Raw genomic sequence first — 60,948 nt, 5'->3', positions numbered from 1 at the left:
AGAAACTGTTCCCCACCTGGCTACAACCTCCTTTCAGGGGGTTGTAGAGAGCGACGAGGTGTAGGTGTCCCCACCCGAGCCTCCTCGAGACTAAACAAACCCAGCTCCCTCAGCCGCTCCACGTGAGAGACATGTTTTCTAGACCCTAGATCAAAGATGCTCGTGTGAACGGGTGGACTGCCCACGTTTGGAAACAGTTGTACCGTCACCCCGCTAACGCCAAGACACCGCGCAGCCGAATAAACAGAAACATCCCCAGCCCACTCCGAAAGCCGGCGGTGCAGTGGCCCCGCGAAGCTCCCCCGGCGGGGGCTCCGCGCAGCCCTGACCGGGGCCGGGCCGGGGCCGGGCGGGGGCCTGTCCCGCCCGCCGCCAGGGGGCGCTGCGCGCTCCCGCTGCCGGAAGCGCCCCCTCGCCCCGCCCCGCCCCGCGGCGGCGCGGCCCCGGGCGCGCCGTGAGACCGCGGCGATGCCGGGCAGGAAATCTTCCAAGGAGAAGAAGCGGCGCCGCTCACGCTCCTGCTGCCCGGAGGGAGCCCCGGGGCCGGACGGCAGCGACAGGAAGCGGCGGAGCACCGAGTCCATCCACGGTGCCCTGGAGGTATCGCGGGCGCTCCGGGGGTCTGGGCGGTGCCGTCCCTCCTGCGCTGTCCCGGGCGCGTCCCGACCCGACCGGCAGAGGCCTGCATGTTTTCTGTGCCGTGGGATGGCTGCGGGAAGGGCCGTCTGACAGCGGCTGGCGGCACAAGCACCGGGCCGGGGGGTTCGTTCGCGGCTCGTCGGTGCGGCTGCAAAGAGAGCGGCCGGAGAGATGCGCGGCACAGGCACCATGGCAGGCACGGGCCGGACCGCCCCAGGAGACCGGTCTGTGTTTTCCCGGGTGTAAGGGATGTTAAGGCGCATGGGTCACAAGCCCAGAGGTGGCCCCGGTCGTGGTTCTCACGCTTGTGGCGCGGTGAATCTGCTCAAGGTGGTGTTTGAGTGCGAGTACAAAACTGCGAGTACGTGCACGTCTGAGTGAATTATGAGGCTGTCAAAATATATTTCTAGCTGGTTGTTTATTGTTATTATTATTATTATTATAATGTCATGGAAGTAATCCATAATGTATAGAAGATATATTTTCTAATATTAACTCCACCTTTGTTCTCTGAAGACTGTGTCACACAGGGAATTATATGCCAATTCCCGTCTTAGCAGGGTAGCTTTAATTGATGAACTCTTGTGATTTAATTGCACAGCAAATCAAAGGGATGGATTTCTTCTGCTTTAAAGTGTGCCTTCATATGTAAGCAGCAGCTAGATATTTACAGATGATATTTCTCAGTTAATGTTTACAGGTAGTCTTTGCTTCTTGAAGATTTAAAAAATTTCCCTAACATAAGGGTGGTTTCAGTAATCAAAAATGTAGCTTCTGTAATGCGGTTACTTTGCAATATGAAACACTGTTTGGAACCTGAGAAGTCCACACTAAGATGTACCTTGCAATTATGAAGGGAAAACTGTTGCAAGCACAGGTGAAGCTGTAAGTTTCTTCTCTAATTCACTAGAAAATGTGAAAACAATACTTGTCCTCCTTGATTTTAGGAAGCAAAATGCAATGTACCATCTGGAGAAAAAGTGGAAGAAACTGAACAACCCAGTGATGTAGAAGAAGGAGGATTAGATCTCACAGTGTCACTGAAACCTGTCAGTTTCTACATTGCGGACAAGAAGGAAATGCTTCAACAATGTTTCTGTGTCATAGGGGAGAAGAAACTACAGAGGATGCTGCCTGATACTTTAAAGGTACCGAAATAAACTTGACATTGATATACTTGTTATGATCTTGAATCCTTGTGTAACAAAGCATGTTTATCTCTTAAGTCTAGTGCATTTAGAATTTAAAAGCTGCCTGTATATTTCTTAAGTAAAGAAGTCTCTGTCAAGTCAAGTACTTTTCTTAAGTAAAGAAGTTTTCCTAGTCTGGAAGTGAGACTGTTTAAAGATTTGCTGTAGTTATTCTTGATTACTCCTTTTTATACTGCTCAGCTGTTGCTGAACTGTAGGCTTATTTTTATACTATCTCTCTGTACTGTTTAGTTAAGTGCAAAAGGAATTTCATAACTGCAAAGAGTAAATTCAGTAATGTTGTTCAGTAATTAATATGATGATTTGTTAATAAATTGTTGATTTCTGTTTGTGTCAGCTGATTTGCTTTTTATGATATTAAAGTAGTGTCTGAGATAAGAAAATAAAACCCCGTGTTGATAAACAGCTTCTGAAGCTGTAACTTCTGTGGACTAAAGCTAGAGTTTTACTGGCTTTGAACATATGCCTTTTGAGTCTTGTGAACAGCAGGACATAGAAAAAAATAAGTTAAGCTAGCAGTCTGTACAGACCAAGGTGAAGTGCCATTTGTGTGATGTTAGTAGGTTTAAAATTTTTGTCTCTAGTTTTTAACAAATTTGAATGAGTTGTATTATTAATAAAAGTGAGGCAGGAATTCTTCATTTTAAACACATATGGAATTGCATACAGTCTCATCCATTTCTCATCTCTGGGAGAAGAAAAGAGGTCGAGCAGCCGAAAGCAAAGACATTACTGAGTTTGTAAGGAAATTGCCTGATGGTATAGAACCCAGCCTACTGTAGGACTGTGAGTGTTACAATATGTTCAGCACTTCTTAATTTTGGTACTTGTATGTGGTGCCATAGCTCATTTGAAAGTGCAAAATTACCACATTATGTCACCAAGAGGTATGACAGATGTATTGAGCGTGAGAGATGAATCACAGTTTACGTATTTCTTTTATTTTCAGTGTTGTGATACGCAACTGTGTGTTGTCAGTAGCAGTATTTTCTTCAGTTTGTGAACTTGTATTCAACAGTTGGCTCTGGTCTTTGCACACTTGATTATGTCATCCACTTCCTCCCGACTGATGGAGAATTAGGAGTAAGCAGGTCTGCAGTTGTTTGCTGTCCCATGCTTCACACATATGGTCTGGTATTTATAATGCTCAGTGTTGCAGCTGCGGTGGAAACTCCCAGCCACACATCAAGTAACTGATACTGTGTATTGCTTAATTTTTCAGAGAAAAACTACACATATGCTATTTCTGGTAGTTGTCAAAACTGGAACATCTAGTTTTCTACAGCAGTTGCATCAATGCAGATAACATGAGAGGGGCTTCCAATCCAAGTTAACTCTTCATTCATTACAGTTGGAGTACTACTTATGTTTATAATTACTCTTTTCTCAGAATTTTTTAGTAGTCTGTTGTCTGTCTTACCTGTTTTCTTAGAACTGTTCCATGGATGAAATCAAAAGACTTTGCATGGAGCAGTTGGAGCTGTTATCTGAAAAAAACCTGTTGAAGATACTTGAAGGTATGAATTAAACTTTTAGACTCCACTGTACACCAGAGAATAGTCTGCCTCAATATGATTTACACTCTTTCTGGCTGCTTTATATACTTATATATCTTTACACACACTGCTAAGTACATATTAGTGTGTACATAATCCCTCTTCCATCAAGACACACAGTTCATGTACTTGGATTAAGGATATGGCATTCCAGCTTTTTGTTATTTTATTGAATTTCCACTTGACATTTAAAGGCTATAGAATTTATTTGTAAACATATTGTTGTCTTCTCAGTGAAGTGGAACTCTTCAAGTCTTGAATGTTGTGGAGTATCATGCTGTTAATTCTGTCTCCTGTGCTTAGCACCTATAGTATTGTGCTAGGAACACCTAATAGGTTTTTTTGTAATACAGTATAAATGAAAAATGTCAACCATGTGGCTGGCAGAAAGCTCACAAATAAGGCTTTTGGTTTTGACGAAGTCTAATTTTAGAACTTATGCTTTAACTGGGAAAAAAATCCTCTTCTGCTAATTGTAATAGAGTTAATAATTAAGAGTAAGCCTAATTATGTAGTATTAATTATATCACCTTCCTAAATTTTCGTGTTTGAAACTGTGTATATCTAGGCAGGATGGGAGCTGATTCTGATACTGACGAGGAGACAAATGGAGGAGACAAGACTGGAGATGATTCAGTCAGTCAGTGAGTAAAAGAAAAAACACTTAAACTTACTTTAAGAAGACTGAACAATACAGAGATTTTTCATAAGAAATGATCAAATATATCATTGAAAAACCCTAGTGCTATATCCTTAATGAAGTAATTACTTCAGTTGAATGACAGTTATCTGTGACCATTGGCAAGCACTAAACTTACAAAAAGGAATTTGTCACTTTATAACATTAAATGTGTCTTGAGCACATAACTGGGTTCATAGTGGCATACTACCCATCAGCTGAATTGTGGTACTTAAACATTCACACTTGAAGCCTGCAACAGAGGGCTGTTGATTTAGGTTAACTCTCTTTGTGTGAGCTAAAGCAGGTTAAGTAACCCCTTCCCACTAAGGTCAGTGAATTTTGTGTGTTTTCATTTCAGCTGAGATTTATCCCTTCTGTTGTCTTTCTGGTCCTTCATCCTGCCCCAGTTGAAGCAGTACTGACACTCAGTGTCCTCTGTTAGGGATGATATAGAATGTAGCATTTCAAGAACAGAGGCTTCTCAACAGCAGAGGCTTCCGGTTTCTCATTCTTGACATCTGTCAGTTTTGTAGAGGCCAACACTTTTTAACGTTTTCTTAAAATGCTTGTCTGTTTTTTAAAGACCATTTCTTTGTCAGAAAGCATTCACCTGTTTGATAGTTTCTCTGGAAGTAGTGAAGGGGAAAAGAAAGTTACTAGTTATCACTCACAACACATCAAATCTTAGGAGGCTAATTTGCTTTTAGAAGATGAATAAGCTTTTAGGTTTTCAGCACTGACCTTGTTTCAGCTGGTCCACAGATTCAATGCACACTTAATGAATCTTTGAGTACAAGACAATACACCAATATTGGGCAGATTCAAGTACCTCTTAGCTGCTGGTTTTGTTGGTTTATCTAAACCTACTGAATGGGAACAGTAGTAGTAACAGTAATCCAAATTACTATTTGTAGTAATCCAAATTTCACACTCTGGTCAGTATTTTTATTTAATGGAGACCTAACTTCTGATTCTATCTGATTCAGAACAGGCTATGCAGTTATTGAATGAAGTAATTTTCTTTGATCGCGTCTCATCATATAAACATACAAGAAAACAGAGTGATACTAAATTATGTTTCGTTTTTTTTTCTCATGATACAGTTTTCATACCCTCTGACGCTATTTCTTTTAAGGTTCCATTTGGAGCCCATTTGTCACTGTATCCCTCTTTGCTATTTGTTGTTTACTTGATCTGTGAATAGGGTCTGTATTAGGACACATGAAAGTTAGTTTTCTTAATTTGGACATTTCTCTCTGCTGACTGTTTAAAAAAGCAAATAGAGAAAATCAAAAATTACAAAATATGCTAAATATATGGTCTCTTTATGTAAAGGAGTCTCTGTTAAGTGATTGATGTTTTGCCAGCAAAGTTCTAAATAGAATGAGAAGACAAACTTTTTGGCTAAATAAGCCATGAAAAATGCCTCAGGGTTTTGATTCCTGGAGAAATTATATGTTGGATTTGTTGGGGGTTTTTTAAGGCCTAATTCACAAGCTCTTTACTATTGCAAAATATATTAAATGTTCTTTATCTTCAAGAGTTATGGCAGGATTAGTGCTGCTGGGTTTCAGTGACGTGGGTCTGTGTCTAAAAGATGTTTGCTAATGTTGAGACGTGTATTTATGACCCTTAGTTACAGTAGATTGGGTAAATTCTTGCTTATATGAAAATTATTTGAGATGGTAAAAATCTAAAAAGAGGGAATTAATGGATAAAACAATAAAATAAGAAAAGCAGGAAGGATTTACCATTTTTAACTAGTGGATATCTGAAGACACTTAACCTATTTGCCCGTGTCAAGTAGGAAGGTTTCAGTAACTGACAGCAAAATCAAGAAAAAATTGTGTTTTAAAAAAGTAAAAGAATGAGACATGTTGATCATAGTTATGGAGCAGATTGCTTCCTTTTGGAAACAATGCTTGAGGTGCCCCCTGCCCTTGTATCTCTGTCTCTATCCTGAGAGTTTAAGATTTCAGACCCCTTCAAACTGGGCAGGCAAGCTATGTTGGTTTAGGAATTGTGGCTTTTCTTCTACCTTTAAAAAGCAGTGTGCTATACACATGGGTACTGTCTGAGAACCGTGGCTCATAGGTTCAGCTGTGTGCCAGCATTAAAAAAAAAACAAAACGGGAAAGCTTTTTGGATGGTAGAAAAATAAAGGGATAGGAGGAAACAAAGAAAGTTAAGGTTTTATGTTAAAGTCCAGCACTCAGTAAGTAGACTAGTATTATCCTTTTACAACTGTAAATGGTAACAAGCCCTTTTTACTAATTAGGGCTAATCTTTGGGCGTTAGGGTAGCTTCTTTGCAACCCGTGTGTAAATAATTATAAATGCAAGTTTGCAAAACTTCAGAAACAGTGTTTCAGCAACAAGTCAGCTGGCAGAGAAGCTAAACATGCAATCATGAGAAAATAGTGAATGCTGCATTGCTAACAATTTCAGTTGTTTGTAATGGTTAGTATATTTATAATTAAAGTCTAAGTGGGTGAATTTGTCTTCTCTTGGAAGAGAAAAGACTTTTCATGACAAAAAAGGCAGTTTCTCTGTTTATATTCTCATTGTTGGTTCTCCCTAGATTGTCTTCATTACTTGTGGTTTTCATGTGATTGACTTCTTTTTCCTGCATTCTATTAATTTTGCAAAAGTAAAGCATTAGGGCTTTTTTGTTTTAAGTCTGACTTGTATTAGTTGTTTTCATGGAAGTGTAAATGTGGAAAGGGAAAAAGTGAATACCAAGTCTTACTCTAATCCAAAATGTATTAGCTGATGGAAACATCAATTTGTTTTTTTCATTTTTGTCCTTAAAAAAACCCCAAACAGACAAACCTCAGGAATATGCATATATCAACAGAAATCCAGAAAGTTTAAATCAATACATCTCAAGAAATTACAAGTGTATGAAAATTTACAGGCTTCCTTAGAAGGGTCTTCCTTTTTTTGTTGTTTTTGCACATGTCCTCATTCTGCCACCAAAAGAGGAAGTCCTGGGGCTTTTTTTTCAGCTCTATAAAAGCTTCACATGCTTCCATTAACATGTAAAACATTTGCTCTTTTGTCACTAGCTTCTTCTATGTCAAGCACTAGAAATCCTGCAATAACTGTGCAGAAGAACTGAAGAGGCAGGGCCTGTTTTTGACAGTAACTGGAAATTGCTGTTGCAATAAATTGCTTCATTACTTGTGAGCTCTGTATAGATTTTTGTCTATGCAGTTCTCAGATTTTTGTTACTGTTTCTGTGTTACTATCTGCAATGAAGTACCATTAAACCAGGAGAATTACCGTATAGCAAGCTTCCAATTAAATTTCAGATACTTAATTGAAAGGAACCAAATAATGCCTTGGGAAACCAAATAGTCATTCTTCCCACCTCATTCAAGAGGTATGTTCTTGAGCTATTTCTTTCCTGTTACCTAAATCGGCTATTTAAATGTCCTCCAGCAGAAGGAATGAAAGTAAGTTATATGCTGTAATAGTAAAACATAATTGAAAGAACAAGCATGCTAGTATTATTATAGTGATCATATGTTCACATGTGTGTAAGTAAATGACCTTTTGCTTTCAAAATTTTAATGGGCTTATTTTTTTCACTGAATGAAAATTTGAAGTTTAATATTTGCTCTTTAAAGAATTTATAGGCTTTTTACTGCTTTGCAGTCATAAGTGCAGTTTCTGCTTGTTTTGTTTTGGAAAGGTTGACAGTTTAAAGTTTTGCCTTGTTTTAGCATGTGCTCCTGGGTACCGGGCTGTTCACAAGCATGGAACTGCCATGTGGTATTTACCCCAGGGGGACAATTTGGTTATATTCAGCATTTGGAATCACTGAAACAACAGGCTACATGAGTCAATGAACAGATACATTAGCATTTGGCTAATTTGGTTCGGTGTTTTCTGTTCTTGTGATGTCCTCAAACAACACCTATAGCAGGACTGAGGGAATTTTTATAGTTCATTAAACTATTTGATTAGCATCTGTCATTTGAGATACCTTTCTTAAGGAACACTGCTTTATAAGAACTTTTTTCCCCTTACTTTTTTTAATTGCTTCCTGATAATTATTTTAGTTCTCATTTGTCATTGAAAACTATCCTTGGAATTAAAATTGGCAAGAATCTTACAAGGACTTGGGATTGTAGAAATGTTTTTTAGACTTGGAACTAAGTGCAAAGGCAAATTTTAATTCATGACAGTACATCATCTTTATGTCAAGAATAACAGAGATACTGAACTCAAGCCTCACACAGGAGATTTAGGTGAATGTTTCTTAGTGATTATTGAAAGCCCTGTAAAGAAAGTATCAGCATGACTGTCTCTCATGTTTTCAGACTTTCTTCTAGTCCACTTTATTAAGATATTTTTTTCCCTCACAAGACTTTCCCTCCTGGTCTCCAACCCCAGTTACCACTGAAACTTGGTACCCCAGACACCAGTACTGCAGAGCTACTGTCTTAATCCTTAGCCATCCACGCCTATGGCCAGTAGCCCTTTTCCTAACCTGTGCTGCTGTCTTACCTCACTTTGCATAATCTACTGGAGTTGTGATACGAATTCACCCTCAAACCCAAATGTCTTTGACAACTATACAAATTCCTGTAACAAACTGTATACAGAATCTACATGTGTGAACCCAGGTAAGCTTTGCACTAGTGTGGAGCATGCCCATATGAAATGTATGCTCTACTTAAAACAAGGTAAATTTAATTTACAGCATTTGTCGTCAACAAACTGTAACTGTAGTTAGCTTCTTTCTGCTGAAAAGATCATACTGTGAAATTGTTGTTCTGTTAAAAAAATAAATTAAAAAAGCTGAGTTTATTGTTTGGAAGAGGGACTTTGAACTTAACTGTCATCCCTGAGGGAGAAGTATCCTTAAAGGCTGACAAAAAGAGGGAACTCCGAATTACTGTTGTCACTAGCATAGCATGAAAGGAAGAGGGTATTAAATTTGTGCACTGTCCCTTAATTTTAGATTAGCATATCTTCTGCTCCCATTGTTTGAAGACAAGATATTGTGCTACCTCTTTTTAAATCTAAACCACAGTATAGATAATTAGGGAAAAAATATTTTTCACTAGCAAACAAATTAAACAAGGTTAACAAATTGAAAGCAAAACTGAACTGGACTGAAATGCATCTGGTGGGCCAGTAGATGGTGCAAAATGCTTGGCTGTGAAAGGCAGCATTTTGGAGGTGGAGATTCACCAGCAGTACAGTCCAATCCTGTCAATTCTGAGAGAGTAAAATGTGCTGTTAAAGTACTTGTGGGTTCTAAAAATTCTTTTGCTGATAAGGAGGTAGTCTTTTATGGAATGTGGTTTTGGTATAATCATTGATAGAATGAAGGAAACAGGAGGAAACTTTACAACAAATTTCAATGTGTGAATTTTTTCAGTTGATAATTTCTTTTTACATGGCTGTTAAAATGGGTGTAGATAATTTCACAGCTGTTGTTTGAACTGTAGAGGTTCAATCACCTCTTTCTGTCAAAGCGGTGATTATAATTCCTCATCAGATCTTAAGATGGTACCAGAGATGTGAAATTTATTGCCTGATGCTACTGGTGCAAGCTTGGGCTTTTTCTGGTGACATATTGCTCTCCGGTGCAGAGCTGACTACTCAGTTCAAAATGATGAACCATGTGCCTGAAGGAGGATGGGGTAGGAGCAGGGGCAGCCCAAGCAGCTTCTGCTAAGGGGTATATCACAACCTTATTTTGGTCAAGAGATAGGTGACTAAGTATAACAAATTGCTAGGAATTGTTTACCAAAAAAAAAAAAAAAAAAAAAGGAAAAAAAGAAAAAAGAAAAAATCAAATTGTTCCTTCCAGGTAGCTGGACTAGATCCACAGCTCTCCCCAGCTGCTGGCACACAAGCCCACAAGGTTTGTATCCCCACTCCAGCTGCTGATCAGACCTCCTCGTGCATGTAGGCCTGTCCAATGGCAGGTGCAGGCCTGTGATTGTCCCCAGTAGCTGACACACTGTTGATCTCTGGAGTGTCTAGTGCTCCATTACGGTCCCTGAATTTGCCTACTTGCAGGACCTGGTGTATTTTAGGAATTCACCTTCTGATTTTCCAGTCTATTTGATACCTTACTCCCAGACCTCTCGTCCTACTTGTTGGCTAGACTAGCCTGAGGTTTGAGTGTGAATTACAAGAATCTGCATACTGATGCATGACATTGAAAATCTTGGAAGAAGTGTACATTTTTCATTCTTTGTAGTTTCCAGTTGAGTTGACCAAGTAGGAAAACAAGCTGAAAGGATACCACTGAGTTCTGAGAAAAATTTGTCACAGTAAATAGTCTATTCTCAGTTTATTGTAATGGCATTGGGCAGTACATTTGTCTGTCTTCTATTAAGGTGCATAACATTAAAAAATCTATTTTTTGGGGTGCTGTGTGCATTATGAAAATAGCTCACATTTTCCATAATCAATTATTGCATACTATTTTACACATTTATTTTCCAGTGGCTAAAAAAGGTGGGAGAAAAAGAAGAATTTGTTGATTTGTAGCCTTTGCTACTTCAGAAAAGGAAACAGAAGTGAAAATAACTGCCTCTCAGACCAGGATGTCCAGGAGTATTACGGTGTTCTCCTCCGTGACATAAATGTTGAACACCTAGGAAAAAAAACCAACTTGGAGAGCATGGGGAAAGTAGATCAATACTCGATTTTAGGAAGACCCTTAAGGCCACTACTGAAAAACAAGTTATTAGTTGTGGGGTGAAGTCACAGCCCCACAACTGAAGTTTGAGGAGTTTGGAGTGTTGCGGGGTGTTGGGCCGTTTTCCATGGGAGCAGTGGAGCTGGTTAGATAATTCCCATGGACACAGCCTTGAGCTGTGTGGCTGAAGTGCAGGTGCGCATTCCTCAGTGTTTTTGTGGAAATATGTTTGTGTTGTGTGTGGGGGAAAGTAGAAGTGGGAGAACCTAATAAAAGGCTGCCTGCTGCGCTGAGCAGGCAGACATCTCTTTGTCTCACCATCCTCGTGTGTGTCGTCTGTCCTTCTTCCCCCTTCAAGCCGAGACCCTTCGACAGATACCCAGCGACAATTAGTCATCGTATTTACATCTGTGATGCCAGAGTACTGCTTCCTTTTTATAGTGTTATGAAGCTCCCACAGGCAAGATAGTTGCATTGATTCCATATTACTATATATGAAATCAGTGCCACACCAGCAGTACCAGTTTAGGAAATGGGCAATTCTGCTTTTAAAATGCTCACTAAAAATGGCATAAACGTAAACCCATCCTGTGCTGCTGGGTCCTTCCACCTGTGTCCTTCCTGCATGTTTCGCTGTATTTTCGCAGTTTTTATAACTAGTAGGTGTGAAGTGTGTGAGGTACATGAACTTTTCGCTGAAGTGTCTCTTCCTTATCCCTTGTATAATGCGAGTGAAACACTACAAGTCAAGGGTAGAAATCTTTAAATAGACGGACTAGAGAAATGCAGGTACTGGATACAATGTAACAGCTCAGTTGCCGTTTAATATTTAAAAGTATCCTTTTGTGAAACCATGAGATTGTTGTGTTGGAGAGCTAGGTAGTGGTGGGCTAATTATAACTTCATGAAAGTAGCTTTTTACTTTCGAAGTAAAACAGTAAATAGTATTTGAATGCAGCAGAAACTGTTGTTTTTTTCAAATCGTTTGACTCTGTGACAATTTATGTTGAGTTTTAGGGAAAAGCTCCTAATATGAGAAGCTGTGGTTCCTCAGCTGTAACCACTGAGGATAGTTACGCTGAAAGGCTAGGATGTAGTGGAAATAATTGCTTTATCCTTGCGTATAACTAGGCAAAGCAAAAAAAGGTGTGTTTTCAATTGCTCAGATTAGCACTCTGTATGTTCCTTCTTCCTTGATTCCCTGCAGTGGGCTTATTGGCTTACCACCTCATAATTTCTTTAGTTTCTTTAAAAAATTACATTAAATTGTAAGTTATGCTGTTTACAGTGTGTTCTTAATTTTTTCCAGACAGGACAACAGTATAGACTCAACTTCTTCTCTGAGAGAAGACAGCAAACTGGAAGGTCAGGAATCAAAGCAAGGTATGCAGTAGAGAAAGCTGAAATTTCATTTTCTCAGTGTTGCTCAGTGACTGATTCCAGGTTATGCACAGCTCTCTTGTGAATAGTAGCTGCAATCACAGAGAAGTATTCTCTTAGAAATAAACTGATGTAGGGTTACAACTTCTGCCCTGAGCCCAATTACAGAAAAGTTGATGGGAACATTGAAGAAGACATTGTAGGAACTTTGGCTTCTTAAGTCTGTAGGAGCGGAGAGTTTTTTATGGGTAGAAACAAATTGCAGCTTTTCAAAATTTGCTAGTTTACTAGCTTCTGGATAGCTCTTCATATCTCATTTTTCAGCTGAAGAGGAGCTTCAGTCATTAAAGTTTATTGATGTGTAGGTTATTGCTAATACTGCTATTACTATTTGCTGAATTCGAGTGTCAGTTTTACTTTACATTGAAATGATCGTATGAGTCTACAGTACTTTGTTTTTGCATTCATAGAAACCCATTATAATAATTGTTTGCCAAAGGACTGCTTGTAATTTAGTCACTTTTTTCAGTCTTGATATATGATACCTTTCCTTGTTTGATTGTGTAGAGCCAAGGTCCGACAAAATTGTGCTTGACACCCACCACTCCTCTTAACTGGCGTATTTTACTTGAAATCAGTGCCAATAGAAGTACACAGTCAAGTCTTTGAACCACTGAGGATGAACGTTTTGTCTTCTCTACTTTCTCTTTTTAAATGCAAAATTATAGTGGGTGAGACATTCAGTGATTGGCAGAATAGAAGATGCAAAGGCAAGTAAGTTAGTGGTGCACATTTGAGTACTTCCTACACAAGGAAATAGTATTTTTAACCTGCAGCAGTATTTATTTTATTTCAGTCATTAAATCAGCACTGAATAATAACTGCACTAGAACTGTAGGTGTTTCTGTTTCAGTATGTTTATTTTCATTTGGACTAGCTGTATGCAAGACATCAGAAATAGCTTTTCCAATCAGAGAATGTTGCAAATTCTTCTAAACTTGATTTCTCTTCTGCACAAATGTAACATTATTTGTGTCTTGCAACTTCTTTTTCACACTTTAGAATGCTTTTCTAAGAGATGTCTCTTGTATTTACTTTGTGAAATGTGTTCTTTTCTGAAGTAATTAGTGACAGGAGTTAAATGGAGAAGGAAAGAGTCATAATAAAAGCATCAAAACTTTTAGGAGTGAGTTGCTATGACTTTGTGAGGAATCCTTGCTGTACTAAATGGAGGGATCTTAGAATTGACAGATTTCCTGCAGATTTCTTCCACTTTTGTGTTATCAAAGGGAATTGATGATGGTTGCGGGTGATTGCATAGGTGTTTTTTATGACTTAATCAACCAAAGTGTCATGATGGCTTTGGACAATAACAGTGGCTCCACTCAAGTTGTTAGCTTTAAAGAGCTACTAAGAATATCAATGTAAGTTAAAAAGTATAACTCCAATCGTTCTGCTGTGCTGCAGCCTGAGATGCTATGGGAAGAAAAGGATAGAATGAGAGGATAAGCAGAAGCGGATAAAATAAAATTTAAAAATTAAATTAAGTGTGTTAAAGTGAATTTTGTAATGTAGATGAAGGAAAAAGTAGAAATTATCAAAATGAAAAAGATAATAAGAAATGCCAGCCACGATCTTTACTGCTGAGTAAAAACACAGCTGCAAAAGAGGGAAATAAAGCCCATTAGCTCCTTAAACATCTGTAGACTAATAAGCTTGTAGGAACACTGTATTATACAGTAGTGGAAGTTCCAAATTCTGAATGGAACACATAGCTGTTCTGCCCACCTTCCTCATCCTTATGAAGTCTGGGACAATCATGAAGGACTTAATGTTTTGTTTCTTCTTAATGTGGCCATTTAATTCCAAAAAGAATCCTATGGTGGGCTGAGCCCAGCCAGCAGTAGGCACATACCAATCTCTCAATTACTTGTTCCTCAGTAGGGTATAGGAGATGATCAGAAAAGTAAAATGAGAAAAACTTAAGAAGAAAGTTTAACAAGTGAAACAAGAGCTGTGCACTGAAACAAAGCAAAATTAGATATTTTTTCACAACCTCCCATTGACAGATTTTTAGCCACTTCCTAGAAAGCAGAGCCTCAGCATAACAGTTACTTGAGAAGACAAATGCCATAACACTGAACATCTCTCCTTCCTCCTTCTTTCCTCCTTCTTTTGTCAAGAGCACAATGTCATATGGAAGAGGATATCCCTTTGGTCAATTTGTCTCAGCTGTCCTGTCTGTGTATCCCTCCCAGCTTCTTGCACAGCCCCACTCTACTCTCTGTGGGGTCATAATCAGAAACAGGGAAAGACCTGAGGCTGTGCAAACCCTGTTCTGCACTAGCCAAACTGGTATGTTATCAACACTGTTTCAGAAAAAAAGTCCAAAAACAGCAACATGGAGTCTGCTGTGAAGAAAATTAACTCCATCCCAGCCAGATTCAGTACAAAGTCAGTTTAACTTTGGCAGTGAATTAGGACGAGTATCCTCAGAAGTTAACTTTTAGGCTTTTGAACTATGATCAATTGATGCACCTATCTTTCTGATCCCTAGTCGATGAGCACGTTAGGTAAATGCTGACTGATAAAATGCAGCAAGGCAACAGAATTTCTGTTTCTTTATCCTGTTGATTCCCATTGCTTCTGATCTTTCACATACTTTGTGTCTTGCAAAGTCAAGTTGAAAAGATAATATTCAAAGGTAACTCAGTAGTATGTGAAATACTGCATCTGAAACTGAAATATTAATCTTGAAGTTACTGTCACAGTAGGGACAGGTCAAGACTACTTAGGATCAAAAGAAGACCCTGATGTGTTCATCTTATGAGTACTTTTTATATACACTGCTGTGAGGAGGATTTTTTTTGTACCTTTGTACCATATTTTAGGGTTTCAGATTTTGTTGCTTCAAGATTGTGATTTATCTTCCAAAAAACAAAGACCAAAAGTTATCTGTAAACTTCTTTTTATGTCTTATCACACATTTGCATGAGCTGAATTTGCTTTCCTCTAAGCTTTGATTGGAACGTAGGACATGCCTCATATATTAGCTGTGTATTTTCCCAAATACACTGTATTTACCAGTATTATGGCCAGTTTTTGTAATCCAGTAAACCCGTGTTATGAGGTACTAGATTAATGACTATTTAAGATCCTAAATCAGGAGTACATTCTCAGGGTAAATGTGCAGTATTCTTAAATCTGAACTTAAATGCTGTAACAAATCATAGCCTGACATGGAGTGATCAGGACGGGGTATCTGAATATCTTTTTTGAAGTATCTGTAGTAAAAAAAATCTTTAATCCTGAATCAGTAAAACCCTTGGACTAATGTTTTAAAATGTATCATTTATAAAACCATTTTGAGATATTTTGGTCCTTCTTTCCTTCCTTCTTTTGTTTTTTAAGCAGAGGAATTGCATTTATAGGTTTTCAAGTAGCCAGTATTGATTTTTTTTTTTTCCTCACACCCACATGATGGCAGGAATGTTGTAAACCCCAAGAAAAATAGATCTTTCCTAAGGTTTTTGGACACTTTTCATGGATTAAAACCAAATGCATGTGGGTACCTAAAGGCATATTAAAATGTTTAAAAAAAGGGTAATATTTTTCTAAAGCCTTATTTGTTTCCCCTGTGCAAGTGATAAAAATGGTTTTACCAAAAGAAGTCTTTATAAATATTAAGACTTCCCATATTATAAAGATTTATTTACTATAAAGTCTTTAGAATAAGTAACTTTACCATCATCTGAATATACATTATTTATTTTAAGAAGGAACCAATCCTACTGTAAGTTTCCACAGGTTGGTAAAGGAGTAATAACTTCTGAGGCCGAAGTGTCTCTGTATCTGGATTGTGAGAACATTTACTGAGGTTCTTTTAAACCTTTACTTTTGTTTTATTGCACTGCCTCTTCTAAGCACATTTTTAAAAACAGACTTCAACTTTCAGCCACCATTAAAAGCCAAAGCCACAAATTCCTCCATGTTTTTATCAAGTTAAATACATCTGGAATACTTTCGATAGATTCTGAACAGTTGCACTATAAGTGGATTTTCTATTAATTTTTAGTGCTGTGCCTGACTACAGTGTCCCACTCCTCTTGAAATACATAAAATAGTTGAGAATAAGTTTTGCAATTGCATTTTGAAAATTAAGTTTTCTTAAGAAATAATAAACAATAATCAATTTTGCACTGCAGAAGCTTTCTTGTGATATCTTATGACGTTTTAATTAGGAAAATAGGTCATGTAACTTCATAGGATAGAGTAAATTTTTCTGGTACTGCTGCTTTGCTATACAGCATGTTCTTTTAAATTGGCATAAAATGCATTAGCAATTGTATACATTAGATCAGCCTTAAAAGTTGAAGGAGAAAAAGAATAGGAATTGGTGGTTTTATAATCATAGATCTTTTTACCCCTCTCTTAATCTGTAGAGTAGTACTTTAAGCAGAAATGGTTTTGTAAGTTGAAATAAAAACAGTTCTGTTAGGCAACTATGTGATTGCTGTGTTTGTGTTACAGGCAAGGGAGAAGATAGTGATGTCCTCAGCATAAATGCAGATGCATATGATAGTGACATAGAAGGCCCATGCAATGAAGAAGATGGCCCAGATGTGCAAGAAAACACTGTCAGGAGTGGAGCTGGTCAGATAGATGACCTTCAGAAGGACATTGAGAAAAGTGTGAATGAGATACTGGGGTTGGCAGAGTCCAGCCCAAAGGAGCCCAAAGCGTCGACCTTAGCTGTTCCTCCATCAGAAGATGTTCAGCCATCAGCACAACAGCTGGAGCTTCTGGAGCTTGAGATGAGGGCCAGAGCTATTAAGGCCCTGATGAAAGCTGGTGATGTAAAAAAGCAGCCCTGAGGTTGCTTAGGTTTAATTTTCAGTATTTGTTTTGAAGAAGGTGACATCTGTTCTCTTCAGTGCTATTGTGTATTTGGGTTGAGTATGGCATTCCTCATTCAGACTGTATTGTGTATCCTGACCTGTGATCCATTGGTTTTGTTGCCTTTAGTGTGCTGCTTCCATGCCATGCCTAAGCAGAGGTTGGTGCTTCCCTGAGATGAAGTGTCCTTTTACTGGGTCATTTCCTCAAGGAGTCACACAACGTATGCCAGGAACCTGGTGCCTTCCAGAAAGGTTGTTGTATCAACTTGGAGTCATAGAGTGGACTGCTCGTTTCTCCTTGGGACCCATCTCGTCATAATGTTGGTATTCCAGTCGAGTGATAATTCATTTAAAAGAATACGTAATTTCTTGAAATTTGAATTCCTAAAGGGAAGGATTTTTACCTTTCAAATAAATAGTTGAACATGTTATTTTCAGAGTTATGAAAGTGCCTGAAAGAGACAGAGCCTGTCATGCAGTTTTTCACTCTTGTCCACTGTTTGTCTTCTGTGTTATAGCTGAAATAAAGAAAACAGGTTTTTTTCCTGACTATAAAGCTTTTTTTTGGAATATTTGGCATAATATTTAGCAATCAAACAATTGAGAAGACCTTGAGCTTTTAACATTCAACTGATGTAGTCATTTCATGTACCCTTTAAGTAGGAAAATCCATCTAATTTTGGTATAAATGGCTTTTTAGAAAAGACATTTAATTTATTTATGAGGTTTTAAAATAAAAATTCTATTTTTATCCATTTCAAGGGTATTTCTTTACAAGTAAATTGAATTTTAGGATTAATTTTCATGCTGTAATACCTTACAACAATTAAAATAATTTTAATTTTTTTAGAATTAGTGCTGGCTTTGTGTCTGCCTGCTAATCAAATGTATATTAAAATATTTGTGTGGTGGTTCACACATGCACACATCAATTTTTTTTTTAAAGGTATGAAGTTTACAAATGTAGTCTCTGTTAAGTAAAATGATATATTGTATATTTTTACTCCTGGTATTTCCTTGATTGATACTTAAAAAGCAAATTACATACTTTGCAACAGTAGCATAGATAATTTCTACGTGCTGTTTTGTAATATTACTGCAAACCTTGTACTATTCAAATATTATGTCTTGAATTCTCTTTCAAGGTTTACAATTTTATTTTTCTTCCTCCTTTTTATCCCTTTGCTTCTTTCCCTTTATTCTCTATTTTCCCTTTTTTCCTGTTTCTTTTTAAACCCTTTTCTTTTTCTCTATTGGTAATCAAGTACACTGTCTTCAGTAGAAACCTTCTTGTACATTTCTTAAAGTATGATTGATTTCCTCTAGAATCAACAGTATTATAAAATGTTAGTATAGTGAAAATTTGATTATAAACGAAATCCTTTATTTAATTCACCTGAGAAAATTTCAGTGTGCATTCCCTAAGTGATGGCAGTGACCTGAGTAAAGTATAACTGACTGTAAAGTTATCCACAGCACCAACATTTTTCTATTTTTTTTTAGCAAATGGAGAGTGAAAGTAAGAAAAAAAATATATACAATTCAAAAGGTAACACTACTGTATGAGAATCTGTGTGTGTTGTCTTCGGTTAATTTCATTTAGCTGTTTGCTGAACTTGCATTTTATTTGAGTCCAGAGAGACAAAAAAGTAATTAGAAAAGAAAATAATGTATTCCTATTTGTAAAGGCAGGCTTGTGGAGCTGTGTCAGAGTTCAAAAATATGTTTTGCTGCTGCTATACTTAAATCCTTAAGGCACTGAATACCTCACTTTGCCTGCTCTGGAAACAAAAAAGCTTGCCTGCAAGGACATTTCGTTTGTCACCAGAAGAAGTGATACAGCCACATGTATGAAGTCCCTTCAGTGATGCTACAGAACAACACATTTGCAGTTATTTGGCAACTAGCATACTGCTAGCAGTGATGATAAACTAGAATGTAGTTGCCTTCTGCTGCCTACTCTCTAGAGGTATATGACATTTAGTTCTGAACTGACATTCAGTTTCCTATTGGTTTCCCAGGTCACTTCTAAAAGTTTGTTTTGTAGTGTGTTGAACTGTTAAAGGTTATTATTTCAAGGTCTATATCAAGAAGTTGCATATGCTAACTTTAATATGTAGGATGACAGAGAGGAAACAGGTTTACTATGCATATGACAGAAGATTTGTAATTACAGCCTAATTAAATTTGAAATTAAAAGATGAGAAGGATTCCAAGAAAATTAAATTAAGCTGTTTACAAAAATAATATAAAATAAAAACATATGAGATACTTAATGTGATTGATTACACAAATGCTATTTCATTTTTAGGATATTGTACTATTGCTGCTTAGCAACAGTACAAAAGATCAGCTAAATTACATGGTTCTTGCATTGAGTAATATCACTGAACAGTTAAAAGAATCTAGTATATTTAAAATATTTATTATACAGCTGCTTATTACACTTTTAAATATGTCTGTAATTTTCCCCCCAAAAATAAATTTATTATTTCATTTGGAAGAAGAGGCAATTTGTATGTAAAATGAAGTAATGAATTATGTAGAAACCTTAAAATAATATTACTGGGTTTTGGTCAACCATTTTGACAGGAAAAAATGTTATACACTGGGTATTGGTCAGCATGAAAAAGATCTTGATCATATTCTAGACTGCAACACCAATAGTTTCTAATGAATTTTGGCTGTCCTCATAGATGAAGCACAGTACTTTTTTGAGGAGGAAGAGGTTTGTTATGTTTGCATTAGGTAAATAAAAAGGCATGACTCCACAGAAAGCCAAAAGTATTTATTTCTGTTTAGAGATTTTGCTGTTTTGGTGATTTCATAGAGAATAATAATTAGACTTCAAGATGCAAGTTTTGAGAGACAAATCACAAGCATTACCTCAGTAAATAATTAGTTCCATTTGTAACACTCTTTTCATTACTGTATTTGGTCTCAAATATATTTTGCCTAAGAGAGTTGGTGCTGTAACTTCTTTTTAAGCTATCTTATAAAATATGTTCTTTGCTGTTTAAAATTATTTTAATTATTAATTGTAGTAAATGGAAGTTTTGATCACTGATCAACTTCAAGTTTCTTCTAAGTGGTAGAAGGTAGCACATAGGGAATCAAACAGTCTGTGTAGGTCATGTAGGATGCTGCTGTTCTAAGTGGATGCTGTCAAAATGCCACATTAAACATGAGGAGTTTGGCACTGCCTTGTGAATCACCAAGTACATCAGTGGGGTAGCACTTTCCTGCAGCCCTGTCTATTTGAGGGAGCGTGGTTTCAAAAACAGCAGCCACTTCGGGGGAACCTTGTAATGGGACAAAATATCTTCTCACCAGCTGATTCCTTACAAGGTCATAGCCTTAAAGATTGTAAATGGTTGCTTGGTTATTACTGCTATTTTTTACATATTAGTTTACAAAAGCAGTTACCCTAATTAAGTAATTTTTTTTTTTCATCTGTGGATAAAGCTTGCCAGTGGTTTTCTAAAAACAGCAACTGAAAAAAGGTTTGGGGTGCATGAGTGCATACATTATAAGCTGTTGTATTTCACATGCCCATCTTAAAACTATAAGCACTGATTTAGCTTTATGAGATCACTGATGCTGGTAAATATGCCCTTTTCACAGAAGATAATTGAAGATTAATTGTGAAATAAGCCCTTTAGTCAGGAAGGGAGATGAGGTGGTTAGTTGTTGCAGAAACATAAAGAACAGCATAACTATAGGAACATAGACACCAAATTAAAAACTGATTATGAAGTCCTACAACTTAGTCCCAGTAATATAAACCTTCATGTTTATTGCTAAGTTAATCTACAGCATATATACATATAGAAAAATGTTTGTTCACCTTATTTATGGCCAAATATAAATGCTAAAATACTAGATTTTTTTTGTTTTGGAGGGGTCAACTCTCAGGTTACATGGGCTTTTCTTGGCATTAATGTTAAAATATGTAAATAGAATATATAAAAGGTGAAGAAAAATCTGAGGCTTTTAAGAAGGTTTAGCCATGTACCACTTAATCAATCTGACTCTGTAGTGAAACAGGGAAAGGTTTAAATCTAAGTATTTTATGTTTATTACATTATACAGCGCAAGCCATCATCTAAAAAGCCCTTCAACCCTTCCTCCCCCCAGAAAACCAAAACAAACCCAAACCCAAAACAACCCCAAAATTGAATGTTTATCTATTCATTCAGTGCCTGGTTGTTTTTCTTAAACATGTGGGAAAATGTAGGGTTTTTTTCCGTGGGATCTGTTGATTATTGTTAGTCTCAAAATTGAATTTTTTTTTATCTAATGGTTTTGCAAAGTTGTTCTAGATGAAGATGTAACGCTGTGAATTGTCTAATCTACAGTCTTGCATTCCATCTTGCATTTTCAGACTCCAGTCAATCTTACTTTGCTTGAAAATTCTGAGCTTTACTTCACTGGAATACTGGGTGCAGTTCTGCATGATTGTAGTGAAGGCATATTTGTTGGGAGTGGAACAGATGCAGACAAACTCTTCTGAGATCACCAGAGGAAAGCAGGACATGAGACATGACTAGAAAAGCTTGTCTAAGCAGGTTGAAACTAGCCTTAAAGGCAGGCAGAAATAAAATACTGGAAAAGACATTTAAGCTGAATGTGAATGCTGGTGAGGATCTATGCATACATTTTGGTTAGTTTGCTTGTTCCCAGGCTGCCTCTTTGTCTCCTACCTCCTGTACCACTGTTGTACAGTTAGTGTTTATGTGGATATCAGGAAGCTCATTCTAGCAGGGAATCCTGCCCATTTGCCTTTCCTAGCCTGGAGCAGCATCATGATTGAATTTGCTGTGTTGGCACAACAGAATGAGAGGGGAAATCCAACTGCTGAAAGTGGTGGAGAATTATTTAACATAAGTGATACCCCAGGTTATTCCAGTCCTTAAGATGTGAGCCATCAGAATTAAGGTCCATGATTTAATTCCCTCTTTTTGAAATTATATAGACCTTCACTCATAAATGGTAGCTGAACTGCTCCAAACGTAAACTATTTTAGCTATTAAATTTTTCAATCTACATATGTGATTATTGGCTGCTTTTTTTGTGTAGTTTTATTTTTTTTGTTGTTGTTGGTTGGTTGTTTTGTTTAAGTGAAGTCAGTGTAATTGTTACCATGTATAGTCTGATTAAAGTTAGAGCCTCATAATTCCATGTGAATTAAACTCTTGGATTGCATCCACACTAGGGGGCTGTGTTGCATTAACAATGTTTCAAAGAGTGATGTACTAAGAGCAGAGCCCAAACTGTAAAAACAATTTGTAAGCAGTACTTTTCCCTACATAAAAAAGTGGATGGGAGCAGAAAGTAAAGGGGAATGACTTGCAAGTTAGACAAATACAAGGTAGGAGCAAGGAAATTTTATTATCTGTGTACTTAGATGAAAAGTTGAAAAGGTGAAGTTTAGGGATGAAGTGATGCTGTCATTGTCATGAGATGAGTGGGAAGGCTGAGATTGGAACCCTGGTTACTTCAGTGCTAATGTGGTGCCTCAGAAGTGGGATGCATAACCCAGTTCGCTGGAGCTGGGGACAGGTAGGTTGCTCTTCATCAAGATTTAACAACCGTAGCATTTTCTTTTCCATAAAGGGATTCTTCTATACACTGCATATCCCAGCGCTTATGCTTTATTCTCCTATTTCTTTGACTGCACCACTTCCTGTATCATTACAGGTTGTTACAAATACAGGCATTTCTTAAGCTATTTTTTTTAGGAAGCCACCTGCACTATATCCCAAGAAAAATTAAGATTAATTATTTAATATCTTCTCCAACTTATTTTCCAGGCCTAATCAGGATGTTGAGATAGAGGTATGCTGGAACTTGAGTAGATGCAGTACTGGAAAATTTGAAGGGGTTTTCTGCTGTTGTAGTGGCAGGTAATGTCTTTTCTGTCTTCAATTTCTACTAACCCTTATAAATACTTAGTGCATCTAAACAATATTATTAATTCATTGCCTTAACTGTATAAAAAAGGGTATTTTAAAGAAACAGGTTTCTTATGGAATTTATCTTTGTACTGAAATCTATAGACCTATAAATATTGTTCCAAAGAAGTTAAAATAGGAAGCATCTACTGTAGTAGAGCCCTATTTTGGCAATATAAATTCCTTTTAAATTACTGAGCCTACTCTTTTATATTGTTTGGGCACCTCTGAAGAGGTAGAACCCCTATTAGAAAGAGTTAGGTGTCAGGATTTAAATAGAATTTAGGCCATTCAAATGTCTCTTCTTACCAAATATTAGTGTTAGGTCACATAACACTAGAGTTTCCTCAGTTGTTTCACTAACTGATCTGCATATTCTTTTCAAAGATAACAAAAGTCATATCTACTTTGCAGAAGAGCCCATTGTGAAAATTTCTCTGTTTTAATTGTTCTTAGAGTGCCTCCATATGTGTCTTGGCATAATTATGTTTATTATGAGTAAATTACTCTCTTTTGGTGAAATAAGCTGGTACAGGAATTGATAGATCATGTTTTTACTGAATGTCCCATTGGTGAATCTTGGTCCTGTAGCATGAATAACGAGGCTCTGCAGGCATCTCTGCCTGTTTGCAGGTCAGGGTCATTCCAGTCTGGTGAATCCTGTTCCTTGCACTTTTGCTCAGTTGGGATGTTTTAATGAAAACATTGGCTGTCTGAGAACTGAGAAATGAAGTTAACTTAGATTTTTATTGTCTCATGAAAGTATGATGTGTCAAAAATGTGAATACCTGAAACACTTTTTGGTGGACCATTTTTAAAAAAAAATACATTACTTCACTGCTACAGGCCTAAATTAGCACTGAAATTTGTATTGGGAAGCCAAACCACAAACAATAGAGAGGAGAGAACAGGGAGCCCCTGGGCCCCTAATTTACCTCCACTTGCTGCAGAAAAAAGGTAATGTTGCCAGTATGTTTCACTAAGTATCAGCTCCCGAAAAGGAATGAGCTTACCCAGGGTGAGAGCTGTAGCCAGTGAAAAAAGGCAGCTCCTAAAGCTATTGGGGTATAATAAACAGTTATCATTGAAAGCTGAAGCCAAGAATCAGCAGGCAGTGTTTGATACAGTTGACACGTAACCCTAGTTAGAATTGCAATTCACACTGTCTCTTTAATCTTGGGAAAGGGTCTTCGGTAGAGTAACTTTAATTTATTGTTACTTCAGCAATGATACCAATTAAGCAGGTCTCCAAATGCCAAATTTTCTACAGACCAGCAGATTTTATATTTATATTATTTATTTTATATTTTATATTTATAAGATTTATAAAAAGTTAATTATATCATTAAGCAAAGAACAGAGAAACCTGTCATGAAAAATTCTATTATCTGCCCTCATCATGTGTTAAACAAAGGGCATGTATACAGGAGGAAAGGCAGCACTGAACTGAATGGGATTGGTTTTGTACGTCTGTGATTATATTGTGAAGTGGCAGATACATTTACTCCTAGCGTTCTCAATGACATATATGCCCATATATAAAAATTAGATATTTTCATAGCTTATTCCTTGATACGCAAAGAAGAGAAAATATTTGCTCTTTGCAGCCCTGTATTTTTATTGGTAAAATGTTGCAATCAACCTTTTGTCTTACTACTTAATTTCTTTTTTTTTTGTCCTCTCTCTACTAAGTTTTATCTTTAGCTGCTGAATAAGATTAATAATCCCCATACCTTAGTTGCAGAAGTTTAATAAACAAAGCTTAATTAAAACAAGAGGAGCAGAATAAAGCTAAAGGGTTCAGCTTTAGCACTGTAGATTCATATAAGTTTTTTATTGTTTGTTGTGTGTTTTTAAAAATTGAAGTGGGGAGAGGACTGGAACAGAACTTCAGGTTTTTGTATTTAATTCAACTAATAGCATGTGCTGATAAGTAATAAATAACAGTGACAGAGTGACTAAATAAATTAGTTTCCTCAAACAGTGATTCATTCACTGTCTTTCATTGCCATCAGGTTAAGTGACAGATTCTTTTTGTCAGCCTAAAGGAGAAATGTTCAATAGTGTAACAACCTCCTTTTAATTCCAGCCACAGCAGCATTTTAAATGCATTGAACTAGTATAAATAAAAATCCAGCAATTAAACAAAACTTGGGCTCCTTATTGACTTACAAATAAAATCCCTGGAGAATCAGTTATCAAGAAAACATCTTGCAGTGATTCAGTGCACTTTCCTGGAGAAACATTGCTGACAACAGGCAAGGTTCTTGTACTTTTGCAGAAAAAGGATTATTGGTATTGAATCTGGACATCAGGACATCAGAAGGATTTCTGGACCTCAGGAGAAATTTCTTCATGGACAGGGTTGTTAAACATTGGAATGGAGTGCCCAGGGTGGAGTCACCATCCCTGGAAGTGCTCAAGAAGTGACTGGATGTTGCACTTTGTACTGTGGCCTAGTTGACAAGGGGATGATCAGTCAAAGGTTGGACTTCATGATCTCAGAGGTCTTTTCCAACTGAAAGGATTCTGTGATGCTATGATTCTGTCAATCATGAATAGAGTCCCTTAGTAGGCTTCTGCTAAGCACTCATCACTTAAGCACAGGATAAATAAAGGCCATATTCTTGCAAAAATTCTTTACTATCAGGTCTATACCCACTTATGGAGCAGATTGGTAAGCTCTGTAAGTATGGACCATTTGGAGTATTTTCTAGTAGATTAACATACTGTGTGCTTTTATGAACCAGCCATGGTGATTGGAAAACAAGATGCTAAACAGAAGAATTAAAAATCATCTTTTCTGACCTTCCCATTGGAAGTCCAACAGCAGGGTGATAGAGTAGCCTAGGAGGGATACTGCCAGAGTGAAATTTATGGGCTATTATAGTTTAATAAAAAGCAATTTCAATTCCTGGAAGGTATCCTCAAACTTTTTCACACTAGAAACCACACCTATTCTAAACTATTTTTTTTAGGCACTTTCATTTGTCAGAGCTCTTTTCTCTCGCCATACTAACACCCCTTAGTGTAACTAAAGTAGCATCCAACATTGGCTGTAATACAAGGAGGAACATTTGCTGGTTATTTTCTATGTCTTTTAAAAAAAGAATTAGTCTGATTTGATAAGGAAATGCACTACTGATCACACTGAAAACTCACTTTTTGTAATATATTCTTAATGTCACTATGGTATTAGGACAGGTGCTGACTGTAGCTTCTGTTTTTAGCTCAGCACCAGACCTGCAAACAATATTGAAGTTCCTCATTATTTATGACATTTCTCCCAAACACCTGTGCTTTATACCTACAAGTGTTCTTAGTGCATTTTCAGCTAATTACTGCTCTTATTAACCATGTAAAGGCTGTTATTTGTCTCTGACATTTATCTAACCTTCTGATTTGCCTTTCCATCCAGTTGTCATGGAACTGTAAGGCACAGTTCTGCCCTGCACAGCATTAATTCAAGTCCAGGACACAATAAGGGACTGCTCTTCATGTGCATCAGCGTTGGTCATGCTGGTTATGCCTTGACAAAAACCGTAACTTGTACTTGTCTAATGGTACTGGCCAGTTGCAATACAAAGGGCACAACACCTCCTCAACATAGAGATGGTTCCTGCCTCACATAATTCTCCTTCTTGGCAAGTGCTGCAAAGTTATGGACACAAGACCTGATTTGCTGATCGTCCTAGTTTTTGGTAACTCTGCAGAGCTGTCGCAAGAAAGCCAGAATGAGCTGAATTAGTGCAAGTATCTCTTCTTTTCAATCTCCCATATAATGTCAGCTTATAATTGTCACCTCTGCAATTCCATACTTTTGTTTCCTTTGGACTTAGGTTTCTTTCTCCACATAAGTTCTCTTCCTAGACTTTATTTTTGCATGTTCTCGACCAGTGACAGATATGCATATTTTCTTCTTTTTTCAGAAAAAATCTGTGTTGATACTTTTGGAAAAAAAATAAATTATTCAATAGTCAAGGTTCTCAGAATAAAAGGCCCAAATGCCAACTCTGACTGAACTTATTTACATTCTCTTGAGACCAGAAGATTTCCACAAATTAAATACTTAATTATGTTTATTTTTACAAATGTCCATGTTTTTCTTTTCTGAGGTTTTTCTTTTGTCTCAGTCATTGGATCCTGTTATAACTCCTGGCAGACTGAAGAGCCCTATGTTATAAAGTTTGTGCTTCCTAAGTTGTGCTTGAGGACAGTGATCAATGCCTCCACTAACCCGCTTCTAATGATATAAAAAGATTGACATCCTTAAAATCTTCCTCTGCAGTGCACCTTTTCCAGTTACTTAGTTCATTCTTAATTAGGTCTTCCAGGAATCCTCTCCAGCATTCTGATGTCCTACTTGAATTGAGAACACTGGATCATTAGAAGATACTTCAGGCCAGGAGGGGACCCCCTGAGGTCTCCATTCCAATCCCCTGCCCCTTGGCTCAGCCATGGAATCAGACCAGGTCTCAGAGCATTATCCCACTGGGGCAGGAAACCCTCCAAAGAGGGAGACAGCACCACCTCCCTGGACCAAGCCACACAGTCCAGCTGTCTTTATGGGAAAAAAATATTTCCCTTTTCTCCAGGCTCTCTGTCCTTGCTCAGCTTGGTTTTCCAGGACACAGTACCTTATACCCAGCCCCACCAGTGTTGCTGTTGGGGCTCTGGCTGCCTGGAACACAGCTACACAGTGCTTCTGCCCCAGGTGAATGGGGGTCCTGGTGCATCCTTCCTTCTGCTTATCCTGGTCTCTGTGATAGACATGAGAACTAGAAGGATTCTTTTATTATCATTAGCACTCATACCAACTAGAAAGTACATCTCTGCTCTCCGCTCCTTAATAATTTCTTGGTCTTACCACTCAGGCACCTCCTTCTGTAGCAGTGTCCCACCTTCTAAATTACAGCTGTCCTGGATGTGGGATCCACAGCATTTTTTATCAGGTCTTTGATCTTACTTTTGGTTGCCCATCATAAAAAAACTCACTCTACCTGATTTCAAGCTCTACATTTAGAATGAATGAGAAGCTGAACGAACTGCCCTGTGGAGCAGAGCAATCCTATGATGTCCTTTACTGAGGTAGTCAGCTAAGGCATTGAAAATTGAGGTTCAATCCACAAAGCTACTTGAGCCTTGTCATGCTAATAGTCTATTAGAGTGACTATCCTTTTTTATCCTTTTTTAGCTGCGGTTCTGCGTTAGCTTAAGGTTCTCATCTTACCCTTTATTTTCCCAACAAAATGGCATCAGGCATCTTCACTGTGTCTTGCATGATGTCTTGCTCTGCTCTCAGTCTGGTGTTTGGTGGTAGTAGAAGTATCTCTTTCATACCTATAGGAGAAAACTGACACTCTCCTATGAGCAAACTCAGATGATCTATAAAGCTTGTTGGTTTGACACGTTAATTTTGGTTCTACAGACTTACTTCCAGGGCTAGAGGTGTTCTGCAGTTACAGTAAATACTGATGAGGTTTTCATAGCAACAGAGCTCTTGCACCTTCACAAGATGGTTGCCTCTGCATCCCCGTTCAGACTAGTTATTGTTTTTTCACTTTTGCTGCACCTGTTTATCATGCCTCCTTGCTCCTTTCTCTCTGATTTTAGGTTGTGTTTCCCTGTGAAGATTTATGCTACCAGTGCTTCTCTCTCTTGGACTACCCTATACACCCTTCCAGATAACTAGAAATTTTTCTTATATCTTTAAAGTACAGCCAGTTCTTGAGGTAATCCCAAGGCTTATATGGAGGAAAACAACTACAAATAGCATCCTTATCTGCCAGACACTTCCTGACCCTGTCCTTTTCATATCTTTTTTCTCTTCCTTCTCTGCTTGAGAAGCACAGTCTAGTTTTAATGAGCCCAATCTCTCCCTCGGCTAATGAGAAGAGAAAGGATTTTTGTTGTTCATAGCCAACAACTGCTTTATTGGCAGCAACCAGAGGTTGTTAACATACTCTTTCGTCTGTGGGGAAAAAGGTATTGAACAGATGCTTTATATAAATTACAGAAGAAAAGAGGGAGGATATAATGTTTTTTTCAGAGAATTGGCTGGATTTGTGACCTAGTTTTTAAATTCTAAAGAAGTTGGTAATATGATTTCTTGGTGTTTTGATATAATATTGTCCTTAATACAAAACCGACAAAATCCAATATGCATTTACCTTTGGAAAAATATACTTTTATAAATTCTTAGGGCAATAGAGTTTTTCTCAAAATTGAGTACAGAAAGTTTTTCTGCAATGGATATCTGACTTGACAGTGTTCAAAACATGTTTCAGTACCCAGATGGGGCAAAGTGTCAGGCTAAGAGAAAAGCTGGTTATGAAGGGCATAAGTAATGAATAACATTTTAAATGTCTTTATTATTAAAGGGTCTACATTACTACTAGTTAGGAATGAAAAACTGTGGGAGAGCATTTACAGAAGCTTGGCACCCTCTTTTTTGATGAACTGTATGCTCCACATTAGAGCCTTTGTATTATATCACCCACTGTAGCATGTCTTCTTCTGCGTAAAAGCAAATATTTCCAAATGACTATCCTACCATTCTCCATACTGTGTATATAACATGTATTTATAGATTATTACATGAAAATAAAAGAATTGCCTGAACAGTGTTGTGCTTGTTTATACAGTATGATGACCTGGCTCAATACTTCCTTTTCATTTGACATATTTTTGTTACTGAAAATATTTATTTTGCTAACACTCCTAATGAATGCACTGTTGTCATATCTACATACAGTTTTCAGGGGCCATCTGCAAAGAATCAGGAACAGATTTCTAAATAGTTTATTAGGCTGCCTAAATTTGTATGCTAGTCATACTGCAAAATTCAATTGAGGGGTGATTTCTTTTGTCAAATATTAGGCCTGCTGTTATTGAAGGTCTGCGAGTTTTTTCTGACTCAAAAATGCAGCAAGACTGCTGCCTTGTGAAGGTTTTAGCATATATAATAGGCAATTTTTATGTGGCCAAAGAGAAATGAAAGCACACTGCTACTATTTGCCATGTGTTGATATATGCTCAGCATGTATGTACACATTAATAAGAAGCCTCTCTTTTTACCAGCATATCAAGGTAACAAAGGCCATCCTTGGGAGAGGAATAACTGAAAACAAGGAAAAAAATACGGAAGACTGGATGGATGAGTTCGCTGCACAGAAATTCTTGGAAGAAAAATCAGAGACGACCCATGGCAAGTATTGATGAATTAAGTGTCCGTCAGTGTTTTCCTCTACTAAATATTTTCCTTCCATGAAAACCCACTGCCATTTTACATGAAAGCTGAAGGGCCTCATGATTCTCTTCTGTATCCTTGTCTTTTGCTCAGAGTTGGTGAGCACTGTAGATTCCATAGCAAATTTTCATTTTTTATAGCTGCTTAATACAAGTCTCTCTATAGCTGTAGTAGTGGGTTTGGAGAGGAGAGAAGAATAGACTAGGCATTACAAGGAATTTGGGGACATTTTATTTTCTCCATTTGTAAATAGAAAAATTCCAAGTTAAGAATGAGGTTTGCTTATGTATTTTCATGGTAAGGTGAGGGCAAAGCAGGATGTATCTCTTTAGTAACAAAATTATTTTGTGCCACACAAATTCATGTCTGAATTTTCTAGAACTAATAAAAGATTAAAATATGATTAAAACACCTTTCCTGTGAAGACAGGCTGAGAAAGTTGAGTCTGTTCAGTCTGGAGAAGAGAAGATTGCTTAGAGACCTCATAGCAACTTTCCAGTATCTGAAGGGGGCCTACAAGGAAGTTAGAGAGGGACATTTTATCAGGAATTGTAGTAACAGGAAAAGGAAGAATGGCTTCAAACTGAGAATAGGTTTAGATTAGATATTAGAAGGAAATTCTATACTGTGAGGGTGGTGAGGCACTGCAAGAGAAGTGGTGGATGCCCCATCCCTGGAAGTGTTCACGGCCAAGTTGTACAGGACTTTGAGGAATCTGATCTAGTGAGAGGTCCCACTGTACAGTCTTATTGAACAGTTGTGTCACGGTAACTGCAGGGCAGCACAGGAAATAAGAGACAACATCTGGGGTAGGAACTCCGTAAACTGACATTTCCTCTGGGAATAAAGTCTTTGACACTGTATCCCAACATCTGCAAAGCTCTCTTAGTATGGAATTTAACAAGAGCAAAGCTGGATTCTGCATCTGGGATGGGGCAACCCTGGTTGTGTGTACAGACTAGGGAACAAGAGGCTGGAGAAAAGCACTATGGAAAGGGACCTGCTGTTTCTGATGGCAATTTGAATCTGAGTCAGCAGTGCCCTGGCAGCCAGGAGGGACAACTGTGTCCTGGGGGGCATCAGGCAAAGCATCACCAGCTGGTCAAGGGAGGGGATTGTTCCTTTTTACTCTGCACTGGGGTGGCCTCACCTTGAATATTGGGGCAGTTTTGGGTGCCACAATATAAAATACCATTGAGCTGTTTGAGAGCATCCAAACAAGGGTCACAAGAATGGTGAAGGGCCTTGAGGGGAAGCTGTATGAGGAGTGACTGAGGTCACTTGGTCTGTTCAGCCGGGAGAAGAAGAGACTGAGAGGAGACCTCATTGTGGTCTTCAGCATCCTCATGAGGGGAAGCAGAGAGTCAGGTACCCTTCTCTTCACTCTTGTGGCAGGACTTAAGGAAACATTATGAAGCTGAGTCAGGGGAGGTTTAGATGGATATCAGGAGAAGGTTTTTCACCCACAGGGTAGCTGAACACTGGATCAGGCTCTGCAGGGAAGTGATCACAGCACCAAGCCTGACAGAGTTCAAGAAGTGTTTGGACAACACTTTTGGGCATGTGGTGTGACTCTTGGGGTGTCCTGTGCAAGGTCAGGAGTTGGACATGGTGATCCTGATAGGTCCCTTCCAACTCAGTATATTCTATTATTCTAATACATGTATGCTTCATGGAACTGTACATGCATCTGTCTTTCCTAATGACAGCTTTTAGTGGAGGAATTGGTAGTCCATTCCCTACATGTATTGTTTCTGCAACATATCAAGTTGCTAAATTATGGATAAAGTTCCATAACTAATTTCTTGCTAGATTGGCCTGAGTGATAAAAACCACATAGTCACTTCCGTGACTACTCTGAGGTCCTTGAGGTCTTTGGAAAATGGTAGTCCTGGCCATGCATTAACCAGGTCAAGCCTTTGTAAAATTTGCCTGGCAGTCTGAAGGGGTCTTTTGAAGGAACTGACTGAGCTTACTCATCAACCAAAAATGGAGGCTTGCATATTGCACACCCAGAGTCATTTCTGGCCAAGGCAGTTGAACACAGGACTTAGAGAATTAACAAATTCTGGAAATCTGTAGCTGGAAAACGTGTGCATACTTTGGTAGAGAGCCCATCCAGGCCTTGCAACACTAACCCTGAGGGGCTTTGCTGTACCATGTCAGGGTGCACTGAACAACTTTGTAGGCTCTGTTTGTAGTGATGTTCCTTGTGCATTTACAATTAAAACAAAGTTGTATTTTTAGCAGAGATATTACGGGGACTGTCATATAAACAAATGCAGGAGAAAGACAATAAAATGTGCAAGTTGTTTTGCTTCTGATATAATTTTCTCAAGTGAATTGACCTCAGACTCCAATCCTGGAGTGGTGTCTGACTGTGTATCCCCTCACTGGGCCTGAACCTGACCTCTGCCCAAAGGCGGATGTCCTGGCCCAGCCTGTCCCATCCTTGTTCCTATGGAAGCACTGGCTGCCTTGGCTGCCCACCAGCTGCCCTGCTCCCCGGGGGGGGCAGTGGGACAGTCCTGGCTGCCATGTCCTGTCCTGCTGCCTCAGGGAACCCCCTGATGCTTCCAGTCTCCAGCACCCTGCAGTGCCTGGGTAAATGTGATTTTTTGACTTTTGCTTTAATTTCCTCTTTCACTGATTTCTTTTTAGACTGTGTGATCATGTGCCATTTATTCATGCCACGCTTAAGAAGCATATTTTCTCTATGGAAGGCAAATTATTGTGAATTAACATGAATAAGAATTGACAAACTCTGCTGTGCCTGTCACAGTCATTTGAGAAATGTCCAGCTTCCTTTTCCCATCTCTTTTATACCAAGAGGAAAAATTGTTGAGAGTGGGATCTGAAACCCAGAGGTTTCAAATGTCTTCTCCCTGCCAATAAGTCTGATATCAGTCCACCCAGGACTAGATTAATTAATGTGTCTTAGGTCTTTGTGGTGGCACATTTACAGCCCTGAAAAGCCCCTAACTTTTAAGTGCACCACCGAGTGGAAATGCAGCATATAAGGAGCTTTGTAGTAAATGGGTCCCTTCATCTTGTTATTTTTATCAATCTGTCTTTCTAATCTCCTAGAAGAGATTTTACTTTATTGTGGCTTAACTGGTGTTTACCGTTCCTCTATATTTAGTATAATTTGCAGCTTTCACAAATGGAATATTTATTCTCTCTAAAAAGCTATACAAGAAAGGCTTTAAATAGAACCAAGCCTGACAGAGTTCCTTTCCCATAAATGTGCATGTGCCTTTGACAATTTACACCACCATCTTTCACTTTTAACTCAGCCATTCAGACTCTGTCAAAGTTCGTCTTTTATCCAAACAAATTTGAGAGAGTTTTGAGGTAAGTTTTCTTAAAAATGCTGAAAGCTGAAAACATAAAAATGCTCTACCAGCATCCAAATACATTTCATCTAATCCCATGTTCCCTTTGTTCTCAAATCTTAGAAGTCAAATAGCAGGAAAAAACTGTTCAGTTTGTTCATATTGTGTATCGAAATCCTCCGTCTGGTGCTGCAACCAAGCCAACATGGAAAAAAACCTCTGTGCCAGTGCAAGCAGTTGCTTTCTGAAGGCAGGGCAAAACCATATTTCAAAAAAAGTGGGTATCCACACCACTCTGTTACCCTGATCTGCTCTTCCGATATTTGCACATTTTTCCAGGGTATCCTGGAATCCTGTACCCAAGTAAACCATGTTTTTAGGAGAGGAAGGGCCCACAGAACTTTTCCAGAAATGTTTGGACCGCTTCTGCATTCTTTTGAAAGCAGCTAAAATGCCTGGTTGTTTGGTGATCTTGTTTTTATTTAGTCCCATTATTGATAATGTTCCATGTGGCAATAACTTCGCCAAGAGATACTCAATGAACTTAAAAAAAGTTTCGAATATGAAGGTTATATTATCAAATGGTGGTTTGAAGGAACTAAATAGGATTATGAAGATTATCCTTCTTTAACAACGCCTTAAATTTTTATCTCCTTATCCCTTTCTCATTGCTTTCTCTCTCAAGACATTATGGTTTATTGTGTCTCCACTAGGTACCTTGCATATGATTTACAGACTGAATGACTCTGCTTTCAGAGCAAGGTAATGATATAATATTCCCATTTATATTCAGAGCAGTCAACACTTTCTAGCGCTCTGAATAATAAAACCACCTGCATTTAATATACATGGAAAAATGGGAAGGCAAATAGCAGATATAGCACAATCACATAAGTGTAATCAGATAAAATATCACAATATTAGAGCAGATCAGCATCTGGTAATGACTTGAATTTTAAAAGACTGACAAACAGCATGGCCTAAAGCAATCAGGCATACCTCATTCAGAGCTACTTATCCCAGATTTGATTGCTCTTCTCATATGTTTCTGGCAGATTAAACATTCAGGCTTTCTTATTTTAACTCTTCCCATGCTGTATCTCTCTAAGTGGAGAACAACTAGCTTTTTGCCTTTTTCTTGCAGAGTGAGAACGCAACAACAAATCAAAGCAGTGGAGGAAGGAGCCCAGCTCCCCTGATGGTTGCAGTAAGTGGAGCCAAGGAGTCCTGCAACGTGCATGCAGTTGCACATCAATTGTGTCCTCTGTCTCTGCAGCTGCTGCCGGGGCCTCGGGATCCATCCTGCCTAGTGGAGAACAACTGGAAACTGAAAGGACTATTTTTTGTACCTGGCAAGCCCTGGATGAGTGGCCTGTGGAGGACATTTTTAGTGCATCCACTGGTCTCAGTGGGACTCTGGTCCCCTGTAGGATGTCCTGCAGATACCGTAGCACAAACAATACTAATCAAGCAACATCACAGTAGAGCTGGTGCTCTATAGAGCTGGGATATTGCCCGTCCTCTAATTATTTCTGTGCTTCTGTCAATTGCAAGTCTTGACTGTTAATGCAGCACCCAAAACTAATGTTAGGAGCATATTCTCCTCTCCCTCCCCCCACTCTCTCTCCCTCTCCTTCTTCCCCTGCCTCCTGCTCTCCCAATCCCTCCCCCTCTCTCTCTCTTTTACAGTTTGTTTTAATGCAAGCATCAGTGATGAGGAGCTGCTTTAATTTGTTCTTTCTGATTTGGTGTCCCAGGCGATGCTACTCCCAGAAAGCACATCCCTTGCCTGACATCTTGGGGATAGGGAGCTCATTTGCTTCTGATTAATGAGCTTTTGATTGGACTTTACATGCTACAAATTGAAACACTGCATATCCAAAGTATATTGGGAGTTACCTGAACTAAATGTTATGCAAGTCTTTTTTTTTTTCTTTTTTCATCACAGGACAATGTGCTTACTGTAGCAGCAGCAAACTTTTTACTAAAGCTAAAAACATGCAACAACAGACCATCCGAGAAAGAAAGGGAATATCTCACAGCCATAGTTTTTCCTCATTTGATCACACCTGAGATTAAATAATACCTCAGATATTTTGCATGTCGCTCCGAGAGAGATTCTCCAATTGGAGGATATTGGCATGCTTTCTGAATGTAAAATCTGAAAGAAAATGGTGCCATTGGAACCCATGTACATGGTTAGTTGTGAGCTGCACCAGCCCTAGAATAAATGAGGTCCAAAGACAGGTGTGCACCTTGGAGAGGGACGTATGGAAGGTACTATTCTATTAATGACGAGGCCCTTTTTTATTAGCTGAGGTTAAATGGCCATTTTAACTCACCAGTCTCCAATAATAATGAGCCTTCTTTTCATGAGAAACAGTCTGAACATCATTTTGGCTCTCATGAACTGGCTTATACAGAGTAAGAACACATGATCCTCACCAATTACTGTGGAACTAGAAAATTATTGTTTCTTGTCTTTATTTCCTTTACTTCTTTCTGGGTGTTCAGGGTGGAAAAAAGCAAATTTTAGAATTGTATGGGCAGCTTAGACCCAGCATAGCTCTTCCTGTAAGACTGTGTCCCGTGGTTGCCTCACCACTTTGGAGGCAGCATTTTGTTCTCTGCTGCCTCCTGAAGAGTGAACAGGTGGGGACTGAGGATGAGGCTCTGTCCTCTTCCTTGGTTGCTGGTGCACACATGTAGTATCAGCTAGAGAGGAAGGAATAACAGAACTGAACCAGTGATCACAAAGCTTGATTTATTTTATGCAAACTCATTTCATCTGTGTGTAAAAAAATGTCACTGCAAATCAGGAGCAGAGCAAGGAAAAAAGTTAAAATTTATGTATTGTTTCCTGTCATATTTTTAAACTTTGTGAAACATAAATATAGACTTTTTTCTTTCTTTTTACCTACCACAGATTTCTTAAGCTTAAAGAAGAAGACTCAAAGTATTTCTTCCTGTGGAGGAATACCCCTTGTCAGAGTGTATATTCTTGTACTGCTTCATTAGTGCAAGGGATCAGTGACCAAATATATTAGGCATCCATTGTGTATAAGGAAGATAAATAAGGAATGATTTGTCATGAATTTTTTCTTTGTATCAATAAGACATGTGGCACAGAGATGAGATATAATCTGTGTTTTCTTCTGCTTTCCACCCCTTAATGCTTCTGATTCATATTTCATTGTACTTGCATCTTTATTAGGTTTCTTTTGTTTGCAGTGTTCTATTATAATGACTTTGTCTTTCACAGGTCAGTGCTGTTGATTGCATTACATCTGGCCTGGACTGCAGCTGAATCAGTTCTGGGGGACCCAGTAGAAAGTTACTGCTGTAACTGGCCACAGCTTGTTCTTTGGTACAAGAATATGTTACTGCTGCTTAAAAACTGACTAAAGCCCATACCAAACAGAACACTACATGTCCCTATTGGGAGTTACCAAAATTAAGAGTGTGAAGCTCTGGCTGAAGTGAAATAACAGACAAATCTTTCACTTTTTCACTGGAAACAATTCTGACAAATGAGACATGAATTCAGAACATTCACTCTATTTTTTTGTTTAAAGAGTGGAAAGGGACTGAAATGCAGTTAAACCTCTGTAGCATTTTTTCTGTTTCTAAGGCATACATGTGTAATTTCTCTCCTTTCACAAGACTTCCTCTTTTACTTCTCCTTTATAGGTTGAGAAGATGAAGTACATGTTTGGTTTGACACACAGCTTGGGGCTAGCTTTAGGTTTTGATTTAAGGTTGATTCACGGGTCCAGCAGGACCACTCTTGGAGAAAAGTTCCCCAGTGGTCAAGGAACCTGTGCATAGGCTTTCCAAAGGCATGGGACATGAGACACCTTCTTACATCATCTGATACAAGCCTCATCCTTCACCTGGTGTTGGGTTGCTCACTGTCACCATACAGTCAGGCAAAAATCCTATTTGAATTCCACACGGAATATGAGTGGTTCAGCCCTTCTCAGCAGGAGTCAACAAGCAATTTACACTCAATTAAACATCGTCTTTATAAAAAACTCTAACACATTTTCTTTTCCAAGCTAAGGCATAACAACAAGTAATCAACAGAAAGATGCTGTAAGTGTTTGAAATATAAGTTACTGGCATTGTCTGGTTGGGCTTGGACATGGCCCTGAATGCTCTGCTGTCCAGCAGCTGTAAATTCATTAGCTCTAACTTTCACAGCCTCAGACTGAGCTGTCTCAGTCTGCTGGATTGCTGCTAGTCTAAGACCACAGGTAAAATGGTCAATTCTCCTCCTGTTCAGGATTTTTTTCTTCCTTCATAGCAATGCCATATAATGCTGTGAAAATGCATACCTCTCCATGGAATGTTGTATTTATACAGGTATATTTCCTTCCTCTGTTTTCTGTTAAAAATAACATTGAACTGTAGGCTTATTTTAGCAGATGTGCAGAGAATCGAGTATTTTACATGCAACTTAATAGGATTTGAGTGGCAGATCAGATGAAGATTTCTTTGAGTATCTGAGCTTAAATGCTTAATTTATGGTGGATTTCTAGGTTTTGGATACTGATTTCCTTTGAGAACAATTTGCAGAAACAAAGTTCTCCCCTCTTGAAATTCTGAACCCATATCCTCCTCTTCCATCTATTCCTCAGATGATTCTTCCTTCTTTCTTCTTCTTCAACTTGTAATCTGGAGTTTTATGTACACGAATATGTGCAAAATGAGTGTGGTTTGGTGTGCTAAGAAGTGCTATTTATCTGCACCTGTTGGATAAGTAATTTCCTCCAGTGCCAATGAGGTACAGTAATGTGACATGGAGAAGAGACAAAAGAGTTGTAGTCCATAAGATGATTGTCACTCATTTTAAGGAAAGCACAAGTGGCGAAAATTGCCGGCTTTTGCACAAACCAGTACTCCCCCCTGCCAATCCCTACCAACACACATACCCCTTTGCCCCTCTCTTGCTTGCATTAACTGTCAGGGAGACATTGCCTGATTTATTTCCATCTCTCTTTATCACTTGAAAGGGAAGGGGTTTTTTTAACAAGTGTAGATAAGACCTTAGGCAGCCCGAAAGATATTGCAGCCAATGAACAAAATACTAGAATGAGAAACTTGACATCTAAATGTTAAAAGAGATATAACTCCATACACATCCAAGAAAACCCCACTCAGTGTCCTCCCAAAAGCTAAAATGGAGTAGGACCCTCCAGGATTCCAGTTTCCCAAAAAGAAAATGAAAAATGATGCACTAAGTCACCATTAATATTCATTATGCTTCCTTATACACACTGATATACTGTGAGACTCTCCATTTGCAGTCTGAGGGGAATACAGAGTCAGTATTGCACAAGCATGCCTGTATTAGCATTGGTAGGCTAATAGGCTCATGTTTGCTAGGGAGAAAAATATACTCCCTTGCTTTCTTCCCATTTTAAAACTACCACAGACATTTTGCCACAGAAGTGTGAGTGAACTGTTGGCAGCTGTTCTAAACACAGATTGAGAACTGTTGGTACTGAAAGCTAGTTAGCACTTCTGCTGAGTTGAGATAGCTAATTTTCATTAGAAAATGAGGTTGAAAAGCAGTCGATAGCATACATTACTTCTATCTCTGATTCTCTACAAGAATCCTCATGAAACCTATTTTTCAATTAGTAGGAAAAGTCTGACATTTCAAAGCAATTCAGATATAATTTTTCAAATATCAAAATATCTCTCATTATTTGTACTTGGGAAACTAGTATTGGCAAGTAGCTAAGTAGGCTAAATAATGAGAAAGACAATTAACATATTTTGAAATGCATCAATGTTATGGCTTGGCATGTCCTTGTTCCTGGTTAAAATTAGCAATGACAGATACTGAGCCCTTATTAATTTCTTAATAGACTGATAGGCACAACCAAGCATGCAGCAAAGAATGATATAAATTAGTACTTGGGTTATAAACGTGCAAACCCTACTGGGGATGATGTAGTGTAGAGCAAGATGCAGAAAGAGAAAACACATAGGTCGATGTCAAAGCTCTATATCTCAAATTTCTGTTCTCCTTCTTCCAAACACTAGGGAAACTGGAATAAAATTATGAAATAATTCCTTAGTTTTTCTTCATAAAATAATGCTGAGGCAAATCCAAACCCCATGTTGCAGGACTATAAATGTAAATTTCTTTATTTTTCTATTGTAAATTGAGCCTCAAGAGATGTTCAAAACTTAGAAGTTCCTGAGTATTTTTGTATCCCTAATTCAAAAATATATATTGTGATATCATAGTAGGAAAGTATGTGCATATGGGAAAGAAAACATTCACATCCTTTGTAGAAATTGTGGACCTATTTCCTTTGACTTTCATGCTGCCTTTGTGTATCTGCCTTCTCCAAGCTGTTCCTCTCAACAACTACCAAGAATATTTAGAAAGGTGAAAGTATTTTAGTTAATCTTGGAGACCTGCAGTGACAGTTGAAGGGAATAAAGTTTAAAGTCTTGTAATTCTTAATGGAAAAAAAGTAGTTCTAAAAAAGGACACATATATTTATTCCTGAAATTTCCATGATAAATACAGATTAAACACATATGCAAATAAGTAGCTTTAATGAACATGTTCAAAGCAGCATCTATTTTTAACTAGCTACGAGAAGCTTGTATTTATTTCATCTGGAGATTCCAGGCAGAGTCTGAAGTTAAAGCTAATTTAACCTTTCACTCTGAGCAGTGTAAGCAAACAATGATGTGATATAGCTGTCATTTCGTTCAGTTATTTAAGAAAAAACTCAAGTTTTCACTATTAAACACATATATTCTATTTTTTGTGGTAAGACTGGTGGATATACTTCATTCTTTTGAAAGCCAATTCAACCCTAAGGTTTGTTTTCAATACATTTTGTTTGCAGGGACAAAAAGGACACCTCTGTCATTTTCTTATATTTTGATTTTATTTATTCCAATTTTCTCTGGTACTGAACTTATGTCAGGTATGAGAGACAGAATGTGCATTTGAAAAGTGATTCTTTGATTTATCTTCTTATTCCTGAATGTGTCAGGCAGGCACAACGCACACCACTGTGCTTCATGCTCAGGGATATTGCCCCTTTTCAAACAACGAGTGTAACACCACTCTCTCTGCAGTAAGACCCTACTTCAGGCCATTTTTGATATTTTATTGTTGTTTTTGTTTGGGGTTTTTTACAGCATGCAGCTCAAAGGTCACCAGGACCACTATGCAGAATGTAAAATACAGACACCGAATGAGCAATGGATTAACCTTGCCATCACTGTGAATTAACTGAAATATAAGGTAATTCTGTTCCTATTGCCAAGTGACTAATTCCAAGAAGAATTGTTGCTGGTCCAAACAAAGTGCCAGAGAAAAATATGTGGCCCAAGAATAAACTCCATAACAGACTTGTGATACAGTCTTAAGAAGTAACATGATACCATTTGTGCTTCTCCTTTTCTGACCCCTTTGAGAGATTTGGGTTTATAGTGATTAGTGGGTTTCTCTCAAGAGCTATGCCCTGTAATCCGGCAAGGTGCAGCCCCCTTGTTTCATGCAGATTTTCTGATTTGAAGTTGTTACTAAGGAGAAGGTCAGCAGTCACACGTGAGTTAGTACTTTTTTTCAGCTGTGGTGAAATAGGAGTGTGCTGGTGATGCTCGCTGTAAAGCTTTTCGGGAGTTTAGTCATGAAACACAGTCACTCTCATCCTGCTCTGTTCATTATTTGTATCCTCTCATTCCAGGTGACAGAATCATTTTCTAAAAGTCCATCCCCTGTAAACTGGCTAAGTGGATAACCGTGAAAGACTTTAATAAATCGTAGGTGGATTTATTAATGCTGCTCAGGGTCATGCTAACTGGGCTCAACTGAAGGGAAATTGAACTCGTGCTTTTAGATGGGGGAGCACCACTGGTTAAAAAAAAAAAAAGAAAAGAGAAAAAGGAGAGAATGTAAAAAATCAAGTCCATTTGAAGGTTAGAAAACTTCATTTTCTCATCTGGTGAACACCATAGTTACCCGCCTGCTCAGTAGGGCAGCTTTTCAGCAAAGAGCCAGGAAAGGAAAGATGTCATGGGCCTGACTGCAAGCTAATAGAAAATGATGTCTTGAATATTACAAAGTAGCAAGCAGTTCTTCTGCTTTCTTCTGTAACCCTCTAAGGTAATGATATTCTAATAAAAACATATTCAAAGGACAGAGGTTGTGAGGAAGAAAAGTGAAAATCTCATATCCCCCTCACCAAAGTGTTTGTCAGATTTGAACATTAACTTTGCACTTTGCTTGGAGTGGTGAATTAGATGGGATATATAAATTTAGGTGCTTTTTCTACTGGGCATAATAAATTATTCATTTTCATTTACACTTTCTCTGCATAAGTAACTACAAGATGCATTAAACTGTTAAATATAGGAAAGTCACAGCTGATTTTTTGACAAAGAGAAATGCTGGATGTGATTATCTGTATGTGTTTATCTATATTCCTACCTATCTACCTACCTTCCTACATATATGCATATATACAAAATATTCCACTTAATGTAGATAATATTGGTATGTGAAATATATTGATATATATGATAGTGGATTTTTTTGCAGCAGTCTGCAAATGTTGAAACGTTTTTTTCCAAACAAAGAGTGACACGATGACTGAAGTATTAGGAACTTCAGTTCTGCACTAGGGTAATCACACTGCAGGATTTGGCAGGCAGTCAGAAAAGTTGCTCACATTTGGTTCTGAAACGTATTTTACCAAAGCCAGCAAAATGTAATGCCCCATTTTATTTGTGCATCTCATTGCAATATCAATTATATCTGTTTATAGTTAAGCTGAATATTACTGCAGGAGGCAGCTAGGCAGCAATATCCTGTTGTACAATAAAGAAAATAGGTGGTAAGCAGATTTAGTAATGAATCTATTGTCCGTGGCAAAATGTTATGTAGAGTTCTTTTCATTAGTTTGTGAATTTCTTTTTTAAAGTTGGTTACATTTTGAGGTGGATGTGTGAAATAAATGATTTCCTGTTCTAGATGGCTTCAGGGGGGTTTTTGGAGTTTGGTTCAGCTCATTCTGCATTTAATGATTACATACACTCTTCTTGAGTCCTGCAGTACGGTGAAACCTGTAGTGACCGGTCCTTTCACCTATCAAGTACCTCAAACTAGTACCAACTGGCCTTATCCTTCATTATGGTCAGCCAGAGTTAAAGATGACTATTTTCTCAATGTTATAGTGACGTATGAAGAACTACTGTGATGATTTAAAAGATACATGTAACTTTTTCTGCTCCCCCACATCATAGTGAATATCCTCTCAGCTGCATTGTAATATGAGAGTTAGAGCTGACAGACATGTGATGGAGAAAAAAAATGTTTCCGATGTAACCACAACAGAGATATGGGAGTAAAAATCTTACACAACACGCTGAACTGCCAAGTCAGACATTGCCTTAATGTCACCTTATTTCCTGAGGTGATATGAATGGATCCAGTGTTTGCAAGCTGACTCTATGCTGCTATAAATCAGTGAAGAACTGGAGTAACAGTGATATAATAGGGAGCAATAGGGATGTAATGGGGTTGTTTAGCCTGGAGAAGAGGAGGCTCAGGGGAGACCTCATCAGTCTCTACAACTCCCTGACAGGAGGTTGTAGCCAGGTGGGGGTTGATCTCTTCTCCCAGCCAGCTATCAGCAAGACAAAAGGGCATGGACTTAAGCTCTGCCAGGGGAAGTTTAGGTTAGATATTAGAAAGAAACTCTTTACAGAGAGGGTAATCAGGCATTGGAATGGGCTGCCCAGGGAAGTGGTGGATTCTCCATCTGTGGAGGCTTTTAAGACGAGACTGGATGTGGCACTTAGTGCCATGATCTAGTAACTGTGGCGGTGTTGGATCAAGGGTTGGACTTGAGCTCAGAGGTCTTTTCCAACCCCACTGATTCTATGATTCTAAGAGGGATGCACTTTGTTTTGAGGCTGAGCTTGTATTAAACTTAACAACGAATTGTCACTTAGTGTTAAAACAAATAATATCTACTCCTTTTAGGTGTTATGATGACTCAGAACAAAGAGTAAAAATTCTATATTGAGAGGTTTGCAAGCCAAGGAAAGATAAGACAGTGGCAGAAGGGATGTAATACAAAAATGCTCACTGCATTATAAAACTGGGTTTGGCACAACTTGGAAGTGCTGTATTACATACTTTCTCAAGCAGTTATTCTCACAAACAGTTCTCCCATAAATTCCTTTTTCCTGTTGTGCCACATTTTTTTATACTACTTTTGGTAGCTTTTGTGTTTTTAGATTTTGACTGCATTATGGTTTTGTACACAAAGTGTAAAGAACCAGTCCCAGCTATCTGATTTGAAAGCAATAGGCTCCATATAGTCCCATCACTGGACCTACTAAATGTGGACATATATATGACTGATAGACTGGTATCAATGCACACAGGTGAATCCCTTTAAGAGTCCAATGAACCCAGAGCACCCTGGACTTCTGTGGCTGTATCGTACTGCGTATGGAGCAGCAGAAAGAAAGGGCAGAATATCACACGTACAGAAGAGCTCTTATATATGGAGTGACCATGTGTGTGTAGCCTGAGTGCATGTGAATTTTGAATTTTTGAGACCTACCTGCAGTTCTTGTGAGGCTGTGAAGTACTTCTGAAATATTCAGGGAAATTTACTCACATGTAAACGGAGCAGAGGGAATTGCAATCAAAAGGGTTCCCATATCAGGGCCAAAAATTTTAACTCCCCTTGTCTTTAAGCTACTACCTGAGCCAGACATACAGAAAAAATTAAACTGAAAGTGAAAAAAACCAAAAACAACCTCCCAAAAAACTAACAGCATAATATGGTACAAATACAGTTATCTAGCTACCTACCATTAATGTCCTTCTGAGTCCTCTTTTGTGAGATTTTCTCATTTGTTTTGTCCCTTCTTGACTTTGTAATTGCTTCAAGAGAAGCGTGCAGAGTTCGTATTGTTCTTGTTACTGTCTGCTTGCTTTACTTTGAATTAAAGGTAGAGGAACTTGAGGCTGTTTTTAAAAGAGGATGTTTAGCCAAATTTTCAGGTTGTCTCTTCTAATGTCCTAGAAGCCTAAAAGCTTTTTCTTGTGAAGGAAAGCTCTGAATGCAATGAAGAGACTCTTGCTGATAATCATGGGAATGCACGTGATGTGGAAGGCTGGTGCCTGCCCTACTGGCTTGTCTAAGGTCTGTTTCAAACGTGAAGGTGCCCCTATTAGTCATGCAACCTGTGAGAGGGCCTGGAACTCGCAGTCTCTCGTGCTCTCTCTGTAGTTATTTTCAAAGCCAACTAATGCGAGCAAACAGTGTTTCTAAACCATGCCACTACATTAGTCCGACATGGTGTTCTTGGCAGGGTTCTTTTCATTACCTTAAACATGATGTTTTCAGAACCTACCAATATTAGAGCCTAATGAGTGCACATATGTCTGCGAAAAAATGTGAGTGCAGGTTTGTCTGCGAGGGTTGTGTAAATATATGAGATGTACAACATCTGCAGGGAAGTCTGGCTGCTCTCTATGCACTGATATATTCAATTTTTCTACTTCAATTGCAGGGAAAAATTAGGGTTGTAACCCTTGTATTAAGGCAGTTGGATCAAATGCAATATTTACAGCTTTCTGTATTATTACTTGTTTTACAGTAGCACTTGTCAACCTGATCAGAGTGACCTTCTGTTCAAGGCTGGCACTGAAAAAACCTATCTCATCAACCAGGAAAGAAAAGGTCACTCCCTGAAAAGTGATCTCTATTCTGCTCAGCTGCACCTGAATGGCTGTGAATACGGGAAATTCCACAATCAAATATAATCTCAAAATATCTGAACTCAACTGAGAAATTCAGTTCTTACTGAAGTCTTCACAGTTTCGTATTGTTTTAGTAGGGCCAGGATTTAGTGCATCTGGCCCTGGTGTACTTATTCTGTTGTAGAGACTTAGAGCTGGCTAGTTCGGGAGGTCCAAGATTCTTGGCTAGCAGGACTGGAAATGTCATGTCTTAATTAATGTTGACCCTTAACTTTAATACCAACAATCAGGCGAGAGTGTTCTCTAAGCAAACCTTGACCGCTTTTTCTCCATATTCTTAGTCCTAAAATCTAATTATGTATTCTGGAGCCTGCTCAGCTAAACTGAAAAGAAGGTACAGTGGTTTCATTTGGTTAAGATGTACAGAAATGTCAGGAAAAGAGCCTGTATTCAGCTTGCTTCTCCTCACTGAAATTGGATAAAATTTTCCACAAGCAAGCAAGAAAAAGGTACTTTGCTTTTTTAAGACTATCCATCCCAGCTTAAATACTTGTGAGGAAGCCATCTTTTACTTAGGGACCATAAAGATTAGGATGTTCAGCTGCTGAGATATCAATGGGTGCAAATTTTACTTTTAAATTCTTATGGTACATCTGCTCGCTCCTAATCTCTTAGCTACCCTTGCCAGCATCTGTCTGAATGGCATTTTGCACTCATTCAACTGGGCCAAGGTCATACCAAGTGTGCTTTAACACACCAAGAAAACATGGTTTATCTGCACAGTTTGGACAATGCTGCAGGAAACTCATCTGTGGAAATAACCTTTGTAGTGATGCTAACACCAGTTCCAACTTGGTCTCTTATACTAGAGTTCATCTCTTGACATTTGAAGTGATGCCTCTACAGCTGAAATGGGCCCATACAGAAGTTATGCCAAAGGGGCTTGTTATAGTTGGGGTCCCACTTGGAAAGTTATGTGGATCACAGGTGGTATTAAAGTATGTTGGAAGGTGGATTTGCTTGTAGGCAACTAATAGTACATGAAAATTTAACTCTCCGGCCAGGCACAACAGCAGAGCTGCTTTCAGAGGGTGTTGACCACTCCATATTCACAAGTCAGGAAAACTTTTCAGCTTTCAGAGAGGGCAGTTGGACCAAAACTTGATTACATCCTTTACAGCCAGCACAATGTTAATAGTTCTTTGGAAGCAAGGTGCCTTTAGCTCTCTCAAACTGTAACCCAGTAAACACATTGCTGTCACCCAAAATAAATATATAAGAGTAAGAAGTTTGCAATAAAAACATCTGTTTTATGGGATGGAAGGAGGAAGATGGTGCAGTGCATAGGTCTAGGAGTGGGAAATATCCCAGCTCTGTGCTCTCCCATTGTAACTTTGCTTTGGTTTCTCCTGTTGTAGATCAAGCAGAATTTCAAGGAATTTCTACAGAAATCATGAGTCACATGTAGCACTTTCATTGATTGAAGTAAGGCATTAGTTAAGGATTACTTTCTAGAACATAGTGGCTGTATGATTTGTTGTTCTTTTTCCATGTAGCAAAGTTTTGAGGAACCCAAAATGTCCATCCATACAAGTGCGTGACAGAGCATCAGCTTTAAGTCCAGAGGCCATGCAAAGAATATGATTATTTAGTGGAATGAGTTCACTCTTTAATGTAAAGTAATCCATATCAGGGAAACTATCACATATAATTCGGTGCAATTGAACTTCATCTTTAACCTTTTACTATGATTTATGTGATTAGGTCACCAGAGGAAGTGGTTTTGGAAGGCATGATTAAACACTTTAAGGAAATAATTTCTATCTTCAAGCACCTTGTGTAACTGCACTTTTCAAGTGTTTTTCCTTTCTCATCAGTCTGACTGCATTGAAATGTAGAAAAATGACCTTTGAAATACTATTTTATTTCTTTAATATAAAAACAGGTGAGAACAACTGAAGCTGCAAATGAATTGTTATTATTCTGATGCTAGGCTTCTTCAGTTTTGTTCCGTCAAGTTGCAATATCTGTTTAACAACTTGCTACTAATTCTAAACATAGCATAATAAATATAATTTTTGTACAGTTGATCTGCTGCAACTTACTGTTTTAAAACTAGTATATGTGATTATAGCCAGTAGATAATGCATAAAGAAACACAGACACCAAGGCACAGTTCTGAAAGAAGCAATTTTTCAACCAGTTCAAATTCTCTGCTTAATACCAGTACCTTTGTAATGAACTTAATTTCTGAAGAGGGTGCTGTGCTGTCCAAATATACCCTACCCTGTTTGGCTTCTGGCATCAATGCCAACAGGTAGTGAGAGCTACAAACTATTCCAGTGGTGAGCAGGTTGTAACCCATCAAAATTCACCAGCTCACTGAACAGTAATGAAAATTTAAAATGTATGCAAACTAGTCTCCTAATTAAAGCTTGATAGTGTAAGGCTTTGAACCTGTTCATTGCCTTTGGAAAGCATCAAAGAAGAGAAGCAGGGTGCTTATCAGCAGAAGTTTTTATCATAAAAGGCCAGATTCAGCACACTGCCATTCCACATCTTCACCACGCTTGCAAGTCATAGACACAGACATAGTCAAAAAATATGGGCGTGAACAGAAAATATAGGAAATTCTCCTGTGTCACTGAAGCTTGTTCCCATCTGGTAATCAGAATTTGTTCCATGCAACTGAGGGATCTGGTTGCAGCTGTGTTGTTAAGATTCATGTTTAAACATCAAAGAAAAGTTAATTTTCCTCTACAGTTTGCACAGCTTGTTGCTGTTGAACTTCAGTGAGTTTAGCTATAAATTTTCATGTATTAGACCTATAAAAGGAGCTTCACTCCTCAGGTCCAATCCCTGAGACCTCAGCTCTAACCTGGGATATCTTGCCTGCTTATCTGTACTTGTTTACAAGCACAAGTACAAGATACCCCCATCCAGCTATGCTCTCTTCTTACAGTATCTCCCTACATGTAGCCAACATCACGTAAGCTTTGCCCTGCTACTAATGTCGGGGAAGACGTATTAGTCTGGTGGAGAAAAACGGGGGAAGGTGAGTGTAGTGCCGGTTCAGTAGTGCAAAATTTATATCATTATTGTCCCTTAATTTTCTTAATCTCTGGAAAATTGCCAAGAACCCTTCTTTTGTGCCTGTGCATATATACAAAGATAAAGATTAGGTCCAAAATTACAACCTGATGTTGAATTCTTCACATCACCATACACCATGACAGAAATCGATGCATTAAGTTCCATGAAGGGTCATGCTTTGTCTGATTTATGCTTAGTCTGTTTGTGGAGTTTTTAATGTTATGTATCACAAACCCTCATAAAATGTCTCCATGTTTATTCTGATTGTTGCATTAAAAGAGAAATGATGGAAAGGGCAAGGAGCAAAAGTTTATTCTGCAATCCACATAACACTATACAGAAAGAAGGGCAATGAATGTCTCCTCAGACATCCTTTTTTAAGATCAGTGTTTAAAAGCCCAGTTCTTCGCTATGATGATGGGTTTGAATTTGCTCCTTATTTTTGTTTTTTTTTTTTTTTTTCAGTGCTCATTTTGAGAAAGATAGAATGGTTGGAGGTAAGAAACAACTCTCTGACATTAAGACCCCCTAGAAGTGTCACGAGTTCAGGAATCCAAAAATTTAAGAACTTGTTTTCAAAACTATGTTTTGTTTCCTCACAAACAGTTATACTGAACTTAAAATTTTCCTCTTGAAAAATTGGTTCAAAGCAGCAAGACCATCCCCCTTTCATTCTCTGCAAAAAAGACTATCCATCAAAAAATCCTTTTTATTGCATTATCCTCAAAGTTAATCATTAGTTGACCATAGTGCAGGAATGCCAGTCAGTCAATGAAAGATAGGGCTCCAGAAATGATCATCAGTAGGATGTCACTTTGTGTTTTTATTTACAAACAACAAATCTGAAAGCTTATGTTTCAATTCTGCTTATGAAGGTCTCAAACAAGAAACCTCTGGGGTTCTAATCTGAACTCTGTCACCAAGGGGGGGCAGGATGGAGACTGTCCCCTCCTCAGTCCCTGCTCAGGATTTTGTCTGTTGGACTTTCCTGACTTTAAGAGATGGTAGGCTTTTGACTTCTTTAAATCAGGTATAATAAAACCTTTCTTCCCAGCACTTTCATGTTTGCTATTAGGGGCACAAACCTCGTCATCTTACCCAGTGAGATTGACAGCAAGTGCCAAATACAGGGCATGATTCTAATGAGATTGACCACCAGCTAGTTTTTAAAAGCAATTTCTTTTCTGTACAACTCATCCCCATGGCAACTTACTACTGTGCAGAGGCTCATATATATCTGCTGCTGGTAGTTAAGTTCTGATTGTCTCTTTAAGATCAAAGGGTGATCTTTCATTTGGTGTTCATTTACAACAAATGGCAGAGTAATTCTTCCTTCCTAATGCATGAAGTAGGCATAGGATTTGCTAAACATTACTCCATTACAGATGGCTACAGCTTGGTATTTAAATAACAGTCTTTGCAAACAATTCCTAATTTGGGTGTGTTTCCCCATCAACAGTTGTTTTGTATTTTCAACAAGTGTTACTTGTGTACTGAGGGATTAAGCTGAATCTGTCTCTGAGTGCAACACTAATGATCTCCTAAAGAACAGGATCACTCAGTCGTAAAGAGGCGAGACCTTAGTCTTCTATTTGCTTTCTTCAAACTCTTTGCATTATGGGTGAGCTGTCTCCTGTGACCACAGCAATGTTCGCAGTTGGAGACAGAAAGAGACCTGTCCCTCTGTTATTAATCACAGATAATGTTGGCAACTGTTTTCATGTGTTTGAAGATTCCTCTACCGCAGCCTGATTCTCTGGGATCATTTCCTTGCACGGCAGGAAATTAGGTGAGGCATACATGCCTTCCTCAGGCTGCAGGGTGTGGTGTTTGGTAGTTGTTATGGAATATGAAGGGTCCTGTTGCTCAGTGTCATCACAGACTCTTACTGGCTGTATATTGAGAAAATTCAGAAATGTAGTAAAAAGGGGATGCAGTCTGTTCACCTCCCCCATTTCCCCTCTAACAATGCCTTACTCCTAAAATCTACCTATCTGTCCCCGTTGCTCCAGTATTCGAGCAACTGACAAGGAGGTGTCGTGTTTTATAAAGCTGTAAAGTCCTTCTAGTTGGCACAAACAGGTGAAGAGGGCTGCATGTGTCCAAAAGAACTGGAGGCATTCAAATGAATCACAGTCCTCCAAATTACCTGCCACTCCTGTTGGTCCCAGGAGCACCTGAGCAGTCCTCATGGCAGAGAATTCTTGTGAGTTTAGACCAAATTTAGAGTGTTTTGACCAAATTTAAATTGTTTAGACAAAATTTAATGGGAGAGAGAAATTAAATTTTTTCAAATGCTTTTGATTAGTTTCTGGCCTAGGGAAAAAGGAAAAAAAACAATTTAATACATTTTTGTGAATTTTTCACAGGTATCACAGTCGTTAAATAATCAAAGGAGGTGTATATATGTAGTATAAACCAGTATAGTATTATTATTAAATTTGAAAGATATTTTTAGCACAGCATAAGAAACAAATGCAGAGACCATTACTGTTCAGTTATCAAAAGAGGTTTTTTGTTTGTTTTGTGGTTTTGTTTGTTTGTTTGTTTTTACCCAGAACATCATGGGCATTGCAGCTCAGATCTGAGAGTCTAAAATGTCTAAATTCATACTATGCCAATGGTTAACATTCCCTGTCACCAGCTGTTTACTGAAAAAGGAAGCAAGATACATTGGTTTTAACTCAGGAATACACTTATACAAAGCTCTACAGATGCAATTTAATACCTGCTTCTTCCCTCATGCTTGAGCCCTCAAACTTGGAAATGTCTGTCACAAGAGAAAAAGAATGAGGACTAATGCATTGTGATAGAGTTTGTGTTTTCAAAGAGGGAAATACAAAACAGGAGGGAGGAGAAAGAAAGTTCCTGAAATTACAATTACCTTTTAACTATAAAAAAATGGAGAAAATAGTGGAGACAGATATAGTGAAAAACCCCCTCACTAGTAAAAACTAATTAAACATTTGCATTTCAGGGGTAAGTTTTTGTGCAGAACTTTGGGGAACAGCAGGTTGACAGTGAAGATTATTGACTGTAATTTGCTGAAGATTCTAAATAAGTTATACGAAATATATGGAGGATTTAGTCAGCTTGGCTGCTTTATTATTCTTTTAAAGCAAGCAATTTATAACTGTTCTCAGAGATATTTTATCAGCCACCTATCTCCTTCAGCTTGACTGGTGATATGGAGGGTATAATGAATTGCTATTTAATATTATAAGAATTAATTGTACCAAAGCAGCAGGAGAATAATGGCTGCCTTCATGGTTAAATATTTTACATTCAGCAACAAAACTGTGCAACTGAAAATATAAGGAATTTAACCTTTCATCCCTTATCCCAACTGAAAAATGTTGGTAACACAGTGAACTACAATATATTTGCTGTGTATTGTAATTTTAGTTGTTTGTAACTAAACAAAACCATTTATTTTATTTTATTTATTGCTGTCTAATTGACCCTCCCACCCAGATGTCCTGTAGTATTGTCAAAATTTTAATCCATCAGATGGACTATATTTTCCTTACTGCTTCGGTCCATTATTGCAACCTTTACACCAATTTAAGTGCCCTTTTATGGATTTCACCTGCTAAATGATAACTGCGTGTTTTTCATCACTGTTTAACTACAGCAGCAACAGAACAACTGTGAAAATACTACTTGTGTGCTGTTGGAACGAATTAATTATCTATATTTTCCTGCAACATAGTCAGTTTTTTTATATCTCCTTAACCCTGTAAAGAATGCTAGAAGTAGATAAAACAAAAAGCATAAATGTATTTCACATATTTTACTAATTTTTCCATAAACATTGTGTGTTCTTCTTGATGAGAAAAGCTTGTGAATAAGACAAATGGCTTATTCCAGAACCTTGCTGAAGGTATGGATCCTGAAGATGGAGAGAGAGGTCTTTCTGCCTGAATCTGTGCAAGGATTATTATTCTAAGGTGCTGTTTTTCCAAGGTGATTGGTCATGACTGTTTTTAAGCTTCCTTGAACAGTTTCTTGAACTGTTTTAAGCTGTAATTTGAACCCAGGGAGAGATTAAATATTTCCTAAAAATGTAGTGACAAGTAAGAATTCATGAAGATGCTTGAGAAATCCAAGTCTTATTTTCTCTGTTTACCTGTTGACAGAAAGAATGCACATAAGGGATTTAGTAGATATTTGGTCAATCACTAAACTACCTCTGTCTCTTCTAGATGAAAGGTGAATATTTCTATAACCATAGATCTTCTCAGCTGCTCGAAATATCCAAACTGCAACTTTGCTCCTTCAATCCTGCTTGGTTGATATGGGGCGAGAGGTGGACGTTGTCCCTATGAAGTTCTCCAAGGCTTTCCATTCAGTTTGCCCCAGCTTCCTCCTAGAGAAATCGATGTGTGACAATCTAGACAAGTGGTCTGTGGGATGGGTGGAAAGCTGCACCCAGAGGGGTATGGTAAATAGCTCTTTTTCAAGCTGGCAACCCGTCACAGGTGGACCCAAAGCTGTTGATTATCTTCATGAGTGATCTGGACAATGGGATCAAATGGTCCCTGATGAAATCTGCTGGTGATTCCAAACTGAGTGGGGAAATGGATATTTTGGAAGGGAGAACCACTCTACAGGAAGACCTGTATGGGCTGGAAGAGTGGATCAACAAGAACCTTATAAAGTACAACAAAGACAAACGTAAGGCCTTGCACCTGGGAAAGCATAATCCAGGAGTGCAGCACAGGCTGGGGTCTATGGAGAAGTGGAAGAGCTCTGTGGAAAGTGACCCAGGGGTCCTGGGGGACATCAAATTCAGTGTGAGTGAACTGTGAGCTGCTGTGGCAAAGACAGCCAACGAGATGCTGCACTGCATCAGCAAAGGCATCATCTGCAGAGGGAAAACAGGGCCCTTATCTCACTCCACTCAGTGCTTGTCAGGCCACACCTGAAATACTGTGCTCAGTTTTGGTCCCTGATATTCAAGGAGGCTGGAGAGAGTCCAGACAAGGGCCATAAAGATGATCTAAGGACTAGAAAACCTATCGTGTGGGGAAAGGCTGAGACAGATGGGTTTGTTCAACCTTGGGAAAAGAAGGCTCAGGGGAGACCTTGTCAGCATGTTCCAGTGGCTACAAAGAAGATGGAAACTCTTTTTGCGAGGAGTCACTTAGAAAAGACAAGGGATAATGGGTAAAAGTTACACCTGGCGAGGTTCCGGTTGAACACAGGAGGAAAATTTTTCGCAAGGAGAACAATTAACCATTGTAATAATCTTCTCCCCAGGGAAGTGGTGAATTCCCCAACATGGACACTTTTAAGATCCAGTTGAACAGAGTGTTGTGCCGTCTTCTCTAGGTCTTTCTTTGGCCACGGAAAGTTGGATCAGATGATCCCTGAGGTCCCTTCCAACCTGGTGTTTTATGACTCTGTGAATTCAGGCCAAACTCGAATCAGCTTTTCCAGATATTTTAAACACGTTAATTATACAGGCATAGACTCCCTAGTTTAGTGGGGTTTTCTTTGGTTGGTTTGTTGGGGTTTTTTTTGTTTGTTTGTTTGTTTTTTAAACTAGGCTGTGTAGTATAAAGAATGTTTGTATTAGTAGTTTCAAGATTCATAATGTATCCTACTTCTGTGTTTACAGTATGTTGCAGAATGTCAAAAGATCTCATTTTATGCTTAGAATAAAAAAATTCTAGACTTGTCATAGCTATTATGCAATGTAAAACAAAATCACTACAAAACAACTGCTAATTCTGTTGGCCTTTTATTGGTGTCAAGTGTTTTATAATTTTGTAATCTGACTGTGCTATGAATAAATAAGGGCAATTTACTTTGAACTGTAAAAGCTCAAGCTTTCTGGGTTTTGTTTTTATCCCTCTTAATTTTATTTTATTTTATATTTTATTTTATTTTATTTTATTTTTCCCACTTTCAGGGAACATCTGCCTTTATCTAGAATCTCCAGAACCAGACTGTGTTTCCACATTTTCTCATTTCCATAGCTAAATGTTGCAGCAGTAGAGGAAGAAAGGTTCTCATCATTCTGATGAGAAAGGTTTTTTTTGTATCACCTGCAGCAGGAAATGTATTGGTCAAAAGAAACTTCTTGCTACAGGGTTACAGTACATAGATTTTACAAAGCTATTTTGTAGGTGCAAATGAGAAGGTTTTTATTCTACAGGAATATTTACAGATAATTTGCTTTTCTTGGGTAGTTTTGTGGATACTGAATAGGTCAGGATTCCAGTAATGAGATAAACCTATGATAATGGGATGAAGGAATTTCCACTTTTAGGTCAGTAGTTTGAACGTAGTCTATCTAAGGATCATTTAAAAATCACTACAATTCAGTGGCTGGATGACAATTCAGGACTTGGGAAATCAAAATTCAGTTATTCCTCTGCTAAAAATTTCCTGCACTGCCTTGGGAAAGTAATGTATGGTGAGATTAATGGTGATATTTATCACTGAAGTACTTCCATGGATCTGATCCTTCATTTCTTTCCTTTTAGCCTCCATCTGTTGAACATCCATATGCACTGTACATTTTCCGAAATAACCCTTTTTCTTTAGAAATGGAGATTGTCCACATGCTTTTATCACACTGCCTTTGAAAGTTGAAGCAAGGAGCTAAGGAGCTGAACATCTGTTTCAGAAAAGGTATGGTTCAGGCAGGATTAAATGACATATGTTTTTATAGCCCTTCCTAGGCTAAGTTGCTTTGCCAGTGGACTTGACCGGATCAAACTGCTGGTGATTGTCCCACATTACACAGTTGTATCAGTGTCAGGAATCTTCATAGCAAACACCTGACATATCTTCCACACAGTGAAGCAATACTCTGGATCAAAAATTACCTGGGATCCCAGCTGTGAGCAGCTCACAGCTAATGCTGAAACTTCTGCTGGTTTCAGGACAGAAGGGAATCTGAGCCACTGTCCATGAATTAAACCTCTCACAGACACGTGAAGATGCAAAGACAGACAGAGGTTTTCTATTTACCTACCTTTGCAGCCCTAAATCTTTGTTTGTGAAGCCTAGCCATGATGACTTTTGCAGTTGCTTCTTGTAAGCAATATCTACGGTTTCTCAAACTCCCTACAAGTCAAAGAAAGGGAAAGGCACTCCATAACCTTCAATATAGTAAAGTAGGCAATAAATAAATAAACAAACAGGAAAAAATAATCAAGCCTATACATCTACTTTTGTAAGAATGTTCAGACTAAGTACTTTACAAATACTCATTAAGCCACTCTTAATTACAGATATTATCCTCACACTGTGCCAAAAAAGCGCTACCACTTTCAATTTAGAGCACAAAGTTATCTAATAAGTATTATTTGGAGGTAAAAACAAGAATTTGGCAATTTTGTATGAACCATACTGTTCTCACACAACACAACCTACTGTGAGAGTTGATTTTGATATTGTAAACATCATTATTTACAAAAATATTATCTTATCTCTCCAAGTGCAGAGCACCTGGGTAGATATTCACCGAAGTCTGGCCTTTCTCTTAAGATATACACACAGAACTGCACAGAGAATATGCCAAGTTTGAAGGGACCCATGAGGACCATCAAGTCCTTAGCCTTGCACAGGACCATCTCTAAGAGTCACACCATGTGCCTAAGAGTATGCTTCATGATCTCTGTCAGGTTTGGTGCTCTGACCACTTCCCTGGGGAGCCTGTTCCAGTACCCAACCATGCTCTGGGCAAAGAACCTCTTTCTAACATCCAACCTCTCCTGACACAACTTCAGGCCATTCCCTGGGGTTCTGTCACTGGTCACCACAGAGAAGAGATCAGTATCTGCCCCTCCTCTTCCCCTTATGAGGAGGTTGTAACTCCCATGAGGTCTCCTCTCAGTCTCCTCTTCTCAAGGCTGAACACACCAGGTGGCATCAGCTGCTCCTCATATTACTTCCCCTCAAGGTCCTTCACCATCTTTGCTGCCCTCCTTTAGACACCCTCTAATAGCTTAATATCTTTCTTCTATTGTGGCACCCCAAACTGCACACTATATTCAAGGTGAGGCTGCCCCAGGTCAGAGCAGAGTGGGACAATCCCCTCCCTCAACCAGCTGGTGATGCTTTGCCTGATGCCCCCCAGGACATGGTTGTCCCTCCTGGCTGCCAGGGCACTGCTGACTCACATTCAACTGGCCATTGACCAGGACTCCCAGGTCTCTTTCCATGACACTGCTTTCCAGCATCTCATTCCCCAGTCTGCACGTATATCCAGGGTTGCCCCATCCCATGTGCAGAATCCAGCATCTTCCCCTTGTTGAAATTCCTATTGCTGGTAGTTGTTGAGTCTTCTAATTTTTCGAGGTCTCTCTGCAGGGCCTCCCTGCCTTTGACAGAGCCAGCTGCTCAACCAAATTTTGTGTCATCTGAAAGACTCAGTGTTAAAAAAAAGTCGTGTCTCTAATCAGCAGCAGTAAATGAGCATTTTAAATGTTCTATCACTCACTTTTCAAAAACAGTATTATAGCTTCAGTTTTCCCCTTTTGAACCTGTATAATATGTGACTGATCACACTAGATGCTAATTCTTTTTCAAGTATTCAGGTGAGTTCTGTGCCTGATATTCAGATTGCTTTATGAAGATTCCAGGTAGTCCTTTATAAAAGGAAGAAAAGCTTAATCATAGCGTGATTCTCAACCAGTGGTAAGTTCTTTTTGATCCTGTAATCCTTTATCTGTTGAACTGGAATTTTAGAATAACCCACATTTAACAAACTAAGAGTACTGAGCAGGAGATCCTATAGAGGACATTATAAAAAGAAAAGATAAGATAGCCTCATATGACCTAAGAATATCTACAGAACTAAATATTTTCTGCCTTTGCCAAAGGAAAATAGTACACAGTACATCTGATTGACAGCAACATTACTGTTATTTATGTTTGCTGTTACATTTGTAGTCATGTGTCCATTGTGCCCAAACTTCTGTCTATACTCACACCAAGAGGATGGCCCATCTCCTAGGTAACTATCAGACTAGGTAGGAAGCCAGGAGCCAGAGAGACATATTCCCTGACTTCTAGTTTCCAAGGTAACATTGCTGTATCATCAGCATAGTAGACAGTTGCCAGTTTGATAGTCTAATTGTTGTCAGCTATTATTGTACTGAGATTATTATTAAAATGAGATTTCATTCCCATTTCCTGAAGAACACATGAAAAATCTGTTATTTATTTTCTTAAGAGCTGGGAAAATGGCCTTTGCATAGTATCAGTAAAGCAAATGCAGGGATACAAATGATTTATTGTAATGAAGCAGGTTATTGGATTACTAGGTCTATACTGATCTTACAAAAAAAAAGTTAGAAAGTATTACTTAAAAATTACTGCTCCCCTACATGTTACATTCAGTTTAGTCACTAGGACACAGTCTTCAAGTCCACATCAGAATGTCAACTTGTCCATAAGTCAAACACACTAGAAACTGGCAGTTTGTGTTGTTTTCAAAATGTCATCAGTGTGATCTGTTTCACAAAGCACATATTCATGGAGCTTTGAAGTCAGCATTAGTGATTATTTCTGTTTGTATCAGGTTTGAATCCGAAAGAAAGGAATATGGGTCTTATAAGGACCAAAAGTTTGAAGTTGCAGAATATCTGTTTTGAACAACCATGACTTAGTCTTCAGAGTGCTTGGATGTGTTAAGAGCTTGTTCAATGGAGGTACAAAAATGCCTTAACAAAAGTAGCTAGTGAATAATGAATTATATTGTAAATATTGTTCATATTTGGTATGGGATCAGAATACTGGAGGAAAGAAAGGACTGGGGACTTTATTAAATCCAAGATGAGAAGCTGTACCTCATTCACTCCCTTCAGCAAGACAGTAAATAAAGAGTATTTTCTCTGTCAGTCTCTCCACAGTGAAATTTCCAAATATCTCCAGGTTGCTAATTCTGTATCAGATGATTCTGGATAGCATCCACTGCCTGCCCTTCACCTGGAAGGGGAAGCTTCCAGACAAATGTTGCAACCAGCAAGGAAGCTGGGGAAGATGTAACAAGTAACTGAAGTGGAAATAAGTGGATTAACACAGGAGATGGTAGGTGCTACCAATGTTGTCATGCAAAGTGTCCTAGAATAGGTCTGTTCACAAGATCAATTAAGACAATCGTGAAGGGTGTGTACAATATAATTACTAAATCCTTATTACTCATGAGAATAGACTCACAAGTAAATACGATGTCCAGTCTGGAGAGTTTTTATAAAGTTAGTACGAAAGCAGCTTCAGCATACTCTCACTTGCAAATCTAGGAAAAAGGATCATTGCAACGAGTACCAGAAACTTTGCAATGTCTTTGATAGGGTCAAAATTTGATTGAAATCTCAGTCAAAAACCCAGAAAAGTATCTCTGAAGTCCTTTGGTAGGAACAGTGTTATTTGAATGGCAAAATGATATTAGAACCAATACTAAAACCACTCTGATTCCTTCACAGATCTCTGTTAATAATCATCCTTACTGGTTATGTGAATTGCTTTCCCTCTCTGAACACAACATAAAAATGAACTCCCTCTAGGTCTAGTTAGAAAAACATTCTGAGTCTATGCAATCCTCTGTAGTCATACAGAGTTTTATGTATAAAGGCTGTTAAAGTGTTTAGCTTTCATGGAAGGTTTTCACAGCATTTACAACTCTGTGTTTTGTTACTTTGACCCTGTCTTAAATTTAAATGTCTTGCTTGAGATGTTAGATTAACTTCTGAAAATACAGTACAAACTCACCTACTTTTTACCTCAACCCTGATCTAGCAATTTTTTTGTAGAAGTGAGGTGATGTATCATCTTTGTTTTCCCTGCTTGCTGAGGAATAATGGCAGAAATGTTCTTCAAATGTAGACAAACTTGGTGTAGTAAAGAACACACCAGAATCTTAATGTAAACATAAGCGGTCTTGGAAATGTAAGTCCAAATGTTGAACTGTATTAGAGCATGATAAAGCAATAGTTGAAAGGATCCTGCCTGAGAACTACTGAACACATGCAGCTTGACTGTACTTTATATATGCTATAGAAGTGTGTTTAGCTATACACTGTGTAGTTATAGCTTTTTTTCCTAATAAAATATTTTTTAAACTGGTAAAGCAGTAGATTACGTGGCTTTCAGGTCATTGTGAGTTTCTTTCGGTTCAGATGAACTACAATAAATGAACAACATGGCACAAAACTGCCTAAGACCTTCCTGAATGTCCTCTACCATTGTAAGGTTCTGTAGGGCATCAGTATTTTGCTAAGTTATCTAGGGTTTTATGTTTTGATGAAAATCTCTTCTTTGTGAAATCAGAAGACAATGAGATATTGCTTTTTGGTCTTCTTCAGGAGAATTCTAACCCAAAGAGAAAAGTGTCACTATAGAAATTATGCGGTGCATTCCCTTTTTTTTTAGGTGAAGGTGTAAGAGAGTCTTTATGAAATGTTGAAACAAAACTGTCCATGAGGCCAATTCCAGATTGCGGATCATCTATAAAAAAGACTTTAATTTCTTCAGCATAAGTCTCCTTGCAACCAGTACAAGATTAAACATGTGATAGTTCACATCTTGAAGAGCAAGAAAAGCTCTGAAATTCACATCACATTGTTAGTTTCAAACCCTTTTTTTTCCTGGAAATATATTGTGTGCCCTTTCAAGCAGTTCCAAAAGTCATATTTTTAAAAGTTATTAGCTCAGCTGCTGTGTTTCAGAACTTTGGTTTTGTTGGGAAGGAGGTAACAAATCTCACTCTCTTTTGCTAATGTCAGGTGTGATATGAGGACTGGGGCAGTTAAGACTGAACTACCACTTTCTACAGGCTCAGAAGATATCATGGCTATTCGGTCATGACAGGAAGAACACTGCATTTTCTTCTATGATGTATATGTCACTTCTCATTAATTCTGAGAAACCTGCTTTGTTAGAAACCAGGGTAAACAGAATCATGTATTGGATTAGCTTTCTGTTGTGAATAAATTTATTTCCCAGCAAGTGTAAAACCAACCAAGGCCAAAATCCTTCAGAGCAGAAAATGTCACAGTGATTGCTAATATATTACTGGGCAGAGAAATGCCTAATAAAACCCCTATTAGGATGTCATACCTGCTTACTGCTGAATTTTCCAGAAAGTTTATTTGATATGTCTAAATTAATTATCAAAGTGCTTTTGATAAGAAGCAGCTCACTGGACCTGAATGCGTCAGAACAGAATGACTAAATTGTGAGGATTCATGGGCCTCTGCTTTGAATAATTAACTTGACTCTTTGTAGAAAACACACTCTTTGGAAACTAATTTTCTCTCTGCACAAAGCAATTTGTCCTTGTGTTGCCTTTGGAAAGTAAACTGTTCAACTGTGAGGCTATTCTCATCTCCATTCTACTCATCTCTGAGCTTTCTTCCTTATTTTCCTCTCAGTACTTTGTGTATTTCTGCTCTTCTTCTGTGCTTGCTAAAAACCAAAATGTGAGATTGTGTCATTTCCCTCCAAATAGAACAGGTGTATCCTTTCGGCACTGGCATTGTGGCACGGGGCTTTCTTTT

At 38.3% G+C, this 60,948-nt stretch overlaps 1 protein-coding gene and 1 long non-coding RNA gene across 2 annotated transcripts; both read left to right on the top strand.

Annotated features, from left to right (window-relative positions):
* Nucleotides 1-416: 416 nt before the first annotated feature.
* On the top strand, nucleotides 417-18,588 carry CAAP1 (caspase activity and apoptosis inhibitor 1). The gene is made up of 6 exons (XM_064640966.1): nucleotides 417-600; nucleotides 1,587-1,787; nucleotides 3,283-3,367; nucleotides 3,975-4,050; nucleotides 12,067-12,140; nucleotides 16,668-18,588. Exons 1-6 carry the CDS (start codon nucleotides 469-471, stop codon nucleotides 17,009-17,011), a joined length of 912 nt encoding a protein of 303 aa, XP_064497036.1. The 5' UTR covers nucleotides 417-468; the 3' UTR covers nucleotides 17,012-18,588.
* A 4,359-nt stretch (nucleotides 18,589-22,947) lies between these two features.
* On the top strand, nucleotides 22,948-54,257 carry LOC135406629 (uncharacterized). The gene is made up of 3 exons (XR_010426387.1): nucleotides 22,948-26,738; nucleotides 30,070-30,196; nucleotides 52,636-54,257. It is a non-coding gene; the product is annotated as an uncharacterized LOC135406629 (long non-coding RNA).
* Nucleotides 54,258-60,948: the final 6,691 nt, after the last annotated feature.

Source organism: Pseudopipra pipra, chromosome Z (genome assembly GCF_036250125.1).
Source record: "Pseudopipra pipra isolate bDixPip1 chromosome Z, bDixPip1.hap1, whole genome shotgun sequence".
NCBI lineage: Eukaryota > Metazoa > Chordata > Aves > Passeriformes > Pipridae > Pseudopipra > Pseudopipra pipra.
Note: the sequence above shows the minus strand (reverse complement) of the source record. Positions and strands in the feature narration are given on the sequence as shown.

Bases quoted from the DNA above. Each gene is read 5' to 3' on its own strand.
- CAAP1 (XM_064640966.1), top strand. From the start codon at position 469: ATGCCGGGCAGGAAATCTTCCAAGGAGAAGAAGCGGCGCCGCTCACGC. The intron at 4,051-12,066 runs GTGAGTAAAAGA...AATTTTTTCCAG, and splicing joins GGAGATGATTCAGTCAGTCA to ACAGGACAACAGTATAGACT. The intron at 12,141-16,667 runs GTATGCAGTAGA...TTTGTGTTACAG, and splicing joins AGGTCAGGAATCAAAGCAAG to GCAAGGGAGAAGATAGTGAT.